This window comes from Suncus etruscus, chromosome 5, assembly GCF_024139225.1.
Source record: "Suncus etruscus isolate mSunEtr1 chromosome 5, mSunEtr1.pri.cur, whole genome shotgun sequence".
NCBI lineage: Eukaryota > Metazoa > Chordata > Mammalia > Eulipotyphla > Soricidae > Suncus > Suncus etruscus.
In genome coordinates, this window is record NC_064852.1 from 369,752 (window position 1) to 441,561 (window position 71,810).

A 71,810-nucleotide genomic window follows, 5' to 3' on the forward strand; every position below is an offset into this window, starting at 1 on the left:
ATGATGAAGCTGAGCCAACTAGACCTTTCTTGCTTACTTGATCCATATTAAATAGGGAAGGGATCTAGATGTCTGGCCCCATATCTAGAGAGTAGACCAGAGTCCCAGTTTAGTTTCCATAAATTGAGCTCCAAAGTAGTCAAAGCTTTCCCTCTCTTCAGGGAGAATCCAGAAGACCTAGGATCTAGTCTTGGGTCTAACAGTAAAATATAATTCAGGTACTTCCTCCCAATAGTCTTCAATTTCCCCTTCTTTAAAACTTGGGGATGTAGGTCACATTTTTCTAGGAGTTTCTTTAGCTTAGTGTCTAGAAATCTGTTTCGAATTTGAAATAAGAATGTAAGGGCTACTTTCCAGGAGAAAAGGGTCCTAGCACTCCCGACTGGTCTCCGTCATCCCCTCCCCACATATACATGCTCGGTGAATTAAGACGCATCTTCTTTAATACTATCTTTTAAACAGTGACTTAAAAATTCATAGCATTTCTTCCTTACATCTGTTCAGAATCTTCAATGACCTTCCACGCATTCCTTCATTCCACAAATATTTATCAAGGGACTATTGTGTTCCAGGCATTGGGCCAGGGAGAGTGATGTAACAAAGAATTAAACACAGCCCCCACATTTTGGCAGCTCACAGTCTGGTGGGGATGACATAGAAAAGTCCAGTTCTGGGGGTTGTTTGCTAGGGAGGCCCCTATCCCTATCGCAGCATTGGTGGAAGATTAGCAGATCAGGCTTCTAAAAGGAAGTGCTGAGCTGAGGCTGAGAGAGAGGGTTCATCACTGGTGCTATCAGACTGGAGGAAATGAGCATTTTAGTCAAGTGAAACAGTAAGTCACTAAGACAAAATGATGCAATGCCTTATGACTAGAACATGGAAGACAAAAGGAAAAGAAGGGGTGCCATTTGAAGATCAAAACCCAGCCCCACCAATAAAACCTATATACCTTTAAGAAGCAGGGGAAAAATTATAGGTAAAATTGTCCTTTTTTATTGTGTTTTGTTTTGTGTCCATACTCAACAATGTTCAGAGGTTACTTCTGTGCTCATGGATCACTCCTGGCAGGGTTCAAGGGCCCTTATGGGATGCTAGAAATTGAACACAGGTCAGCTGCATGCAAAGCAAGTGCTGTCATACTCTCTCTTCAGCCTCAACAGGTACAAGTTTTCTAAAAAAGGGAAAGTGGGCAGGGATATTGCTTAAGTAGCAGACTACATGTTTGGCATAGAAGAGGCCCTGGGTTTGATGATCAGCCTCACGTCTTCCCTCCTCCCCAGCATTCACAGGTATGGTCCCTTTTTTAATATTTTATTGAAACCATTGTGAATTACAAAGTCCTTTATAATTAGATTTCAGGCATAGAGTGACAGTGAATTAGAACCATTCCCACCATCAGTGTTGACCTCCTTCCACCAAAGTTCTGAGAACTTTGCGCTGAGCACGCATCCTATACCTCCAATCTTAGCTCCCTAGCCTGCAGCTTAACAGGCCCATTTCAAGTTTATATTATTATAGTTTGGGTCTCTTGATCCTATTGTAGTTGACTTTGGCTTAGGTATTTAGTTCTGTCCTTTTCTATCTCCACCAATGCACCTGAAACCAATAGGCCCTTGGCCCCATTCTCTTTTTTTCTTCTCCGTTTTTGTAGAAAAGTGCAGAAATTTTAAATAAAACAAAGTAATTCGTGTCCTAAGGTTCTATGAAAAAGGTGAGAACCACTATATAGAAGATAAAAATATAAATTATTTTATAAAAGAGCTCTTATCTACTAGAGATAGGAACTCATAATTGTTTACAATACCGGGATATATCCTACCTTGAAAATATGTCATGTGGAATCAACTTAGACCTCAGGTGATTAGATACCATCCGTCCAGCCTTGAACCCTGGATCCCAGACATAGAAACGGCACAGTTCTTCACAACAGCTGCAGGAAACAAATTCCACCCGGGACAGCCTTAATACTGCAGGGTCACCAACAAGTGCCAGCTCTAATATGATATCCTGACAACGAGGAAAATGGGAACAACTTGACCTAAGAGCAGGTTATCCTACCTTACCAGCTAACGACAAGACAAAATCGGAAGACTTGTTACCCTTTGGTAGGTCCAAAAGCCAAGATCGCGATTTACAGATGACTGGCTGCTAGAATCATGACCAGACTGTATACATCTTGAGACCAATAAAAAAGCCCTAGTCTAGGGTTTGAACTACGACCTACACAATAAACATGATCCCCAGTTCCAAAGGTCTGGCAGAGACGATTGTAATGAAATGGAGCTTCTGGAAGCACAAAGAAAGACGCTTTCCTAGGTGCCATCCTAGGTTCAGTGCAAAGACCAAGATCACCAACCACAGAAGATGGATTAAAATGAACAGAACTTCTAGAACCACAAAGACTGACTTCATCATAAGTCCCACCCCTGGACCTGTGCAGATACTGAGATCTCTAGACACAGAGGTCTGATTGTATCACCCAGGACAGAGCAGAAGTCTTCCAAACACCACAAAAGCACCACTGGGTGAGTAAATGATCCTGAACAGAGTCTATAGTTAATCCCATGACAATATACTCCAAGGGTGGAGAAACCCCATATCTCTTAGGCCAAGTGCATTTCTTTTCGAATGACCCCAATATTTACTGTGCCAGGGCAGGAGGGAAAAAACAAAAAAACAAAAAGCACAAAACATTGTTTATTTTTTATATATTATTTATTATCTTCATTTATTATTATTTTTTATTTACCTATCTATTTTTGGTTGATTTCTCTGTTTGGGTGTGATTATTGAAGTTGTTGTCCCCAGTTATACTTATTTTTTCTCTTCCTTTCTTTTCTTTCTTTATGTGCTATGCCATGTTTCTTATTTCAAGACCATGGCGTTTTTTTGTGTTTTTTTGTTTGTTTGTTTGTTTTGTTTTGTTTTGTTTTGTTTTGTTTGTGGTGCTTATCGTTATTGTTGGAGTCCTAACTGGATATTTGACACTTCTTTTTGTACTGGTGGAGTGTTTCACCTTCTTTTTCTCCTTCGTCTCTCAAATCGATGATGAGAGCCTCTAGAAGGATTCCGCCCATTTTCGGCATATTAGACTTTTACCCCAGTTTATTACTTTTCTCTTCTTCAAACAAAACCACGCAACTTGAACTAGCTAGTCCTGCCTCCCAGTTAGAGGGGGTAATAAGGGAGGCACCAAGACCAAACAGGTGCAAGGCTACTAAGTAGTAGGCTAGATACAGAGGGGACCACATATTCTAGCAGCCCTGGGGGTGAGGGAAGAGGATATGGGAGGTAGGACAAAAAAAGGAGGTGTAGGGAGGACAATTTGGTGATGGGAATTCCCCCTGATTTTATGTAAATATGTACCTAAAATTGTCAACAATATGTAAGCCACTATGATCAAAATAAAAATTATATTAAAAAATATATAAATTATTTTAAAAAGGGGGTGTGGCGGATGTTTGGGTTTTTTGTTTTGTTTTGCATAGGTACAGCAATTGTTGGGGAAATTAGAAAGGAGATATCCTTGGCCTAAAAAACACAGGGTGTCCCTACCATGAAGCATCCTATCATAAGATCAACTCCAGACTCCAGACATATTAACTGTCCAACCCCAAGGCCTTTCTTCATGGTCCCAGAAAGAGTTCTCTGCAATTGCAGTTGTTGCAGTCAGGCTTCTGTAACTAGAGATCTTGGTTTGTGTATAGATCGTATGTCGAAACTGGGGTGTCACAGAGTGTCTTCTGATTTTATAGCATCGTTAGGTGGTAAGGCAGGGGAAAATTTGCCCTAAAAGCAAGTTGTTACTATTTATAGTCGTCAGGGTGTCGAATGAGCCCCTGGAGCAAGTTGGTGCCAGGGTGGCATTAGGGCCTCCCCAGGTGGAAGTTTGATTCCTGGTGCTGATACAGAAAATTGCTGGTTCCAAGGTTCAGGGTTGGATGTTTGATGTCCAATGAACTGAGACCTCAGTTACAATGACAAAATTTCACGTTGAAAGGCACCCCTGCACTACAAAATTTATGAGTTCCTGTCCCTATTAGATAAGAATTTTCTATATGTAAGATGTCCCCATTTTAATGTGCTTATGTGAAAAGAAACACCACCACATGATGCTACAGGTGTATGTGGGGGTCTGGGGGAAATAACAAGCTAAGCAATGCCTATGACCTGGTTCTAACCTGAACTCAAGAGAAACTTATCTACTAGAATTTCTAACTAAGCAGATTCAAAAAAGAGATGTGGAAAGATACCGCTACATAAGGAAATACACACTAAGAATTATAACTATTAAGTAAGATACATTTAAAGAAATACACAAAGGAAATACATATCCCCTTTAAGTCTTTTTAAATAGTCTGGAGTGGGGAGGAATAAAATCTAGAATACAGCTTCAACCTGCGATGTGGAGTCTGAAAAATGGTTCTTTTATGTTCACAGTGGTTCTTGAAGATGCAGTTTGGTTGCTCTAGTTTCGCACTACAGTGCTATATCATATTACCATATTTTCCAGCGTATAAGATGACCCCTAATTTTGCAGTTAAAACATAGGTTTAGGCCTGTATTTGCTGTATCAGACAGAATGTTCCTGTGCTGCAACTTTATCTTCCACAGTGAGCTAATCACAACAAGCAAAGGTTCAAAGGTTATACTGTCATAGACTTCCTCTCTGACTCTGGCCAATCTGAGCAGGCTTTTTATAGTCCAGAACATTGTCTCATTTGCATGCATCAAAAGCCTGCTTGGATGGGCTGAGTCAGAGAGGCGTCTGAACAGCCTGGCAGTGATTGGTGCAGGATCGAGTTGGAAAATTCGTTTCGTGGCAATATCCAGACAATTTTTGTTTAGCAGCTATAGAAATATTTTTGGGATACACTCGGCTTATAAGACAACCCCCGATTTTCTGCATGAAAGACAAACGCCTTACCTCCATGCTATCGCTTCCGCCCGGGTTGACTTTTTTTGTTTCAAAAGTCATCTTTACGCAGGAAAATATGGTAGACTCCAAATACAGTCTTCATTATGGAAATGTCTTGACAAAGCTAATTTATCCATTTTCCATTTGAATATGTCTGCTATATAATCTAATGTTTATGTCCACAGATAACACTGGAATAGGCAATTGCATACTACACTCTTGCTACAATGCTCATTCATTGTGTGTGTGTTTGTAATTTTTGTTTTTTCAATTAAAACTCATTTACTATTACATCACAATGTCCATATTTTCGGTTTGCTTTCAGGAATGGAACCTGGATGCTCGAGACCCAGAATACAATTCTTCATGGAGTATATTCCTTTTACAGTGCTCATTACCATATTGCTTAGTATTCTAGAATTGAAAATTATGCTCTGTGCATAAACTAACCCCGGAAGCCTTTATTTAGCAAAGTTTACCCTCACCAATAATGACTTGCCTAGAAACTGGAAAACCTATTTTATCCTCTCACCCTCTCAACCCTGATCTGTTTGTTATCTCTCCCTATTTAACCCTCTTTACCCTCAGTTTTCAACTCCTCCGGATCTGGAACCTTCCCATGCCCCAGCAAGCTTCCAGCCAGCTCCCAGAGTGAAAGGACAGCCTCCCAACCCTCCTTGTCTTGGGTCTGGGAAGAAGCTGCCACCACCATTCCTGCTGACTCATCCTATGGAGCCCCTTTTCTCCCACCTCCCCTTACTGTGGACTGTTGCTCCTGGATTTGACTCTTGAGAGACTCAGTTCTAGGACACTACCTGATCCCCGACTTCTGTGAACCGTTTTTCAGGTATGATCCTTTTAGAAAAAAGAAAAAAAAAGGAAGGTGGGCTAGATTCAAGAAGTCTAACATTTAGTCAAATTAAGGGCAGTGTTAAGGCCGTCTTGGTTATCTACTAGAAACAGAATTTCTCTTCGGCTTCTCTAGATCTGGGGATGAGTTGGCCTATTTTCAGATCTTTGATTTTTCACTCTAACTTACATCCTCCAGTGTCATCGCTATTGGTTACAAGCGACCACAACTTCCTTGTCCTATTGCTCATGCCTACTCAGAGAACCCCACAACTGTGACTGTAACCCCCAGAACCAATGACACAGAGCTATCTGCAAAGAGTTTTCCCAAAACTTAGTCATAGTGTTCTTCAAAGCCTTTTATTTGCATTCTAGAATATATTATAGCTTAATGATCCATTAAATTTCTATTTTTAAATTTTCCATTAAATTTCTGACTGCATTCAATTGCCTTTTTAATATGTAATAATGTATTGTAAATTTCGTAGCTGCTTCTTCATCCAAAAACACTTGCTCCACCATGCTGCCTTTTGCTTAGATCCACACTTAACTTCCCTGCCTGATCTCCACTGGGGCCATTAGATCACAGAGAAAACTGTCCAAAGACATTCTATAATGGCATTTATAAAGACCATGAGTCATCAGGAAAATTAATTATATTTAATACCCACTGCTTCAGGGAAAAAATGATTATTCCTGTGAAGGAAGATTATGTACAGTGACCATAGCAATAGAAGAATGAGTAGAGCATTTCCCTTCCACACAGCTGACCAGGTTCAACCCCAACATTCCATATGGTCCCCAAACCTGCCAGAAGCAGTGTCTGAGCACAGAGCCAAGAATAACCCCTGAGTGGTGCTAGGTATGGCCCAAATACAAAAAAGAAGAAATAATTAATAATAATAATAATGATGATGATAATGATGAAGAAAAGAAGAAAAATAGGAGGAGGAAGAGGAGGAGGAGGAGGAGGAGGAGAAGAAGAAGAAGAAGAAGAAGAAGAAGAAGAAGAAGAAGAAGAAGAAGAAGAAGAAGAAGAAGAAGAAGAAGAAGAAGAAGAAGAAGAAGAAGAAGAAGAAGAAGAAGAAAAGAGGAGGATTGCTTTCAAAATGACTGGTGTTCATCTTTGTAATAATTAAGAGAACACATGTTAAATATGAGTGAAGTGTCTGAGAGATAATACAGTGAATAGGCACTTAGAGCCTACCAGGGTATGATCCCTAGCACCTCATATTGTCCCTCAGACCCTGCCTTGAGTAGTCTCTGATCAGAAAGACAAAGTCAGTCTTGAAAACTGTCAGGTGACCCAGAACCTAAAAAAAAACCTTAGTAAATTGATATTTCACCTACCTCAATTGGGCAAGGAAACAATACATTTCCAACTGTTATGAGTGTTGAGAATCATAAGAGACAATGACCAATGGACAATGTCTATAAACTAACACAGTTTAGTGACATTGAAGAACAATTCAGCATTGTTTTAGGTATGAACCTAGTGGTGACGATTTGAACTCTGGGTATAACAAAATAATTTCACTGCCCTAAAAATAATCCTCTGGGGCCGGGCGGTGGCGCTAGAGGTAAGGTGCCTGCCTTGCCTGCACTAGCCTTGTACAGACCCGTGATTCGATCCCCCGGTGTCCCATAGGGTTCCCCAAGCCAGGAGCGACTTCTGAGCACATAGCAGGAGTAACCCCTGAGCGTCACCGGGTGTGGCCCTCCAAAAAAATCCTCTATTCCAGTTTAAACGTCATCCTCTGAACCCCACCACCTCTGAGCCACAGATCTATGGGGAGTTTGAGAGTAGGGATCACACCTGGTGATACGCAGGGGTCCCCTCTGGCTCTGTGCTCAGGAGTTGCTCCCAGCAGTGCTCAGGGAACCATTTGGGGCCAGGGATCAAATCTGACCTCCTGAAAGCCGAGCATTCCCTCCAGCCCATTAAGCTGTCTCTGGCATCCCCATGATTTTATTAACTGCCTCTAAGAGTCAGTGTAGACCTTCCCCAAAAAGCCATGATTATGATCACAATATGTAACCTTTTCAGCCTACTTTCTTTCATATAACAATAGTAATTTAAAGCTCCTCTGTCTACTTTCATAACTTGATAGTTTCTCTTTATTTTTCAATAACTTACATTATTTGTCTAGATCACACTTTCTTTTCTTTTTGTTTTGTTTGGTTTTGGAGCCATACCTGGTAGTATTCAGGGCTTAATCCTAGCTCTGTAACCAGGGATCACATTTGGAGGATCTTGGGAGATAATATGTGGTAGTGAGGACTGAACCCAGGTTGGCAGTGTACAAGGCAAATGCTCTATCTGCTGTATTATTCCTCTAGCCCCTATACCACACTTTTTTTGAAAAATACATGTGGATATTTTCCAGTCTGGAGCATCTATGAGCAAGAAGCTTTTGCTTTTATAATCAAACCAGAAAAAGGGATCTAGAGAGATAGTACAATGGATTGGGCACTTGCATTACAAACAGATGACACTGGTTTGATTCCTGGCACCAAATATGGTCCCCTATACACTGCCAAGTGTGATCCCTGAGCAGAAATTCATGAGTAATCCCTGAGCACTATTGTGTGAGGCAGGCAAAAAATAAATGGAAAAGCAAAAATAATGGAAACAATTAAGTATCAAGTATCAACAGACTTCCCATATACCCCTGAGCACTGCCAGGAATAATTCCTGAGCACAGAGCCAGGAATAACCCCTGAGCAACTCTGAATATGATATCCCCTCAAAATTAAGAAAGCATATGCTTTATTTTATGTCTATGGTACCTACATAAAGCTGGTGAGAAAATTATGTAAAAGTTACACCAATGGCATTAGGTAAGTTTGTAATCCTCATTCCAAAATTAAAGCCATTTGGAGCCTAACAACATGCCAGTCTTTGGAAAGAAGAATCACAGCTATTGTCAGCACTTTGTGCCTCCCTTGTCCTCATCACCCCATCCATACCTGTAGTATTACCGCCCTTAGGATGGGCTTGGATGGTGGTGAATGGCTGGCCATCCCAGGCCACATGGCTCTGCAACCCCCTTCAGCCGGCGGGTATCTGGATCCAGGAGAGCGGCAGGTATAGAACTCACTCACAGGCAGGCTTCCAGAGAGATAATATCTTCATTGGCCCTGGCCATCACGTGTGGCCTATATCATAAACCTATTTAAGCACATGCCATTCTTAGCTTGCCCTGCATCTTAACTCCTTTCAGCCATCTTTTCTCCTCTCACCTCCATCCAGGTAAATCCCTAATCCCTCTGGTCAAAGGCTTATTTTACTTCCCCAAGACCCCTCCTAGGAATGGAAGGGGTCTTGCAGGTAAGATCAAGTAACACAGGAAGAATGGGGGCGATGGGGCCGCACACACACTTATTTCTATTTCCTGACAGTTTTTTTCCAATACACTTACCAGGTTTCTGGAGACCTTACCTACTTGCATCTATTAAAACACACATTTGCGGTCAGAGCAATGGTGCAGCAATAGTGTGTTTGCCTTGCACATGGCTGACTCAGGAAGTACCACGTTTCTATCCCCCGGCAACCCATCTGGTCCCCCAGGCCAGGAACTATTTTGAGCACTTAGCCAGGAGTAACCCCTGGGTGTCACAGGGTGTGGCCCCCCCAAACAAAGACACACACATTTATAAATTTTTCCTATGACAAAGGGTCAACTGGAGAGCATTAAATGTTTTTCTCTCATGAAATATGTCTGGGTCCAATGACTGAAAAACACTAAACATGAATCTACCTTGCACCATTCATGGAAGGAAAAGTGCATAGTGATTGTTCTCTTGGTACAATGGCCACATTGCTCAGAATGGTCATCTTAGGAGGAGAGGGCAAGCCATGCCCAGCCCCGTCAAAGCCTCACCAGCTGCCCCACTACCCATAAAGACTGCTTTGACAATGACCCAGCTTTACCACTCAGTCATGGAGCACTGAAGAGGCACCAAACCAACCAAAACTCTAGGTATACTGGTATTTGGTTTGACAGCTCCAGGACTCTTTAGTAGTGGATATAGGCACCCTCCTTACCCCCCACCTTCTCATACTTCTGGAAGTCCTAGCAGCCAAAACCACTTCCCACACAAGGTGCAATATCAGACACAGAGTTTGGAATTCCTGGACAACTCTAAATTTTTTTTTCAATGTTGTCATCCCAGTAGGAACACACCAATTCAGACATCAATGTGAATTCAAAGCCGCCTATATTCAGAAACAAAACAAATAATATAAAATCAATCAGCAACAAATCACTTAGCAAACCTTCTGACAATGACTTAATGACCACATTGTGATGTGCATTAATTTTCACAAATTTTTTTTTTTTTTGGTTTTTGGGCCACACCCTGTGATGCTCAGGGGTTACTCCTGGCTATGCGCTCAGAAGTTGCGCCTGGCTTCTTGGGGGACCATATGGGACGCCGGGGGATCGAACTGCGGTCCGTCCTAGGCTAGCGCAGGCAAGGCAGGCACCTTACCTCCAGCGCCACCGCCAGGCCCCTATTTTCACAAAGTTTTTATTACTTTACTTTAAAAAGTTATTTAGGGGCCGGGCGGTGGCGCTAAAGGTAAGGTGCCTGCCTTGCCTGCGCTAGCCTTGGACGGACCGTGGTTCGATCCCCCCTGGTGTCCCATATGGTCCCCCAAGCCAGGAGCAACTTCTGAGCACATAGCCAGGAGTAACCCCTGAGCGTTATCGGGTGTGGCCCAAAAACCAAAAAAAAAAAAAAAGTTATTTAATTTCTATTTGCCTGCAAACAAGCAATATAAAATATTTTATTTCATGCCTGATAATGGGGAAGTCTTGGTAATGGGTGGGAATCTAAGGATACTGGTAGAAAGAATTTTATATCGGTGATAGGATTGGTCTTTACAAACAAGTGTATTATGAGCAACTATGTAAACATAATCTTTAAAGTAATTCATATTTTAAAAAAGAGAAAAAATTATTAAATCACTGTGATTTACAGAATTATTCATAGCTGAGTTTTAGACATGCAGAGGGATGGTGGTTCGAATCCTGGCATCCCATATGGTCCCCCGAGCCTGCCAGGAGCGATTTCTGAGCTTAGAGCCAGGAGTAACCCCTGAGCGCTGCCAGAGAGTGACCCGAAAGCAAAACAAACAAACAAACAAAAATACAGTATAACTCACTATAGACAGACACTAAACACAAAAACTTTCAGATTTGATGCATATCTGAAACTATTTCCTTTAGCTAACTTTTCTCCCTTTTTTCCCAGCTGCTAGGCTCTGGTCACTACCTGCAAATGGTTTAATATTACAACATTCTAACCATCAATTACCAGTAAAGATATAGAACAGTGGGTGGCCTGGGGCAATAGAATATAATAATATAATATGTAATAATAATATAATGATATTGCACAGGGCTGGCCCCATAGGTGTGAACCAAGCCAGAGAACAGAGCCAGATGTAGCCCCTGAGCACAACTGGATACAACTCCAAATTTTTTTAATGATATAGAAAAGTGGAAACTCTAAAAAAAAAATCACTAGAAGAATTAGGGGCTGAAGCGATGGCACAAGTGGTCAGGCGTTTGCCTTGCCGGCGCTAGCCTAGTACGAACAGTGGTTCAATCCTGGTGTTCCATGTGGTTCCCCCAAGCCAGGATCAATTTCTGAGCGCATAGCCAAGAGTAATCCCCTAAGTGTCACTAGGTGTGGCCCAAAAACCAAAAAAAAAAAAAAAAATCACTAGAAAAATTAAAGTTATTTAATAATTTTGGAAGTTCTTAGAAACTATTTACTTAAATTTAAAATAACAATATCAGGAACAGAGCAATAGTACAACAAGTTGGGCACTTGCCTTGCATGCTGCTAACCCAGATTTGATATTCAGTACACCATATGGTCCCCTGAGCACTGCCAGGAGTAACCCCTGAGCATCAGATGTGGCCTATAAAAAAACAATAATGATAATAATAAAATAGTAATGCTCCCTCAACCAACAATCTACTCCTCAGTACACATACTGAGAAAAAAGCATACATGTTGTCATTAAGAGCTAAATTCAAAAATATCCATAGCAGTTTTATTCATAATAGCCAAAACCTGGAAGAATACCAAATGTTCATTGACAAGAATAAACACATAAATTGTAACCACTAGAAGTATGTATATCTCATAGAAAGGAATATAAACAACATACAAGTATTTTAATAACATGAATGCATCTCAAAAAATCAGTTTTCACTCAAGTGAAAGAAGATACAAAAAACATACTATGTGAGTTGAAGTTACTTTAATAAAAATAAATAAAAGTTCAGTATCTGGAGCATTCTTTCCCAAAGATAGTGGTACTTCCTTCCCCTAGTTAGGGGTGGTGCTAGCTGAAACAATGCTCTGGGTGGAAGCCTAGAGTTCAATTGAAGGCCACTTTCTCTTTCCTTGCTTTAAAGAGGTAGATTTGAGACTGGAGCCAAAGCACAGCGGCTGGCCCTGGTTCAATCTTTGGCATCTCATATGGTCTCCTGAGCCTTCCAAGAGCCATTTCTGAGTGCAGGGCCAAGAGTAACCCCTAAGAACCGCCATGTGTGACCCAAAAAACAAATAAATAAAAGTAGATTTGTTGAGAAATACTGATAATTATTTTTTTTACAAAAAGGGAGTGAAAGTTCAATAAGTTTGGGACCTTTCATAGTGATTCAATAAATTTTAAAAATTAAAAAAATAATATCTAAAGGGGCTGGAGTGGTGGCAAAGTGGGAGGGCATTTGCCTTGCATGCGGCTGACCTAGGACAGACCACGGTTCAATCCCCCAGGATCCATATGGTCCCTCAAGCCAGAGCCAGGAGTAACCCCTGAGTATCACCGGGTGTGGACCAAAAACAAAACAAAACAAAACAAAACAAAACAAAATAATAATATCTATAGATTGTGGCAGAGGAATACTGGCTCTTTGGTGGTAGTTGTGGTATGGAAACATATAGGTTGATGAGACATAAAATTGTATCCCTAAAACATAGTCACATAAAGCAATTTCTTTTTTTTAACCAATTTCTATGTAAAAATAAATTAAAAAAGAAAGAAGCAATGAAAAATATTGAGATATTTTTCCCCATAAAGATACCAATGGGAGGTAAACCAAATATTATGGCTGACTCTATGCTCAGAAATTACTCTCGGCAGGCTCCGGGGACCATATGGGATGCTGGGATTGAACTTGGGTCCCTGCTATGCTATCATTTCAAGCCCAGCTGCCTATTCATTTTCTAATGGTGTCATTTGGTGAGTATGTATTCTTTTCTTGAAGAAAAATATTTTTATTTAAGTAACTTTATTTAGAGAACTATGAAGAGAAAGAAAGAGAGATATGTGTCTTCAAGAGAGTACGCAAGCAGCTTGGGAGGAGCAAAAAGTACACATTTCAGCTTGAGATGTGAGAATGAGTCCAGCTTGCCTTTGCATCCAAGCCTTGACCTGCCTACAGAAGAGTCATTTGAGTGTTGTCACAGGAAAAAAATACCAGATGGTGAGTTCATATTCCTTTTATTTATATATATATAAAATTTGTTGGGAGGGCTTGTTTTGTATTTTAGTGTGTTTTGGGGTTTTTTGTTTTTGTTTTTTTGGGTTTGGGGCCATACCCAGTGATGCTCAAGGGTTACTCCTGACTATGTGCTCAGAAATTGCTCCTGGCTTGGGGGACCATATGGGAGGCCAAGGGATCGAACTGCAGTCCATCCTAGGCTAGCATGAGCAAGGCAGAGACCTTACTGCTTGCATCACTGCTCCAGCTCCTATAATTTGTTTTTTATTAAACCACCATAAGATAGAATTAAAAATAAGCTAATGGTTGAGTTTCATAGACTATTCCAACATAGAATATTCCATTCCTTCAAAAGTCTTTATTCCCCACCACCAATGTCCCCAATTTCCCTCCCATTCTCCCACTCTACCAGGTGCATTCATATTCTTATCACAATCTCTAGATCTTGGAACTACATTTCTGAGGTGGTCCGCCATTCTCTCAGTGGTGCCTCAGTTTCTGCATCTGGATGGGGACTCATTTTCTTCGTCTCCAAAAGAACTCAGTCTTAATACCTCAAAGAGATGTGCCCTCATGCCTTTGGGCTGCTCTAGGGCTAGGCAATTTTCTTCTTGGTTTTATTATTTCCAAATAAACTCATCATTTTGGTGCACTGTATCACATTTCTTTGTTTTGTGATAATTGCTTTCAATAATCTGATTGATTAAGCACTGAAAAAGCTGTACTGGCTGGCTTATTCCTGCTTATATCTTCAGTCTTCCTGGCCTTGTTGCTTGTATGTAGTATAAATTGAGATTAATATCTCACTTCCTCAATATAATTAAACAATTGTATATTTGGCCCAGAGTTTCTTTATTAAAATTACTATCCCCATATCTCTATTTTTTTGTGTGTGTTTGTTTGTTTGGTTTTGGTTTTTGGTTTTTGGGTCACACCCAGCAGCGCTCAGGGGTTACTTCTGGCTCTATGCTCAGAAATCACTCCTGGCAGGCTCAAGGGACCTATGGGATGCTGAGATTCGAATCACTGTCCTTCAGCATGCAAGCAAATGCCTTACATCCATGCTATCTCTCTGGCCTCTATTCTTTATCATAACTAAAACACATTTCTATATATTCATGGGAAAATAATACAAATCAAATTAAGCTATTTTTAAAATCTATAGTAGCTCTAAAGAAATTGGATAAAATGATGCTAGATCTTTACACTTAACACCCAAAAAAAAAAAAAACTGGAGGACTTCAAGGGAAACTTCTACTGCACCTGTCTGCCTGTGTTTCTGAATCCCTGAAGGTTTCCTCAGAAGCCTAGGGAGCGCACCCCCAAAAAACTGCATTTTGAAGCTGCCCAGTAAGTACATCCTGGCTGCGGGGGTCGCTGTCCAATAAGCTGAGGTCTCTGGCCTGTGGAGGCTCCGCCTTGCTGTGCCTTTGTTTACTCTGAGGACTGTCAACTAGAGGCAGCAGAAGAGTGCAGGCGCCACTCTTTCTAACCAATGAACCCCACCACAACATGCAGAAAAAACCGCACTACAAGCTTGACAATGGGGAAACCTCGCAGGCAAACACCATCCACAGAGAATGAAGATGAAAGCTCAGATGAACTAATAAATTCCAACCGTCTGATTAACCTCTCAGATAAGGAGTTATTCTAGAATAGAAATATGGAAGATGTTCGTAGAACTCAAAAAAAGCATAGATCGATCTGAACAGAACACCAAGACAGAAATCAGAAAACTCCAAACTGAAATAACATATCTGAAAAACATGGTCGCTCAACTGAAAACTTCAATGGATAGCCTCACCAACAGGGTATCAGCAGCTGAGGAGAGAAAACTGAAAGATGTGATACAGAAAAACTCAACACAACAGAAGAAATTGGTAAAGAACCTTAAGACAAACGAACAGGCAATGGAAAAAGTACTCAAGGCATGCAAACAGATGAAAATAGAAATATTTGATAAACTCAACAGAAACAACATAAGAATCATTGGAGTCCCAGAAACCCAGAAAGGAGAACTCCAGAAAGAATCAACTGTGAAAGACATCATCAAAGACATACTCCCAGAGCTAAAGACTACATGCAATCAAATCCTGCATGCCTGAAGAGTACCAGTTAAAAGAGACCCAAAGAAAAACACCCCAAGACACATCCTTGTTACAATGACAAATCCCATAGAGATAGAATACTGAAAGCAGCAAGATCAAAAAGGGAAATTACATTCAAAGGAGGATCCCTAAGACTTACAGCAGACATGTCACAAGAAACTCTCAAGGCCAGAAGACAGTGGTGGGATATTGTGACAAGACTGAATGCCTGAATGAAATGAATGCCTCACCAAGAATACTGCACCCAGCCCGACTCATGTTCAGGTTTGAAGGAAGAATACATAGTTTTATGGATAAACAACAGCTCAGAAACTTCACAGATGATAAACCAGCCTTAAAGGAAAAACTGACAGGTCTACTCTAAGACAAGAGAGACCAACAAACACAGCAAACTTATCTACAAAGATGACATTAAATCCTATGACAATCATCTCCCTCAATGTCAATGGACTAAATTCACCAATTAAAAGGCACAGAGTGGCAAAATGGGTCAAAAAGATGAATCCAACCTTCTGCTGCCTACAAGAAACACATCTGAATAGTCAAACAAACATAGACTCAAAATCAAAGACTGGAGGAAAATCATCCAAGCAAACAACACCCTCAAAAGAGCTGGGGTGGCCATATTAATATCTGATGACAACAACTTTATACTCAGAAAAGTGGTAAGGGACAAAGATGGACACTATATACTAATCAAGGGATATGTGCAACAGGAAGAAATCAGACTATTAAACATATATGCACCCAATGAGACACCAGCAAATTATCTAATACAATTACTGACAAATCTGAAAGAAGAAATCAATAATAACACAATAATTGTGGGAGACCTCAACATGGCCCTATCAACACTTGATAGGTCAACCAGATTGAAACCCAACAAAAACATACTAGCCCTGAAAAGAGTTATGGAAGAAAGAGGACTAGTAGATATATACAGGACACTCCATCCCATAAAACCTGGATACATATTCTTTCCCAATGTACATGGGTCATTCTCCAGAATAGACTACATGCTGACACATATAACATACCTCCATAAAATCAAGAGGATAGAAATCTTGCAGGCTACCTTTGCTGACCACAAAGCTCTGAAATTAGATGTGAACTACAAAGCCACACAGAAGAAAAACTTTAACAATTGGAAATTAAACAGCCTGCTACTGAACAACCAGTGGGTCCGAGATGAAATCAAAAAGGAAATCAAGACTTTCCTGGAAACAAATGATAATGAAGACACAAACTGCCAGAATCTATGGGACACAGCAAAAGCCATGAGAGGAAAATTTATAGCTCTACAAGCACACATCAGGAAGGAAGAAGGGGCATACCTGAATAACTTAATGATGCAGCTCAAAAAATTGGAAAATGACCAACAAAAGGAACCAAAAATAGGGAGACAGAAGGAAATAACAAAGCTGAAAGCAGAACTCAATGAAGTGGAAAACCAAAAAACAATCCGAAAGATCAACGAAAGCAAATGTTGGTTCTTTGAAAAATAAACAAGATTGATAGACCATTGGCAAAACTCACAAAGAAAGAGAGGAGAGAAATCTGATAACCCGTATTAGAAATGAAAAGGGGGAGATCACGACAGATATTGCAGAGATCCAAAGGGTAATCAGAGACTACTTTGAGAAACTTTTTGCTACTAAACATGAGAAGCTAGAAGAAATGAAAAAAATCTTGGACACTTATAACCTTCCACATTTAAGTAAGGAGGATGTAGCATATCTAAACACCCCCATCACTATTGAGGAAATTGAAACTGTAATCAAACATCTGCCCAAAAAGAAAAGCCCAGTCCCAGATGGATTTCCTAATGATTTTTTTTTTCAAAACAAGAGGAGCTACTACCAATCCTAGCCAGGCTCTTCCATAAAATTGAAAAAAATGGGAACATTCCCAAACAGCTCTTATGAAGCCAACATCACCTTGATAACAAAACCAGACAGAGATGCTGCCAAAAAAGAAAATTACAAGCCAATATCTCTGATGAATGCTGATGCAAAGATCTTCAACAAAATCCTGGCAAATAGGATCCAATGCATCATCAAGATCATACACTAAGACCAAGTAGGTTTCATCCCAGGAATGCAAGGATGGTTTAACATCCATAAATCTATCAACATCATATACAACATCAACAACAAAAAAAATAAATATCACATGATTATATCAATAGATGCAGAGAATGCATTTGATAAGGTCCAACACCCATTCTTGATCAAAACTCTCAGCAAGATGGGAATGGAAGGAACCTTTCTCAATCTAGTTGAAGCCATCTACCACAAGCCAATGGCAAATATTATCCTCAATGGAGAAAAACTAAAAGCCTTTCCTCTAAATTCTGGTACAAGACAAAGCTGTCTCATCTCACCACTCCTCTTCAACATAGTACTGGAAGTTCTTGCTATAGCGATCAGGCAAGAAAAAGATATCAAGGGAATCCAGATAAGGAAGAAGTCAAGCTCTCATTGTTTGCAGACGACATGATACTCTACTTAGAAAACCCTAAAGACTCTACCAAAAAGCTTCTAGAAACAATAGATTCATTCATATAGCAAGGTGGCAGGCTACAAAATCAACCTTCAGAAATCAATGGCATTTTTATACACCAATAATGATAGGGAAGAATGGAAGTCAGGAAGGCAATCCCATTCACAATAGTGTCACACAAACTCAAATATCTTGGAGTCAACTTGACCAAAGACGTGAAGGACCTATACAAAGAAAACTATAAAGCCCTGCTCCAATAAATAAGAGAGGACACACGGAAATGGAAACACATACCCTGCTCATGGATTGGCAGGATTAACATCATTAAAATGGCAATACTCCCCAAAGCATTACACAGATTTAATGTGATCCCCTTAAAAATACCCATGATGGGCCCGGAGAGATAGCACAGCGGTGTTTGCTTTGCAAGCAGCCGATCCAGGACCAAAGGTGGTTGGTTTGAATCCCGGTGTCCCATATGGTCCCCCGTGCCTGCCAGGAGCTATTTCTGAGCAGACAGCCAGGAGTAACCCCTGAGCACTGCTGGGTGTGGCCCAAAAACCAAAAAAAAAAAAAAATACCCATGATATTCTTCAAAGAAGTGGATCAAACACTTATGAAGTTCATCTGAAACAATAAACACCCTCGAATAGCTAAAGCACTCCTAGGAAAAGGAAAATGGGAGGCATTACTTTCCCCAACTTTAAATTGTACTACAAAGCAATAGTTATCAAAACAGCATAGTATTGGAATAAAAACAGACCCTCAGATCAGTGGAATAGGCTTGAGTTCTCAGACATTGTCCCCCAGACATACAATTACCTAATTTTTGACAAAGGAGCAAGAAATCCTAAGTGGAGAAGGGAAAATCTCTTCAACAAGTGGTGCTGGCAGAACTGGTTAGCCACTTGCAAAAAAGCGAACATAGACCCCCAGTTAACATCATGTACGAAGGTAAAATCCAAATGGATTAAAGACCTTGATATCAGACCTGATTCCATAAGGTATATAGAACAACACGTCGGTAAAACACTCCATGACATTGAGACTAAAGGCATCTTCAAGGAGAAAACTGCACTTTCCAAACAAGTGAAGCAGAGATCAACAGATGGGAATACATTAAACTGAGAAGCTTCTGCACCTCAAAAGAAATAGTGCCCAGGATACAAGAGTCACCCACCAAGTGGGAGAAACTATTCACCCAACAACCTTTAGATAAGGGGCTAATATCCAAAATATACAGGGCACTGACAGAACTTTACAAGAAAAAAACATCTAATCCCATAAAAAAAAATGGGGAGAAGAAATGAACAAACACTTCGATAAAAAAGAAATACAAATGGCAGAAAGGCACATGAAAAAATGCTCCTCGTCACTAATCATCAGGGAGATGCAAATCAAAACAATGATGAGATACCACCTCACACCGCAGAGATTGGTGCACATCACAAAGAATGAGAACAATCAGTGCTGGCAGGGATGTGGAGAGAAAGGAACTCTTATCCACTACTGGTGGGAATACCGTCTAGTCCAACCTCTATGGAAAGCGATATGGAGATTCCTCCAAAATATGGAAATTGAGCTCCCATTCAACCCAGCTATTCCACTCCTAGGGATATACCCTAAGAACACAAGAATACAATACAAAAACCCCTTCCTCACACCTATATTTATTGCATCACTATTCACAATAGCCAGGCTCTGGAAACAACCAAGATGCCCTTCAACAGACGAATGGCTAAAGAAACTATGGTACATATACACAAAGGAATATTATGCAGCCATCAGGAGAGATGAAGTCATGAAATTTTCCTATACTTGGATGTACATGGAATCTATCATGCTGAGTGAAATAAGTCAGAGGGAGAGAGAGAGACGCAGAAAAATCTCACTCATCTATGGGTTTTAAGAAAAATAAAAGTCATTTTTGTAACAATCCTCAGAGACAATGAGAGGAGGGCTGGAACTTCCAGCTCACTTCATGAAGCTCACCACAAAGAGTGGTGAGTGCAGCTATAGAAATAACTACACAGAGAACTACCATAATCATGTGAATGAATGAGGGAACTGGAAAGCCTGTCTGGAGTACAGGTGGGGGTGGGGTGGGATGGAGGGAGATTTGGGACATTGGTGGTGGGAATGTTGCACTGGTGAAGGGGGTGTTCTCTACATGACTGAAACCTAATCACAATCATTTATGTAATCAAGTTGTTTAAATAAAGGAAAAAAAGGAAAAAACCCAAAACCCTAAATAACTTCCATGTTCATTATTTATTATTAAGTTAAAATTAAGTTAAAATCAGCCTAAGGGGCAGGAGCGATAGAACAGCGGGTAGTGTGCTTGCCTTGCACGCGCTCGACCTGAGTTCGGTCACGGGCATCCCACATGACCCCCTGAGCATGCCAGGAAGGCGTCCTGAGCAAAGCTAGGAATAGCCCCTGAGCATCGCCGGGTGTGGTTAAAAAAGACAAAAATAAAACAAAATAAAATAAAAAATAAAAAATAAAATCAGCCTAAACTATAAAACTTCTTTTAAAAGAAATAGCTTCCTGATTTTGCAAGTATGCAATATTTTTTGAATATGAAGAAAAAGCTAACTGCAGGGTAAAAAAGAGTTAAGTTGAACTTTATCAAAATGTTTTAAATTATGTTTTTCAAAATTATCTTCAGACAATGAAAGGACAAACCACAAACTAGGAGGAAATATTTCCAATACATATAAGTTGTAAAGATAAGATATTTTTAAAGTTCTTTAAAAAGTAACCCAAATATTGAACAGATACATCAACGAATAAAATATGCAAATAACAAACAATCCTCAACATCATTAGTCAAGGCAATTAGAATTAAAAATCCAGTGATAAACCACTTAACACACTCACCAGGAGAACAGCCAGAATTAAAAGGTCTTTTAACAACCAAGTGTTGCCAAAGATGTGAACCAATCTAAATACTCCTGCATTGTTAATAAGAGCAACACTAAACCCACTTTGGGAAACTGTTTAGCACCTTCCAAAAAGTTAAATATATACTTCCCGTGTGATCCAGAAATTCTATGTCAAATGTTTACTAAAAAAAAATGAAGGCATTTATCCACAAGTGGCTTGTATTGAATGTACCTAGTAGTTGTATTATAATAATCCAAATCAGACACAATCCAAATTTCAATCAAGTTAAAGGATAAACAAATTTCTCTGTACTTAGATAGTGGAACAATACCCAGGAGTTTTTTTTAATAAATTGTTAATAAGTAGAACAGTGTGACAAAAGGAAAGGAAATAAGGAGCAAAAGAATATTTATAATAAGATGACATTTATTTGAAGTTCAAATAATGAAACTTGAGCAGGCTAAAAAAACTTATCTATGGTGCTAGAAGTTAGAATAGTCATTATTCTGGCACCTAAAAAATGTTCATGACATACTTAAATTTGTTGTGGGGGGATACCTTTGTTTTGGGTGCCACACCAGCAGTGCTCTGGGCTGATTCCTGGCTTAGGCTCAGGGATTACTCTCGGTGGGATTTGGGGGACTGAATCCAGGTCAAATGTGTGGAAGGCAAAAGCTCTACTCTACTCACTGTATTATCTCTCTGGCCCCAAGATTTACAGTGGGTATGGTATGACCAATTTAGTTTGATCACCGGTACTCATTATTAAGTTAGAATTAAGTTAACATCTCCTGATTCCTGCCAGAAGTGATTCCTGAGCACAGAGCTAGGAAGAAGTCCTGAGACAGTCAGGTGTGGCTCAAAAAACAAATAAAACATATTCTTTGCTAGTTTATCTGCACTTCCACTGGTCGAATTATTATGCGCAGTTTATGTGCACCTCTGATCTCTTGTCTGGGTATAAGAAGAAAAATTTGTTTCAAACCCCTAAGAAGAATGTTGAGGTTGTTTGTTTTCATTTTTAAATCTTTTCTCTCCAACTAAGGCATAATCATTAAAATAGCATTTGAACTAATTTGTAGTTTACAACGACAGAGTGAGAACTAACCCAGTCCCTCCATTAGTGTTTCAGGATCCCTCTACCATTTTCCCATGATCCCTTTCTCAATCTCCAGTTTTCATCATGTCTTGGGCTGTTTCCATTGAGAATTATCTAATCCCATTCTTGGATTCTTTATATTCTGCATATGAGTGAGATAATTCAGAATTTATCTTGGGGCCGAGCCGTGGCGCTAAAGGTAAGGTGCCTGCCTTGCCTGCGCTAGCCTTGGACGGACCGCGGTTCGATCCCCCGGTGTCCTATATGGTCCCCCAAGCCAGGAGCAACTTCTGAGCACATAGCCAGGAGTAACCCCTGAGCACTACCGGGTGTGGCCCAAAAACCAAAAACCAAAAAAAAAAAAAAAAACAGAATTTATCTTTACTTTCTCACTCATGTCACTCAGCATGACACCCCTGATTACAGTGCCCTGACTACTCCCAAATTACAGCAAGCTGAAAATTCCTTATTTCTTATTCTTCTTACAAGAAGAGCACTTTTCAATAATAATGATGGAGGATCACCCAAGAAGATCAACAGAATCAAGTTATTTCAGAAACCTATGAGTAGAGGATTTGATGTCACTGATATTTTTCAAGAGTCTGTAGAATTAGTTGAGATTTGAAGAAGGAATTGCCCAAAATACTGACATAGAGTAAGTCGAATATTTAATTATTTGTCTTCAAATATTTAATTCAAATAAGCCAAATATTTAATTATTTGTCTTCAAATATTTAATTCAAATAAGCCAAATATTTAATTATTTGTCTTCAAATATTTAATTCAAATAAGCCAAATATTTAATTATTTGTCTTCAAATATTTAATTCAAATATTTAAGTATATGTCTTCAAGATGTAATGTGCCCCCGTTATGAAAAATTAACTGTAAATGATATTAAATGTACATTGTGGGTTCCATTAAAAAACAGATGCTCTTGAATATTTTTGTTATGTATTGAAGAGATGTCCAAAAATGATTTGGCTTAAAAACATAGAAACCAGAAAATTGTTGCTTTGGTCTAATGTTCTATTGTATCTTTCCTTGGTTCGTTTCTTAAAAACCCTCCCTTTCTTTTGGGGACAAGAGATTGCAACTACTCCTTTTTGTTTTGTTTTGTTTTGTTTTGGGACCACACCCAGTGACAGACTCCAGGGATCATATGAATGACAGGGATCGAACCTGAGCCAGCCAAGTGCAATACAAACAAATGCCCTACCCATTGTGCTAACACTCTGGCCCCTGCAACTGCTTCCTTTATTTCTGGAACCACAAAGGAAGTCAGCTGATAGAGCCCTGGAATTCAGGAAGCTGGGCTCTTACAGGAAGAACCCTAAATGTCTAATGAACAAGAACCTTACACTTTTTTAAGCCTTTATAGACCCTTCTTAGCCCAGTATGCATTGACAAGCCTTCCCTAACTTCTTATCCTGTGGCCCCATAATCATTTCCAGGATTTTCAAATGTAAACAACAGTGCCTTGAGTCATATCATCTGGAACTTGCCATGGATCAACTGCCCTCAGCACAGGTCCTGGAAAATTCCAAAAATCTAAGTCATCTGAAAACGTGTTATCTGTGTATTTTTTGTTACTATTGACCTTTGGAATGGAAAGACTCTGAGCTGAGCTGAGAGAGTCATTCATACAGGTCAGGTCATGTTTCTCAAAGGAAATGTCTCTCTGAGACCTTAGTCATTCTGCCTGGGCTGGAGACAGGATGTAGCTGAGGGTTTGGGTCCAGGTTCTGACATTCAGAGGCATCATGACCTCGAAGAATCCTCTTCTCTTGGATCCTGGGCCATCTCAGTAAAAATGCAAGGGGAAAAAACAATTTCTCTGCTTTGTGTGATCATGGGTAAGATAGTGTCTGTGACAGACTTGAATCTTGCCAAGCCTAGAGTGAGGCTCTGAAACTGTAAGGAGCAGAAGGGAGTAGAGAGTGACTGACTGCTCTGCAAGTGCTGGGCTTCCTTTCGGAAGGGTGAAGCATTCTGGAACTCGATTCTGGTGGTGGCTGCGCATGAGAAGTACAAGGAACAACACGCAATAGTATAAATTAGTTAAAGTGGTCAATTTAATGTTGGATTCTGTGTTAAACCGCCTACCAGGTCTTTTCTTTCCCCCACAAGGTAGATGAAAGGAGATAAAACCAGGGTCTGCCTTGAGTTCCTCCCAAGGGTGCAAGAACTAAGAGCCGAGACTAGAAGCTGCCATAAATATACTTGAGTAGCCACATAAAGGGAAGAATTCAGAGCATCAATGATTATCTAGAAGGAGGGCAGGCAGGAAGGAAATGAGCAGTAGATAGGTAATCAATGAATCCAATTCTTCAGACTTCAAGAAAGCGGTTTTCCATGAACATCATTGCTGTGTGCAAAGTGCAAGTCATAGATTAGAAGTCGGAAAAAGCGAATCATTGGGAGAGGAAAGAAAGCATCATTCCTCTAAATCTAAAAAGGAAAAGGAAAACCAAGCGGCTCCATCCCAGGCAGCTTCATAGAATCTGGAAGTGGTTCAATGCCAGTACTTCCAACGACATCGTGGCCCCCTCCAGCTTCCTCTGCCCCACTCCCCAGTGAGAATCTGGTTGTGATGGCCTTGCTCAGGGCCCAGAAGGGAAACAGGCCACATGTTGGCAGATCACTGGCAGAGCTAAGACTGTCTGGTTAAGTTGTCTAATGTTCTGCATCTCCATTTCCTCCCTGGTGAAACAGGAAATCCCCCTCGTGAGAGTTGATGATCTCAGCAGATATGCTCCATGTCACAAAGGAGGCTCTTCCCTCTCTGATCAGCTCATGCATGTCACACTCAGATACATATTCTCTTTCTAACAGGACACAGAGCAAGAGAAGACACAGAAGTGTATGTGGGCTGTGGGGGTTATTGTAGAACAAGAATTATGTCCCATAATAAATGTAGTAAAGTTACCCCTCCCCCAATTCCATATGCTAATCTCACCTGGATGGTCAGACCCAACCACAGAGGAGAGGGGTCTTCGGTTGGTAAATAGGGGTTGCCTGGGAGGAGTGGGGAAGAGTGGACACAGGAAGAGTGCTTGGAGGGCAGCTGATGGAGGCTGTAGTAAAGCTTAGCTTAGAGGCCAGGTGAGAAAAATGCCCATGGTGGCTAGGGCCATGAAATAAAGCTGGATATCTCCTGAATGACTGACTGTGGATTATTTCTCCACCGTTACCCTGCAACCTACAGGCCCGCTGGGCAAAGAAGCTACAAGAGCTGGGCAGAGCAAGAAAGCCCTCACCTCCACCACTATAGGACTTTATATTTTATATTTAATCAACAATAAAACATGGCTTCATAAGCAGAGCCAAATTGTAAGAGTGAAAATTCTGCCACAGAGTCAACTTTCTTCAAAATGGTAGAGAAGGAAACTGGAAACCACCCAGATAAGTAAATGGCAGAAACTATGAGCATCTCACTTGGTGGGGACAGGGCGGTAGCTCAAGTGATCCCAGCATTCTGCATCCCTACCAGCACCCCCACAACAGTGACCCAAAAAACTCACATGACAACAAAGAAAAATAGATATGAAATTACTGATATGCATTAACAACCTGAATGGCAACTAACAATTATTTTTTTAAACTTTATTGATGGATTGGTTTCTGGGCCACGCCCACAGCGCTCAGGGGTTACTCCTGGCTCTGCACTCAGAAATCGCCCCTGGCAGGGTAGGGGACCATCTGGGATGCTGGAAATTTAATTGAACTCCCAGTTGGCTGCATGCAAGGCAAATGCCCTACTGCTGTGTTCTCTCCAGCCCTGGCAACAAGCAAGTTCAGCAAAGAAGCTGATGTGAAGCACCAACTATCTCTGTTCAGAAGCTGGAGAGATGGTGCAGGGATCCTCAAACTTTTTAAACAGGGGGCCAGTTCACTGTCCTTCAGACTTTTGGAGGGTCAGATTATAGTAAAAACAAAAATTATGAATAAATTTCTATGCACTCTGCATATATCTTATTTAGAAGTGAAGAAACAAAATGGGAATAAATACAATATGTGGCCCTCGGGCCGTCGTTTGAGGACCATTGGTTTAGAGGGTTGGAGCTTATGCACACGGGAGCATTGTGTTTCTGGAATTCCTAGAACACCATCAGGAGCTGTATCCTCTGTGAAAATGTAACGTCCTGCTCAAATGAAGTTGATAAGCAAATGCAAACTAATCCATGATGACAAAATGCAGGATGATGCTGGCATTCAAAGGTTTATGATGGCATTGAGTGCCTCTTTCTAGACTGCTGGAAATGTTCTCTGGTGATTTCTTGGGTTCAGATGTCTGTACAACTTCATGGAAGTATGTGCTTAGGATCAGAACATTTGGTTCTATGGCCAGAAAATTCTATCACAGAGGAGAGCCTACCACGGAGAAGTGCAAGAATGCACTACCTCACTGCTCTAAAACCCAAAATGTTAAGCCTGGAGCAAATGGTGCAAAAGTCTTCTTAGACCAAAAATACAGAGGTGTGTAGAAAAAAAAAAACAAATGTCTGGGGAGAAAAAAAACAAATCTCAGAGAAACAAAAGCAAGTCAGATTGTGCAATTATTTCATTGTGGTTTCCTTCATGGTGTCCTATGAAAGCTTTAACTTTTGATGTTCCTATTGCCCTTGCACAAAGATTTTTCATATCATTTCCTCATAGGCAAAAGAACTGCGAAGTAAAAAGGGCAATAGGCAAGTTCAACATTTGTGACTTTTTTTTCTGCATCTATTTTTTTCATCTCAAAGGCTGACCTGTGATTTCACTTCTTCTTGTTTTTTGGATTCATATTTTTTGGTGGGTCATACCCAGTGATGTTCAGGAGTTATTCTTTTTTTTTTTTTCTTTTTGGTTCTTGGGCCATACCCAGTGACACTCAGGGGTTACTCCTGGATATGAACTCAGAAAGCGCTCCTGGCTTGGGAGACCATATGGGACGTGGCGGGGGGGGGGGGGGGGGTTTGAACCGTGTTCCGTCCTAGGCTTGCGCCACCACTCCGGCCCCTCAGGAGTTACTCTTGGCTCTGTGCTCAGGTATCATCACTGGTGGATTTAGGTAAACATGTGGGGTGCTGGGAAAATACCCTACTATACTCTGACCCTAATTTAACTGTTTAAATTATTTGTCTGAATCAGATTCAGTAGTTTCCATATCCCTTGTAGCACCCTTGTTATGAGCTTTGCATTATAATGATAACCTTGGCGATGCCTAGTATTAAGGCACAGTGAGGCAATCAAGAAGAAAACTCAGATCTTCTTCCATGCTTCAAAGTCTCTTTGAACAGCTTTCCAGGTATGCAGAATTTACCATTTATAGATCTCTCCTCCCATCCATAGGTACAGGCCAGAAAGTTCAATTTCCCTTCCTCTCTTGGAGTTGGAATGTAGGCACATGGGCCAGGTTCCACTAATCAAGTACGAAAATGAAACAACTTTCATTCTAAGTGTAGGAAGAGGGCATGTGGGTTCCAGGCAGAGTGGAACCATTTTCTGACAATAGCAGCTGAAGCAGGTGTGATCTGAGATACTTCTGTCCTGTGGCTGCATCTTGACTAGGCCAATAGCCACGCTAGAGCCTCCAAGTCTAAGTTTCTGGTCCTGCCAATTGCTTCCTAAGATGTACACTGTTCTATAATAAACTTCTTCCTGCTGAAATGGGCCAAAGGAGGTTCTCCTGTCTTGTTTCTGGATATGTCACCATACTGGAGAGCATGTCCCAGAGATAAAAAGCCACTAGGACAGATGGATTTGTATGCATGTTTCTATATGGAGCCATGTGGACTGTAGGCAGATTGTGTGTGTGTGTGTGTGTGTGTGTAGGAACTGAGTTACGTGACTGGCAAGATAGCTAGTCTAAAATCCTTAGGTGGCAGTTGGGAAGATAGTACAGCAGATACTGTCCTTTACTTGGAGTTATCTGATTAGAGATGTCAACATGTTTGCAAATATCTCCACACCCACCCCTAGATTTTCACTTCATAAATAGGTGTAGTATCTGGACAAGTTAACTTGTAAAACTAAGCATCAAGCCAGGATGTGGCTAAAGTGATAGAGCATAACCTGTGCCTGTGCCAGACCCTTCCTTTGATCCCTAGAGTCCTTTTGATTCTGCTGAAAATAAATTAGAGGACAGGAAAGGGAAGAATGTGATATTATGATCAAATAAAATGATCATTTAAATGGAGGTGTCATTGTGGTGGCCCCGAGCATCATAGAGCATTGACTATGTAGTCCCTATCCCCTCCCAAAGAATCCTACCATTCCCTAAATCGAACTTCAAAAAATGAGTATTCAAGATCGTTGCAATTCAGCCCCTGAAGAGGTTGACTGATGGAGGGATGGAGAATGAGGTCTTTCCCCTCCAGCTCGGAGCACGCATCTGCCACCCTGTCTAGCCGATGGTTCTGAGGTGAAACGGCAGGTAAACAGCTTGCAGACAGTCAGGCTTGTGGAAATATTAGCTTTATTCGGTGGACAAGACTGAAGTCCAAAGACTCAGCATAAGTTTCAGCAAAAAGCCTCTCGTCTTCCACAGACCCTTGTTTTTATCCCCCAGAATCAGGTACCACCCCAATGGTATGATCAGATACCACCCAATGGTGGAAGCAGAATCAGGTACCACCCTAGGGTGGGAGCAGAATACCAGGTCACACCCTCACGATCAGGGTAGGGTCAGTAACATAATGATCCCCTAAAATATTTACATGCACAAGATCATTAAGATCTTTCATTTTGAGGCCAGAGAGATAGCACAGTAGTAGTAGGACATTTGCCTTGGATGCAGCCAACTGGGAGGAACCCAGTTCAATTCCCAGCATCCCATATTGTCCCCCAGCCTGCCAGAGGTAATTTCTGAATATAGAGTTAGGAGTAACCTCTGAACACTGCTGGGTGCGGCCCGAAAACCAATCAACCAATCATTAAAAAAGAACTTTAAAAAAAATCCTTCTTTTTTTTTTTTTTTTGGTTTTTGGGTCACAGCCGGCAATGCTCAGGGGTTACTCCTAGCTCCATGCTCAGAAATCGCTCCTAGCAGGTTCAGGGGACCATATGGGATGCCGGGATTAGAACCAATGACCTTCTGAATGAAAGGCAAACACCTTACCTCCGTGCTCTCTCTGGCCCCAAGATCCTTCATTTTGAAGTAGCCTTCTTGGCATATTTAGTATTTCATTTTGCAAAATGTTTGTATAGAGTTGTCAATACCAGTGTCCTTCAACCCATTAACACCTGTGGGCCAGTATCCATGAACTGGCAGTTATAACCAAAGTGGTTTACAACTTTCCACACCTATGGTCCAGGATGCAGTCAAAGACTGACAGATGATGATCACTGGTCTATAGAAAGTTTGCCTCGATCCAGGCACCCGGATTCTTAAGAGAACCTTGATCCTCCCATCTCCAGTGTTCTTCCTCTTGGCCTTAACAGCCATCACCTTTCAGCTGGACCACAGTCACAGCCTCTTCACCATTCTACTGGCCTTGGTTTCTCCTAATCTTCTCATCCACCACCCTACCTGAGCCTGCTTCCAGTGAACTTATTAAAGATGTCAACCATATTATCCTGCGATCTAGAGGAATACTCTGAGTGCCTGCCTGGAAAGCATATGGTCATGAATTCAAATCCTGGGTGTCCCACATGTACAGAGTATGATCTTGATAGCTCTGCCATCTGTGATCCCCAATGCCACAAGCTATTTCCAGCTTGCACCATAGCCAAGCACATGTAAACACCATTAAAAGGCATGTTACCCAGCCATAAGCCCCACAACTAAAGAAAAAATAGTAGTGAAAGAGTCATATCATTCTATATACAACAGTTAAGTGAGATTAGGGGCCAATTTCTGAGAGTGTTATAATTGTCCAGAATTTGCATACAAGCCAACCGTGGTTTGAAGAGTTTCCCTAAAGAAGCACCAACATGGGGAGGAATCTTGGGCAAAGTAGTAGTGGTAGAAGAGGGGCAATAGTTGGGAGGCAGGCAAAAACAAGACATTCTTTGTCCATTCCCACTCTCATAATGATGTAAAAGAACCTTTCCATAATTGCATAATGGGGGACAAAAAAAGGAAGGATTGCATTCTTTGTGTTCACCCGGGCTAGGAAGAAGTGGTGGAATTAACCAGCACCCAGAAATCTTCAGCCTAGACCCTAACTTTTCCCTTTGTTTATGAGACATCAGTTTCCCCCATGAAATTCTAAGTGCAAAATATGAAGCCACAAAAGCCTTTTCTCAGCCTCTGGCCTTATCCCCACTGTCCTGTGCACTGTCTCTGTGGGTCTAGGCAGCTAGCTCAGGGTCTCAATTCTTGGGAAACAAGAATAGGGTAACAACACAAAGTGGGCTAATTCATCTTGCATTTTGTCTTGTTTTTCAATCTCATTGTTCTATTTGTTCTCTGCCCTGATCCTCAGAAATGTGTACTCCTATGGGCAGAAGCTTTGTCTGCTGTCATCAATCCTTCCTGGTGCCTCATGCCTAGGGCAGTGACTTGCATGTACCCAGAACTTAGGAAAATAAATATTGGCGGCAGAAGGAAAAGCATGCAAGGAAGACAGAGGCCTTATCCCACCTCCTTCTGCCTTTGACCCTGAACCAGACAGACAAGATCAAGGCTGGAATAGAGTCAACTCAGGAAGCAAAAGAATGGGAATTGAGGGGGCAGAATCAGCTTCAGATGCTACCAGCCCTGGGTCTCCACTGGGCTCAGCTACCCACCCCTAGACCACCTTGAGAACTGGCTTTCTCAGTGTTGAAATGGAAATAAATCACCTACTTTATGTGCTAACAAATGAGAATTATGTCCACACACATGATTAAGTGTTTCCCTTCCCCAGGGTCCCTCATCTCTGTTGTGGGATCTGTAACGAAGGAAGTCATTTTCAATCAGATGGTGGGTTGGATGGCTAGATCTCCTGGGGCTGGAGAGTTGTTTTAGGAAAAGGCAGCTTGGCCAAGCGAATGCCTCACCCACGGGGTGAACAGAAGCATCATGGGGGAAGATGTCGACAACAAGGCCCAGCCAGAAAGTCTCAAATTGCAAACTCTGGCACAAGTAGCTGGTGGTCAGGATAAAGGTCGATCTAGCATTGCCTCCGATTCTGGGGATGAGACCCAAAGTGATACAGAGCAGAAGTTGGAAAAGGAATTTTATTCATTTCATCAGAAACAGCTATCATGAGTCAGGATCAAGATGAGTTCAGATCTCTGGTGACTTCCAACGAATGTCTTAGGGGAAAAGGGCTGGCCTCTTCTTTCTATAACCTCAGAAAAGTGCCTAAACTGGGGTCACAAGATTACCCCCACTTCTTTTGACCCATCAGGGCAGGCACAGATTCAGATAACGCACAGATTTTCCTGAACAGAAAGTTGAATAAAACCGTTCCTGACATTCCAATCAAGACTAACTTGACATACCAGCTGTGGTTCTGGATCAACTGTCAGGACAATGCATTTGAAAGTATTGATCAGAAAGTCACAGTTTGGAGGGCTACGTATGATCCTAGGATGCTGGCTTCCTCTCAGGAGCTCACATTCTAGAGTGCCTAGATCTCAGATCAGTTGGAAATCCAATGTGCTAAGTAATCAGAATGGGGCCCAGAGTTCTGGCCTACCAAGAACAAATCATCCCCTTAGTATTCTGGATGGCTCATCAAGAATTCAGCATTCTAGAATAACACATTGACCCCTATCTTCCAAATAATGCCAAGGTTCTAAAGGTTGACATTGATGTTCTCCATTGCCAAACCAGGAATCCAATGTTTAAGACTTTTCAGTTCATCAGCACGAAGCTCTTTCCTCCAGAGCACTGCTGCACTGGCCACTCAGAGCTCTGTGGAGGGGTTCTCCCTGCCAGGTCCCTCATCCTGGTAGGGTTCAGGCACACGGAAAGAAACATAGGGACATGTCTTGGTGTTGAGACAGACCAGTTTCTTCAAGGTGGCTGTCTTGACAATGTTGAAGCCCATCTCGCCACCAAATGTGCTCGGCTTCCAGTACTCTGGAGAACAGATGGGATTCCCTAGGAGACCCTTGAGTGAAAAAGGAGCCCCCATTTCTATCATACTCTCCCCAAAAATTGAATTTGGATGGCACTTCTCCAGAAGCAACCCCGGGTAGAATTCCAAGGCATCAATGTCTCCGTATAGTTTTTCCAATTCAGCCGCCATCGCCTTCTCCCCTACAACAAGAAGAAGCTAGAGTCAGAGGCAAGAAGCCACTCAAGAGGATTTGAGGAAAGAAACTTCTAGACCTGCTTTCTCTAGGGGGAGAAGAAGGGACTTCAGAAGAGTTATTCAGAAGGGTACATAAGTGAGCACCTGGCCTAAAATCTGCCAGGTTTACTCACCCTTTTCCAGGGTCCAATGTAGGGAGAATGTAACTGAAGGAAGAATCAAGGGAGAGCCTGGATTGTGCCAGAAAATAGCTAAATATCTTTAAAAGGTCATGTCACTTTTTCACTACTAGTTCCCTGAGAGCTACATCAGGGCTTGCAGCTGTCATGGCCTCATCCTGCTCCCATCCTCAAGTTCAAAGATGTCAGAGGAAGTGTTCAAGCTCACATGGAGACCTACTAATAATGTTCTCTCTCTAGACCACTAAGTGATTTATAAAGAAGCAAAGATTGCTCTTCTGGAATTATGGGGAAGGGCCTTAGAGGTGGTTCAAAGGGTTCAAATGCATGATATGCATACAGGAGGCCCTAGTTTCATGCTTAGCACTCCTGAACACTAAGCTGGAAGTAGTCTCTGAGCTCCATGGGTAGAAGTCCCCAAGAAAAGAAATTATTTGTTTGTTTGTTTGTTTGTTTTGGTTTGGTTATTTTTTGGCCACACCCGGCATTGCTCAGGGGTTACTCCTGGCTGTCTGCTCAGAAATAGCTCCTGGCAGGCATGGGGGACCATATGGGACACCGGGATTCGAACCAACCATCTTTGGTCCTGGATTGGCTGCTTGCAAGGCAAACGCTGCTGTGCTATCTCTCCGGGCCCAAGAAAAGAAATTAGAACTAGAATTACAGGGAACCCTGAGAGCCACTTGATCACACAAAGTGACTGAATAGAGATTGGGCTTCCCTACCCATTTCTTCATGGGTCAGGTCTTGCCCTGGCCAAAACCCTCCCATGTGTGACAAGGGTTTCCAGGCACTTCTGGTTGCCCAGCAGCTGGGAGTCTAAACAATAACAATTCCCTAGTATACCACACACCACCACTGAATTAGGATCTGAGACCAGGTGTGCTTAATCCACTTTTAAATGATTCTTAGCCAACAGATCACTAAGACTGAAAAAAAAAAAAAAAAAACAAAACTAAAATCCTTAGTCTAGAATCCAAGCCTCTGCACAACAGGCCCTGATCTCCCAGCACAAATCCCCACACTCTTCCCCACAGAGGCCTTCTTGTTCCAGCCATACCTATGACCATTCCCATAAACAGTTCCCTTCTTCAAGACATCGTGGCCTTTTCTTTTTTTTTTTTTTTTTTTTTTGGTTTTTGGGTCACACCCGGCAATGCTCAGGGGTTATTCCTGGCTCCAGGCTCAGAAATTGCTCCTGGCAGGCACAGGGGACCATATGGGGCGCCGGGATTCGAACCGATGACCTCCTGCATGAAAGGCAAACGCCTTACCTCCATGCTATCTCTTCGGCCCCGGCCTTTTCACCCTCTGTTCCCCTATCTAGAAAGCACTGCTTTCTCGTCTGCACTCTGAAACCTCCTACCGAGGCCCAGCTTCAAGACCAACGGAAAGGCCACCCACTCTGCCCTGGTGGAGGTCTGTGCCCATTTAGCCCACCATCAGAGAGCCAAGCACAGGCACTGCCCCTTTCTCTTTCCTCCACATCACCCCCGCTCTGCTGTAGATCCCTTTAGGGCCAGGCAGTGTGTCCCAAAGGTGGCCTCACCTGTGAGCTCCTGGAATGAGGTGTAGGGCTTCAGATTGAACCTCTTGCGGTACTCATTGAAAGGCTGAAGCCTCAGCTCTCGGGACTCCTTGATGACTTCAATGGCCACATGTAGGACATGGTGGTCTGTGTTCTGCCCCCCGCCGATCTGCAGAGACAGACACAGCCATGGTCTGAGAAAAGCACTTCTGGTCAGGTGTCCTACCTGAGCCAGAAGTGAGAGCATGCTCAGCTTAGAAGCTTCCATGCTCTGTTCAGTCATGCCCAATCTTATCTGAGTCTCAGCTTCCTCCTCTGTCAAGTGCAACCTCTCTAGACTCACCATGTCATGTTGTCCCTAAACTCATTGCAACTAGCTAAGGAGTCCCCCACTTCTATAACAAATGGTTCTAGAGCAGGGGTCTCAAACTCAAAACGGCCCTCCGTACACCATTTTGTGGCCCTGCCCTAGAGGAATCCTTTTTTGTTTTGTTTTGTTTGAGTTGTTGGGTCACAAACCCCAATGTTCAAGGCTTACTACTGACTTTGCACTCAAGAATCACCCCGACTTTGCCCCCTGCGGCCCGCAGGTAAATTGAGTTCAACAACCAAGACTATGGAGGAGAAGGTCAGCCCAGAGCTCAAGTAGAAGGAAGAGGAACCTGACTGGAAAATAGAATCTGGGGCAGAAGGGACTGAGGGCTTCTGAGTGTTTAAGAGACAGAAACAGATGGTGGAGCAGAAATTGACTGGGGGCAGAACTCTGCCTCCCCTAAGATATTTTTTTTAAATTATACCTGGAACAGCTGATATGTGCTTGTCTCTCTCCAGATTAATTCTTGATTAGTCACAGATGTTTCCTTACTGAAGAGAGTTTGCTTGGGCATCTATTTTTTTAGGTTTTTTTGTTTGTTTACTTGTTTGTTTTTTGGGGTCACACCCAGTGGTGCTCAGGGGTGGTTACTCCTGGCTCTGTGCTCAGAAATTGCTCCTAGCAGGCTCGGGAGACCATATGGGATGCCGGTATTCGAACTACTGTTAGTCCTGGATTGGCTTCATGCAAGGCAAGCACCCTACCGCTGTGCTATCTCTCCAGCCCCTGGGCATCTATTTTGTATAGCTTTTTATCCCCTGCCTCAGACTACTGAGATCCAACAAAGTATACTGAGTACCTAATATGAAGTCATGAAGATCAAGTTCCCAGCTATAAGTAGGCAAGGAAACTCAGAATTAGGATCGATCCCTAGCACCATAAGTTCCTCTGAGCACTTTAGGAGCAACTTTCAATCACCACCACCAAATAAAACACTATAGTCTATTCAGACAAGATAAAGTCAACCTTGGGAGCAGAGGCAGTCTCTGTTCTTTCTCCTTCTTTCTGCCAACCTTCCTGGGAAGCAAAGAGGAAGTTAAACACTTCTCTGAAGAACTCTAAGATATATACTGTACACGTTTAATTAAACCAAACCTGGAATTTAAATCTGAAACTACAGGGTGCTGAGAAATTTTCTGTTAAAAACAGGAGGAATAGGGTTTAAAAAAAAACCTAGATAGCCTAGATAAATAGAAAGGTCTCCAGGAGAAAAATAAATAACATCTTATGGGTAAGAAATGTTGGTCCCAAGAGGGGAGGAAATGGTCAAGTCAATGCACATGTAAGAGCTCAGGGTGTTTTGGAACAAGGCTAATTGTTAGGAAGAGAGGACTCCCAAGAAGGGGCTCAGCCAAACACTGGAAAGCTACAGAGGCTGGTATCCATTTCAGCTCTGTCCCTTAGAAGCTCTGGAACTGTCTGCTGTGGGTTTATTTGTGCCCCTCGAGCTGAGATGACAAAATCCTAACTACAGTACCTGTGAGTGTGACTTTAATTGCGAAAGGGCAGTAATTAAATAAAGGTGAGATAATATTGTACTAGAATAAGTGTCCATCCGATGACTGGTGTCCTGAAAAAGTGTGTGTGTGTGTGTGTGTGTGTGTGTGTGTAAGAGGGGGTGACAAAATCCTAACTACAGTACCTGTGAGTGTGACTTTAATTGCAAAAGGACAGTAATGAAATAAAGGTGAGATAATATTGTACTAGAATAAGTGTCCATCCAATGACTGGTATCCTGAAAAAGTGTGTGTGTGTGTGTGTGTGTGTGTGTGTGTGTGTGTGTGTGTGTGTGTGTGTGTGTGTGTGTGTGTGTGTGTAAGAGGAGGTGGTGGAAGCGGAGTGCACTATATTAGCACGCTGCTGCTACCAGTCCAGGAATACCCAAGATTGCCAGCCATCCCCAGAAGAGAAGAGCAGGCAACACATTCTCTCTGGGAACATTGCAGAGAGCAGGTTCTGTGCACCAGATTGATTGTGAACTTTGGCCTCTGAGGTTGGTCCCAGAGTTAGAGTGTGTGGCCCTTTGTTATGACAACCTAGGAAATGAATAGAGGAACTTCAGGGAAACTACTGGAGCAAGGTGTTCATTCCCTTAGGCAAAAATGGGAAGGGTGAAAGCATCCACTTGCTAGGATTGCAATGAAATTCCTGAGATAAAGTAAGCAAAGTAATGCTCCCAGTGTTGACTATTCCAGAGATAAGAGACCTGTGCTACAAAGCCCTGTTATCACATCTCAGGCTCTTGCTCTCTTGAGGGTTCTCAGCATCACACTTCTGTCATCCTCTGCCTTGTGCCCAGAACAACCCCAAAACACTCCATTACGTTGAAACTTCTTTGGAAGAAGCTAGTGTCTGTGTTCATGCCTCCCCTCAAAACAGTCCTAAAACAATCTGTAGCTGCCACTGTGGATGTCTGTATATGATACCAAGACAAGTGATGGAAGAAACCTCAAATCTATAGTTCCAGAACTTCTTTCGGAGGTGTAGGCGAGGAGAACAGAGACACACCCTCTGTAGGGCTCAGGCTTACTCCTGGCTCTGCGCTCAGGAATCAACCTTGGAGGATCTCAGAGGACCATTTGAAGTTGCAAGGCTCAAATCCATTCAGCTGCATGCAAGGCAAGCACCCTACCCACTGTGCTATCACTGGAGGTGCAAGGAATCTGGAATAAGAAGGGAGTTGGCCAGGAATTCTTGAGAAAGGGATTTGTGCTTCTTTGCCAGGGATGTCCTAAGCCCTCCGCTTCCAGCATGGTGGACACAATGAGAGTGGAGGCCAGAAGTCCCGGACGAAGGTCAAGTTGTGAGGCCCCGTTCATTGCCTTGTTGATGGTCATCTTCTCCCTGGACCTTTCCTCTCTGCCTCTCTACACTCCCCTTCTTGTAAAGAGCCCCATCATTTTAGAGTGCAGCAGTGACCCTATTATCCTTAATCACTTCTTTGGAGACCTCCAACCCCAAAGAGTCACATTCTGAAGTATGAGGAAGTGGCAACTGAATGCATGATTTTAGGAAACAGCCACCATTCTATGATAAACAGAGTCTTACAACTTAATAAAGATGGGCACTTTCCTAAATATTCACCTGAATGTTGCTGGTCCTCAAACGTCACAGGTCCCCTAACCTGCGGGCCTTTAGCTTCCCATCCCCCACTATACAGAACACAGGCATTGGAACTGCCCAGTCCCCTCTCTGTCCTTTCTATCTCTGCCCAGGCCTCACATCCTTGTCCATAATCTCCCTCTGAGTCAGACAGCCTCTCTGACTTCCCAGAACACCTTGAACTTCCTGTGCAGTGGCTCACCTCTGGAGGGTGGGAAGGGAACCTTCCAAGTAATGTCCAAGAGACCCAGGGCCACTCCCAGGAATACTGAGACAACCAGGACACAAAGTTCAATGTGCAAGTACGTTAATGGGGTGCTACTCAGTGCCAGCAGAGATGGGGACCACCAGGTCACTCCAGCAGTATTGGAGGCCACTGGAACTATGTCCAGCAGGGTTCAGCATGCTTTATAATTCAACATATCAAACATAAGACCTTATGTATGCAAAGCCTGTGCCCCAACCCTTCGAGCTTTCTCCCTGCCTCCATGTTATGGCTCTGAATATGTTGAAATTTTTCCAATCATGGCCGAAAAACATTTGGTCTGGTTGGCTAGCACACAATTAAGTGCCGAAGTGATGCTAGCAGTCCTATGGCTCTTGTTCTAGTCAAGGTTGTAAGCATTAAAATGAAATCCAAAAAATACAGAGATAACAGTATTCCTGCCCCCAACCCCAGAGCCTGCCTAGCAATGCTGAGTGGATGAAAGAACAAGAAGAAGCAATGAGGGGCCAGAGAGATAGTAGAGCAGTAAAGACTTTGCCTTGCATGCGGGCAACACAGATGAGCCCAGGTTTGAATCTGGCATCCCATATGGTCCCCCAGGCCTGCTGGAAGCTATTTATGAGCAAAGAGCCAGGAGTAACCCGAGTGCCACCAGGTGTGTGAAGAACAAGAAGAACAAAAAGAAAACGAAGAAGAAAAAGGAAACGAAGAAGAACAAGAACAAGAACAAGAAGGAGGAGGAGAAAAGAAGAAGAAAAGAAGAACAAGGACAATAAGAAGAAAATGAAGAACAGAAGAACAAGAACAAGAACACAAAGAAAACAAAGAAGAAGAAGAAAAGAAGTACAAGAAGAAGAAAATGAAGAAGAGAAGAACAAGAACAAGAAGAAAATGAAAAAGAAGAAAACGAAGAAGAAAACAAAGAGAAGAACAAGAACAAGAACAAAAAGAAAACTAAGAACAAGAAAACGAAGAACAAGAAAAAGAAGAAAACAAAGAAGAAAAGAACAAGAACAAAAAGAAAACAAAGAAGAAAACGAAGAAGAACAAGAACAAGAACAAGAAAACGAAGAAGAGAAGAACAAGAACAGAACAAGAAGAAAACTAAGAAGAACAAGAAGAAGAAGAAGAAGAAGAAGAAGAAGAAGAAGAAGAAGAAGAAAAAGAAGAAAAAGAAGAAGAAGAAAAAGAAGAAGAAAAGAAGAAGAAGAGAAGAAGAAGAAGAAGAAGAAGAAGAAGAAGAAGAAGAAGAAGAAGAAGAAGAAGAAGAAGAAGAAGAAGAAAGAAGAAGAAGAAGAAGAAGAAGAAGAAGAAATGAAGCACCAACAACCACCACCCTGTTTGGAGTGGCACTATTGCCCATCTGCAGGAAAGAAAACGGGCTCAGACCCAGGCCTGCTGGCCCCTTTCTGCCTGACCCACCCCTCCAAGGCCTACCCGGCCTGCGATCTGATGAGAGAAGGCATCCACAAGGGCCTCAACTCCGTAGTCCACCAGCATGGAGGTGTTGAACAGGAACTGCTCGTAACTGTAGTCCTGGGCACCCACTTGAAAGGAGTCGGGCATGAGCGGGTGCCAGTGGTACAGCTGGTTGAACTCCATGGCAATGCGGTTGCGGTACTGGAACTGGGCGTTGAACAGCAGCTCTGGGTCAAACTTCAGTTGCAGGAAGTAGCCACTCAGCTGCTGCACGTACTCCTCGATCACTATCTTGATTGTCTCCCCTGGAGGCAGGAGTAGAAAAAAGTGGCAGATCAGAATGAGAGCATCTCCTGGGGCTTGGGAAGCAGCCAGTGCAGAGAAAGTGCTGTCTTTCCCTCTATTGGACCATTGCTTGAGGTTCTCTGGGGGCACTTTCACTGGGCCTCTTTGTGACAGGTACCAATGTGAAACTTAACTGTTTCCTGTGAGACTAATGTCCCCAAACAAGCCACCAGCTTCTCCCACATCTCCCAACAGTTGGAGGCCCTGATGAGCTCCATGTGCAAAGGACATCAGCATGGGACCCTTGCATGGTCACACTCCCGAGGCTTTTTGAAATGTTGCAGAGCTCACAAAAGATGAGTAGACGTTCACACAGAGCTATCAGTATCCCGACACCCTCCTGTGGTGGGAGAATCTTTCAAGAGATCCAAGGAGCCACAAAAGAGTAACTGAGGACACAAGGTGACTCCAGTCTCTAAATTATTCCTCACGGGTTCTTTTTAGCAGCGTTCTGATGAACGGTTTTCTCCTCGTCTTCTTCAATCACCAGTTACTGAGCAAAGGTAGAAACCAACTGAACAGCAAAATCACAACTAGTTGTCATCTCGCTCATAAAAGGAGCCACCGTTTTGGTCATTTAGTAGAGAAGATAAATTGGCTTTTAGCCCCACTTAATTGGGAGGCCTGGCTCTGTGACGGACACACCTTTTCTAGTCACCTGAGCTCAGACTGTGTCCTCTCTCAGCCTCACTTTCTTATCTGTAAAATATGCGTTATAGTCCTGGGAGTAAAATCTAGGCATAAGCCATTGGCAAGAACTGTATCTCAGCATGACACCGGGTCTGGCATAACAGGTGGGTGAGAAGTGGGTGGATGGCATAGAGATGTTGAATTCTTGAATATCATGGAAGATCAGCTAAGATCCTTGTGAGGAGGTGGGAGTAGCATGAGGTTAGGTGAGTCAGCCCTCTGCTGAGCAAACTTAGAGAAATCACTCACCCTTTCTGAATATTCATTTTCTTACAAAGGCCCTCAGATCTGATTTGAATGGTTCAAGGAACTGTAGATGGGTCATTCTTTTATTTTATTAATTTTTTATTTAAAGAGCCGTGGTTTACAAAGTATTGATAGTTGAATTGTAGGCATATACTATTTCAACACCAATCCCACCACGAATGTCAACTCTCTTCATTAGGGCTCCTATACCCCATCATCCACCACCCCCAGCCCAGTTCTCTCCAGCCCCCTGCCTGCCGCCTTGGCAAACACATTACAAAGTTCAGTGGTTGCACTGAATGTCTCACTCTTTGAAAACAGCTTTATAGGGGCCGGGAAGGTGGCGCTGGAGATAAGGTGTCTGCCTTGCAAGCGCTACCAAGGAACGGACCGCGGTTCGATCCCCCGGCGTCCCATATGGTCCCCCCAAGCCAGGGGCGATTTCTGAGCACATAGCCAGGAGTAACCCCTGAGCGTCAAACGGGTGTGGCCCAAAAACCAAAAAAAAAAAAAAAAAAAAAAAGAAAACAGCTTTATAACCAGTGTAGTTTTAAAAAATAAATTCACATGGCTTCTATGCTAAGCCTTTTCCAAGCAGCCACCTCTCTACTCCTTCTCTGGCTCTCTTTGCCTCTGTCTCCCTTTTAGCTGCTCTCCAGACTTCCTTGACGCCTCTCTTTTCTCTCTCTAACTCTCCTTCAAGATTCTAGATTCTGAGAAATCTCCTGTCACAGATTTATTTTCTCTCAGGTCCAGGTCTTTGCAAGGCTGACACTTTGAAATAAACCTCTTCTCCTTTTTTTCTTTATTTTGTTTTTGTTAGGGGGTCATATCCAGCAGTATTCAGAAGCTTCTCCTAGCCAAGGGGTCACTTGTAGCAGCACTGGGAAGGCCACGTAGATTTAAACACATCAAGGATCAACCCAGAGCCTCCCACCTGCAGAGCCTCTCTGGCCCTTCTCCTTCTTCAGGCTGCACCTAACCACAATGCCTGGCTCTTCCAGGCCCCACGAGTCAGGCACTAATTGAGACCAGACCTACAGAGAGATGCCCAGAGGTGAGAGAAAGGATGACTAGTGACTCAGAGTCTGGACAGGAGTACTGGAGTGACAGGCGCCCAGGCAGGAAACCATCTGACATTTTAAGCTACAGACTCGCCCTCAGAGGGGACACAAAAATATCCCTGAGTCACTCTGAAGACACCCAGCTCCAGGGACAGAGACAATGCAAGGCAGGAAATGAAGGATTCCAAGGGGCTTGCAGGCTGCAGTCTGAGCCTGCACGCATGTCTGTGTGCAACTGGGAACAAGCCCATGGTAAAATTGGCTAGGCACCCCCACACACAACCCGCTCATAACCCTCTCAGCCATCATTTCCCAAAGAGCTACCAGGTGCAAAGGGAGTTCCTACTCACTAGCTTAATCTAATGCATCCCAATAACCAGAGTTCACCCATGTGTCCAGCTTTGGAAACTGAGGTTCACCTGGGAGAAAGGGTTAGCATGGGCCAGAGCATTAGCACAGCCAGTAGAGTGCTTGCCTTGCATGCAGCTAGCCTGGGCTCAATCCCAGACATTCCATATGGTCCCCTGAGCCTGCCAGGAGTGAGTTCTTAGCTCAAAGCCAGGAGTAACCCCTGAGGACCACCAGGTGTGGTCCTCTACCCCCAAATAAAAGCGGGGAGGATGCTCCAAATTTCAGAGAGCTCAAGAGCTCTTTCATCATCTCTTCCGTCATCTACAGCGCTAAGACTTGAGTCAGCGAGCTAGTTCAAAGGTCTGGAGTTCATGACACACTTCCAAAAGTACTGGTTTGGTTTCTGGCCTACATGGGCTCCTGTGGGGCCTTTGGGGTAGGGTTGAGGATTCTGGTAACACCTCAGAGCTGCTGGGCCTGAGCTTCCTGGGCTGAGAATTGCCAGGAATGGACTCAGGCCTCTTTCCCTGAGTGTACCTTAGGAGAACACATGTATGCCCATGCCCATGTGCGTGTATGCACACACACGCTCACACACACACACACACACACACACAATCTTGGGGGCTCGTCCCCAAGCTCTTCACCCAGCTTCTTAGGAAGAAAAAGGGGGCTCTACAGCAGGGGTGGGCATCCTCACCAATGAGAATGAGGCGGGTGGTCTGAAAGAGCTGCTCATCATCCCAGGTGGGGTGCTCCGCCTTCAGCAGCTCACACACGCGGTTGTGTTCGCGCAGCCAGATGGTGGCATACATCATGAGCCCCGGGAGGAGCCCGAAAACCTCCTGGCCCACGGCCATCTGGTCCCGAGCTGGAACTCCCCGCGGATAGTGCATGAGCACTGGCACCTCCTCCACAGATGGCGGGTACATCTCTCCATTCAGCACCTGTGGAACAGGGCACCTGGCTACCTGGACACAGGGCTGGAGCATCAACAGCTGCCATAGCTTCCACCCTCCAGCTCTGGCTAGTCCATATTGCAATGGAGAATGGACTGTTCTGCCTCCCCAGGCCTTTTGGTTCTGCTCTCACCGGCTCTTTGGGTCCCAGCCCCCAACCCCCTTAGCTTCCTCCCACTCCAGCTCCTCTCCTGCACAGCTCCTGACTTCTGCATCAGAGAAACCCCTTAGCTCCAATTTCCCTCACACCCTGGTTTCCAAAGCTTCTAAATCCCTTCTGTGATCTTGGCAGAAGTCAAAATGTGAGGGGGGTGTCCACATATGGGAGCTCTGGTCAGCACACCTTGGAATCGTTTCCTTCTATACTCTCTGCCTCCCAACCTGGGTTTGCACTGGGCACACTAGAAGGCCCGAATCCTGCCTGCCTGCTTCCCTCCCTCCTCCTCAGGCTTCTCACAGCACTGGGTTTCTTCTTGACCCTAGGGGACCCACCCCATGCCCTCAGCACCCTGGTGGCTTCTCCCTGAAGAACTTATCACAAATACAATTAGGCAAAGTTACTTCATTTGTTCAGTAAACTTATACCAATGGCCTATTATATGCCAAGAGCTACCACAAAAAACCTTGTGCTAGGCACATTATTGAGTCCAACGTATGGGGAAATTACATGTCTTGTAGTGGACAAATGCAAGTGTCCATGTCCTAGGAGCCCGTAATCCACCTCCCAGGAAGGAGACTTAAGTGGCCACCTCTGTTCCTCTGCTGCCTGGCACCTTCCTCTAGGTTCATTGTTCCACCTCCTGGCTGGGTCTCTCAGCACATCAGCCCAATCCCACCCCACCCTGCAGCAGCCCTGCCTAAGGAAGACTATGAACAGCCCTTTCCACGAGCCTGCACCAGGCCCAACACTACCTGATACTTGAGTTTTCCATCTTTCAAGAGCCGCAGCTGATACTGACGTTCAAGATTGTCTCCGTAGATATGGCCAAGATCTACCTGAGGACAGAGAGAGGATCCATTCAGATCGTTGGGTCTAGCCATGGCCCACACATAACAAGTCAGGACCAGAGCGGCACTCATCCTCACCCCATGCCCCAAGGCCTTGGTGAATCCAGGCCCCATCTTGCCAGAAGTCTTGAAGAACTGGTGGGTAAAGTGCTGGGCGAAGAAGGCAAACATGAGGTTGGTGCCTTGGGGGTTCGGTATGAACTTTCTCCTCAGCAGGAAACGTTGGCCCAGGAGCTGAGCGTCTGGCAACTGCTTCTTCCCTGGGTGGGCAGGAGAGGGAACTCTGTCACTGCCACCTGCCTGTCTCTTGGCACTCACCAGACCATGGGTGTGAGCAGAAAGCCCAGAGCAGCCTGGGCAGAACCAGAGGCAGAACCTCTCTCCTGCCAGAGTCCCTTGTACTTCTCTACAGAAGTTCTTGCGAGCCTTCATGGGTGAAGCAATGTGGTATTTGAGATTTTCCTTAAAGCAACTGACTCCCAAAAAATAAAGAAATAAAAAACAAAGTAACTATCAACAAAGAAACTTTAAAAGGTATCCATTATGATGGCAGATAGGAGCAGGGAGTAGTGGCATGGAATGGACTCTGGGAACACTGGTGGTGGGATTGGTCCTGAAATGTGTATTCTTTTTTTTCTATCTTTCTTTCTTTCTTTTTCGAAATGTTGTACTCTTAAGCCCAACTATGAATAACTTTGTACATCACAATGCTTTAAATAAAAACATTTAAAAATATATTAGTGGCAAACCTAAAAAAAATTAAGTAACTGGCTTCATTTCAAAATAAAATGAGAGGGGGCCAAAGTAATAGCACAGTGGTAGGGCATGTGTTTTGCGTGCAGATGACCCGGGACAGAGCCAGGTTTGAATCCCAGCATCCCATATGGTCCCCCAAGCCTGCCAGAAGTGATTTCTGAATACAGAGCCAGAAGTAACCTCTGAGCACCACCAGATGTGGCCCAAAAACCAAAAAGAAGCAAAAAGAAATGAAAGGAGATGAATAAAATAAACTGGAAAACTATGAACAAGTCTTAAAACTGAAGATAGACATAGAGGAGCTCATTATACTCTCTCAACCTTTGGGTTGGTTTGCAACTTTGAAAGTCATTAAGAAAAGAGGCAAGAAAGAGGGAAGTGGAGGGATAGATAGTGGAGGAAGTGGAGAAAGATAGAAGATAGATAGAAAGGAAAGGAAAGGAAGATAGAAAAGAGAGGAGGAGAAGGGAAGAGAATTAAGATGGCAAAGGGGAAATTGGATGAGGAAGAAAAGGAAGAGAAGGAAGAGAAGGAAGAAGAAGAGTATAAAGGGCAAAAGGGATTGGGGGAAAAAGAGTGGGAGCTAAAATAGGAGAAAGAGAAAGATACAGAGATGAAGGAAGAGAAGGGGAGGAAGAGAGGAAGAAAGAAGAAGATGGAGAAAAGGAAGGGGGAAGGAAGGAGAAGGAAGAGAAACCATTGGGCTCTTGGACCCTAGCAATATAGCCTATGTCTGAGACTAGTGATGCCATTCTTCTAACTGTGTGAGCAAAGACACATGATTTCATCTCTCGGACTTTAAGTTTCTTCATCTGTAAAACAGGACTGACACCTATTCTGTGCAGTGCATTTGAGGAGTGCTGAACTAACATAAACAAGGCATAAAACTGAGAGAAGAATTTTATCATTCAGGCATCAGTGACTTTTTTCTGTAAGGGGCCAGGCTCTCCATTGCTTTAAAGGCAATACTTTCAGTCTCTGGTGCCAAAATATTGTCATATCAAATGCCATTTTGCTGTTGTAGCAGGAAAGCAGCCAGAGATGATAAGTACACAAAGAGTGTGGCTGTGATCCAGGAAAGCTTTGTTACCCAAACAGAGTGAGGATAAAAGACAGCTGGCTGAAGTCTGCCAGCCTGTTTTAAATGACACCAGCCTTCCTATGTTGGGCATAAGTCAATATCTTGAAACAGGTATCTTGTCCTCACGAGAATGGGCACTAACAGACATTCCTTAATGCTTGTTAAGATTCCAATGAGCTCTCGGGTCGGAAAGATAGCATGGAGGCATGGAGGTAAGGCGTTTGCCTTGCATGCAGGTCGGTGGTTCAAATCCCGGCATCCCAATTGGTCCCCCATGCCTACCAGGAGCGATTTCTGAGCATAGAGCCAGGAGTAACCCCTGAGCACTGCTGGGTGTGACCCAAAAACAAAAACAAAAAGAATCCAATGAGCTAATGAGCTCTCAAAGAGATGTGTAATTGAATTTTTATGCTCTAGTAAAGGACAAATCTGTGGTCAATGTTGACTGTTTGAGGTCAAGGGAACCTCTCTGGTCTCTTTTCTGTTTTTTGTTTTTGTTTTTGTTGTTGTTTTTTGGTTTTTGGTTTTTGGGCCACACCCGGTGACGCTCGGGTTACTTCTGGCTATGCGCTCAGAAGTCGCTCCTAGCTTGGGGGACCATATGGGACACCAGGGGATCGAACCGAAGTCCGTCCTAGGCTACCGCTGGCAAGGCTGACACCTTACCTCTAGCGCCTCCGCGCTGGCCCCGGGAACCGCTCTGAATTGAGACAACTGACTGGTTTCCTCAGACAGGTCAGAAAATCAAGCATCTTGGGGCTGGAGAGATAGCACAGCGGTAGGGCCTTGCATGTGGACAACCCAGGATGAACTCGGTTTGATTTCCAACATCCCATATGGTCCCCCAGCTTGTCAGGGGTGGTTTCTGAGTGCAGAGCCAGGAGAGACCCCTGAGCACCACTGAGTGTGGCCCAAAACCAACCAATCACTCAATAAATAAAATTTTTGAGAAAGAAAAGCAAGCATCTCAAGGGCAATTCACCAAAAGGAAGTGGTCTGCAACCTACAACAAACATTGAGGGTGGAGTGGTTCCAGCCAAGTGTTGGCAGCAGCCAAGATCCACCCACCCAGCAGATGAGTATCTGCTATGGATGGGAGTGCAGATCATCAGAGAGGAGCCTGCTGCTAAGAGACAGTGCTGCTAAGGACAGCAGGATCCGTGCACTGTTCTGAGTTCGCAGAAACCTCCCAGTCACAACTGGGCTGCACCACCAGAGTTCCACAGTGACACCACGTGGTGGGAACTCAAGGGACAATAGGATGCTGGAAGCCTTTCCTCCCTCTCTGTCCTGGAAGCTCAATGGGTAGATCTGAACTGAGCAAACTCTGTCCCTAGGCTTTTGCATGATCCAAAGGAGAGTGGGAAGAAAGCGATCCTTGGAGGAAGACCCCTTCGAATGGGAGCAAGTGATGTCTTGGGCAACTAAAGAAAAAATACCTGACTTTGTAGATAGCCTCATTGGCAAACTGATTCACTTGATAAAGACCCAACCGAACTTCTTTCCTTCTCTTTTCTTCTTTCCTTCCCTCCCTCCCTCCTTCCTCCCTCCTTTCCTTTCCTTCTCTCCTTTCTTTCATACTCCCTCCCTTCCTTCTTTCTTTCCTTCCTCCATCCTTCTTGTTTCCTTTCCCTTCCCTTCCTTCCTTTCTTCCTCTCTTCCATCCTTCCTTCCCTCCCTCCTTCCTTCCTCTTTCCTCCCTTTCCTTTCTTCTTTTCTTCTTTCCTTCCTCTCTCCCTTCCTTCTTTCTTTCCTCTCTCCTTCTTTCCACTTTTTAAGTCATGTGCTTCTCAGCAGGATTAGTACATATGGGTCAGGCAAAGAGACCTTTCTCTAGAAATAGAGAAAGATATGGTAGATTCTTCTGTTGTCTGTCTAGGAGACCCCTGGCAAGCTCAGCACCTTCACCCCCTTTTCTGTCCTCTTTCCCCAACCCTGTCCTCGCTCCTGGCTCTAGGTACAGAAGAGGTCCTGTCTCAGCCCACCGGTCTGGAAAACAAGTCAGTAGTTATTCTTCTCCTGAGATGCCCCAGGTCCAGTCCCATCACTCCGTCCCCATTACCTTTGGTGCCCATAGGTGTGGGGCAGTCTCGGGGCACAGAAGGGAGAATGCGGGTATAATAGGTGACATTGGAGAAGGATTCCCAGCTGATATAGTCATGTGCTGAGTTGTAGGTGGGGGGACTGGGGATAAGGTTGGAACGTGCTGCGGAGGGTAAAAAGAATGATGTCATGGGGTGCACCCATTCCCGCCTCCTTTTCCCATCAGAGTCTTCCCCACCCACTGCCTTTCTTTCCAGGTAGTCATTCTTAAAATCTGCAGGATCTCCAGCTCCCCTCAACCCACCTATGAGAACCAGGCGCATGAGCATGTCCTGGATGAAGGTGGCATTGACGAGGTCCCAGAACCAGCGCCCGTGGGTCAGCAGGAAATGGATGAAAGAAGGGCTGGGCCGCAGGGCATCGCGCAGCCAGGTCCAGAACTCGGCTGCAAGCAAGGGAGAGGGACTCAGACTCAGACTGGGCTCCAGACCCCAAAGAGGGGCGCAAGGGACAAGAGCTAGGGTGGAGATTGGAAACACAGGGTGGAGCCCTGGGAAGGAGGCCATGCATGGGGACAGGAATGGGGCCCAGGAAAGGGGCCAGTCCTGGAATGTGCTGAAGTGGAGGTGGAGGGGGATGATGTTGGTCAGGTGGTAGAGGATGCACAAGGCCAAAGCCAGGCCAAGAAGTGATGGGGCTGGAGTCAGGACACAGGAGGACATGGAGGAGGGTCTCAGTGGGGTCTGGGGAGGGGGCAGCTCACGAATGGTGCAGTTGGGGCCTGAAAAGCCCGTGCGGGTGCAGTCGCACTGGTAACGGTCCTCGCCCATGCGTACACAGATGCCTTGGTGCTGGCAGGGGTAGTAGCAGCAGGGGTTCACTGCGGGTGGCAAACATGCACTGTGGGGTTGGAGTTCCTCTCTCCTGCTTCAAGGGGACTCCAGGATTCCCCAGGCCAGTGCTCAGATGCCTCCAAGACCTAGGAGAGCTCCAGCCTCAGAGCCACACTGCACCGAGGGGAAGTCCCCTCCTCCACCACCCCATCAAAGGGGGCCAGGGAAAGAGCCAGCTCCACTGTGGCCTCCAGACAGGCGAGGCTGATAAGATGTTGCAGTCATACACAGCCCATGGACTCTCACCAAGCACAGGGTTAGGGGGATCAGAACAGGGGCCAGGACTAGGAAAGGGACCCGTCAGGTCCCACCACACTAGGAAGCTGAGGTTGTTGCCATCCCTCTCTGCAGAGGCAGGAAGAGCACGAAATCATGCCTATTTGCAGGCGAAGAAACTGAGGCACAGAGTTTGGAAATGAGTCACCCTTCCGACCACCTGCTCTTTCCTTCACAACCTTCCCATTCCCACAGACTCGGCAATCAAACCCAGGAGAACCTTCCAGAACCTTGAGGACCAGTGTGATTTGGAGGTGGGGGAGTGTTATCAGCCTGTTCCCAATGGGCCAGCTTTGGTTTATCATAAAGGGGTCCCAGCTCTGGGCTGTGCAAGAAGAAAGAGAATCCTGAGTGCTCACTTACTGCTCTGAAGCAGAGACTGAGGTCCAGGAAAGTGGCCACTCGTCCAAGGACACAGGGCCAACCCAGGGCCCCTTCGGACTAGGCCCTGCTTGCCTTCGACAGAAAGCACAGGCTCTCCTCTGCAAACACACTCCTGCCTGGGCTCTGGGCCAACACCATGGGGCGCTTCTTGTCTTTGTATAGCTGACTGTCTGAGGTCTAGGGTGACCAAAAGCAAGGGAAATGAGTTGTCACCTCAGGGAGTCCTGAATGGAGGACATGACCCTCTCAGGCTACTTGGTCCACTTCTCAGCACAGAGTCCGGGCAGCAGAGCCCTACGGTCCCCCACTCTAGGGAGGCAACACCCCCACTCCCACCTGCAACACACACACACACACACACACACACACACACACACACAGCAAGCAAGAAGACAATCAAAGGGACTGGGGCCATAGCAGGTGGTAGGGCAAAAGAATCATGCAAATAGTTTTGCTTAAGCCCTGCCCAGCCCACAATGGGCTCTTTATGGCCTGGGAGGGACTGGGCAGATCTGACGGAAAGAAGGCTGGCTCTAAGGTCTTATCAGGCTGACCCAGGCAGGCTGGCAGCAGGACCTAGGCTAGGGAGCTGGGCAGGCCTCGGCCTCACCCTCCCACAGACACAGACCCAGAAATACCAGGAAGCCCCGGGAACCTCCTTGCAGTTGACTCAGGCTGTGAATTCTCCACACAGCCCCCTGCTCAGAATCCACCAGCCCCAGAGCCCCGTTGCCACTCCCAGGCCAGCCGTGACACACAGAGCCCTTCCCTGTTTATGGGTCAGGCCAAGCACCTTGCAGGCACTGGAAACAGACCCAACCTGGCACTGGGCCCTTTCCCCCTCCAACACACAGGAGAATCTCAGGGGGTCCTTCCAGTTCCTTCGAGAGCATCCCTCAACCCCAGTATTGAAAAGTCTCTCTACCTTCTCTGCCCAGCCTCCCCCCCCCCCCCGCAGAAAGTCTTTTACATCTAGTTGGCCTTCCCTCCCCAGGGAGCACATAAATTTGGACCCTCCAAGGTCCACCAACTGTACCTGCTCCTCCCCACCAAGACCCCCAGTGGAGGGACCACACACACACACACACACACACACACACACACACGTGTTAGCAGGTAGACAAGCACATATGCATATAAACACATGTGTGCTTTCACATATGCACACACATGTGTCTTTCACACATATACAAACATGTACATAAAGCACAGAGCTGGGGGTCCCCAAAACTCAACAGACATTCATGGAATTAGTCGAACTGATCAAGGGAATGAATGTGCCAGCCCCAGCTTGGCCAGAGACACCTCAACTTCCCTCAGCTTCCCGATGATGATGCTCTGGGATTTTCCAGTTGGGGTCCTAGAGGTGCCTGGGGACATAGTCTGCTCCGGCCCCGGCCCCCCCCCCTCTTATCAGAACTGCCTCTTTACAAACTCCACCCTCCCAGATCAGCTGTCCAACTCCTTCTCCCTCCTCTGAGATCTTTCCATAAACATCAGCTGCCCCTGGGCAGGAAAGTTCTCTCCAGCTAGTAAGGAAGGATGGGCAGATGCAGTGGCAAGGTGGCAGGGTGAGCAGGGAGGAGACAGGGTGTGGTGTCTCCTGGGCTGGAAGGATGCAGTTCCAGCAGGCCACTCCCTGGCCCGGTTGCCTGTCAAACACACCTGCATTGCTCAGCCCCCCCCCCCCACAGTGGGGTGGCTCCCTGGGGACAGAGAAGGTGCTCCAGCCATCTGGGGTCCTGAAGGCAGGAGACTTGCCAGAGCCCACAGCTTGGACGCAGTAGAGCCAAAGTATAAGTTCTCCTCCCCTCTGTTCCTCACCTCCTCATCCTGGAGAAGGGCCTTGGGAGCAGGTGGGAGGAGGAGTCACTGTGACCCCTAGACTCGAGATGAAATCAAGGGATGCTGGCCAGGCTCCCTGAACCCAGCTGGATCAAAAACTGCGAGTAAATAAAGGCATTAACTTCCCCCTCCCCAACCATGCCATTGGAAGGTCCACCTAGGAGCTAGCTCAGTGCCCACTTGCTCTCCTGCCAGCTCCATTCTGTGCCCAGTGAAGGGCCCCTCGAGACAGAGAGCCAGGCCCAGCAGAGAAGGGTGTGGGAGACAAGCAAGGGGTCGGGAGGCTGCTGACCAAACCTCCGAGTCCTAGGGCCAATCCTTCCCCTTTCTGGGCCTCACGCTTCTGAGTGTTGCAGGAAGTACCAAGAGCCAGAGGCTCCCCTCTCTGCCTCCCTTTCTTCTTGGCTCTGGGTGGAGCCTGTCTGACTCCGACTTTTACATCTACTGGGCTGCCCTAGACCCTGGGAAGACAACATGGAAGCTCGCTCTCAGTCTCAGGCCAGCCTGCAGGGAGGGAATGGCTCTAGCATGTCATGAGGACTTGAGCAAAGAAGTTTCTGGTCCAGGAGTCAGAACCTCAGGTACGGGGGGAACATGGTGTCCTCTGTGAGCAACAGGGCCAACGAAAGAAGCTGAGCAGAAACCCCATAAGAATAATATTTACAGAAGCTCCTGGGGTTTGGCAGCTAATGAGCAAGCAAGAAAAAACACCAAGGTCCCAACAAGCCGGTCCTGGGCCAGAGACTTACACCCACAGTGGCAGCATGAGCAAGACTGACCCAGGCCAGCCCCGCTGACAGCTGGGCCCAGGATGGGGGAAGCTCAGGAGGCTGCAGCAAGGGATGGCACAGTACAGCAGGGAGCAGTGGTCAAGGGGCAACAGCCCATGAGCCAAGGTGGGGGACCTCACACGCTCACCTCCTCACATCCCCACTTCCTATGCACCCCCTCAGTCTAATCAGGCAGGAAGGAATTCAAGTTCTGGGGAACACCTGGCACACAGGCCTGACGCTGGCACACAAGCCCCACTCCCCAACCTCGTGGGAACCTCCATCTTTCCTTTGAGGGGATGGGACTGGTCTGCAAATACAGGCTGTACCTTCTGGGGGTACTCAAGCTCAGTCATCATGGCCTTCATTTTGCTCTGTAGCTTGGAAATACCAAAGCCCAGCATGCAGCTTGCGGTCTGCTGCTGTCAGGGTATCCTGTCCTCCTGTGTCACCCCGAGTCATCCCACAACGTCCACCACCACCACTTTCCTGTGGGCTCCATTTCCCTCCAGCCCAAACCCCACTCCTTCCCAGCCTTCAGAGGCCCAGTGACATAGCGACTCCCCATCACCTCCTCCAGAAAGGACACCTGTCTTCTGCACAACAGAGAGGATCCACATCTGCTGAGCACACACCTGGAGTCTCTGTCTGGAACACCCTTGTGCCCGTCTTTGGAGTGCAGCATTCCTGTCTTCCCATCTGACCCTGACCTCCACCGAGCTCTGTCACTCCCCCCCCCCCCAAGCAGGGTGTTAGCGCTTAGGAATATCTGTGGCTCCATTTAAGCAATTCGGAGAGCAAGACACAGACAGGGCAACACACACACACACACACACACACACACACACGCACGCACGCACACACGCATGCACACACGCACGCACAAGAGGGCAGATGAGGGCACCGCCTGGACACTAGGAACAGACAGGAACTAGGCAGCTCTGTACCTGCAGGGCCTGGATGAGGCATCAGGAGAAGTATTGGGCTGGTCCTGAGGCTGACAAGCCTGTGAGCGGTGCAGGACCGGCATGACCAGCCACGTCTGCTCCTCTGTTCTGGCTCACTCAGTACATACAGGGCAAAGTCCCCGTCTTAGGGATGGTCTCACAACCCCTAGTGAAGCTGCTTAGAGCACCCAGGAAGAAATTTCCACTGGGGCTTTGCAAACTCTACTGCACTGGTCACAGAGTCTTCTCTTCCTTTGCCTGTAAGCCAGTAGCTCGCTCCTACCGGCCCTTGCCGAGGGCCTCTCCATCCTCTCTCTTGCTCCTCCAAAAGTCCTTCGCCAAAGTCCACCTCTCCAGCAAAGCTAACTTCCAGTGCGCAGCGTGGACGCTGCAGAGCCAAAGCGTGAATTCTCTTCCCCTCCGTTCCTCACCTTCGGGTCCTGGAAGGGCCTTGGGGAGCACGTGGGAGAGGGGGGATCACTTCGACCCCTAGACTGGCAGTGAGATCAAGGGATGCTAGCCAGACTAGCTCTCTCTTCTCTGTCTCTCTCTTCCTCTTTCTTCATCTCGCCTTCTCTTCCTCCCTCTCTCTGTGTTTCTCTGTGTCTCTCCCTCTGTTTGTCTCTCTCCCTCCCAGCAGGGATCACCTCTGGAAGCATTGGGGGGACCATACGGAGTGCTCAGTGATCCAACTGAGTGATCCAACTGGGGAGAGAGCAATGAATCGTCTGATCTCTCTCCAGTCCTACCTGGCAACTACCACCTCTGCTCCTTTCCTCCCCGCTCCATCCCCGAGCGAGTGGCCAAGAGAGGGGGCGCACAGGGCGAGTGGCGGAGAAAGCCAGTCTCCACGTTGGAGGGACCGGCGCTCCCCAAAACACACACAGCAGCACCAACTGGGTCGCCGGTGTCTGGAGGAAGGAGCTCGGCGCCTTCGCCTGAAACCTGGCCCTGTGCGGGAGGGGAGGGGGCGAGAGTCGTCGGAGGAGACGGATCTGCCTTTTCCTGCCGGGTAGCGGGAGGGCAGGAGGGGACCCACGGGGGTCAGGCAGGGTCCTGGGGAGACCACGACGGGCACGCAGGTGCTCGGGTCGGTCCTGGGACCCAGGGAGCCTGGCCAGGAGAAGCAGCGCGGCTCTGAGCGCAGTGAGGGGCCTCTCCACGGGCACCTTTCCCACCCGCAGTCCCGCGACCGCCTTTCCTTCCTCCAGGGGCTCTGTGCTCCTCACAGCCCGCAGCCCAGCCCAGCCCAGCCCAGCCCAGCGCGCGCACCGACCCCTCCGGCACCCGCCGTCCGGTCCCTCCCCGAGCGCGCCAGGGAGCCCGACAGTCCGTGGCGCAGAAAGTCGGGGGCTGGAGAAAGGGAGGGGGACCCGCTTGCCAGGCCCCCAGGGGGGACAGCCGGACACCCCTGGACGCCGCCTGGACGGCCGGAGGCCCAGAGCAGGCGAGGGGCCTGGAGCGCCGGGTCCCGCTCCCGCTCGCACGGCCAGGGACCCCTCCTCCTCCCAGGCCCCCGGAGAGCGAAGGGGCGACTCGGGGGCGACTCAGGGGCGCGGGGAGGGCGCGTACCAGGCGCGGGCGCTCCGGGCTCCGCGAGGAGGACCTGGGCGGGCAGCAGCAGCAGCAGCAGCAGCAGCGGGACCCGGAGCGCGGGGCTTCTCCCTGCGTGGACAGGAGACAGGGGCAGCCTGGCGAACAGCCGCCACCCGGGGCCCCTGGACCCCGGGGCGCCGCAGGGCCACCCCGACTCACCGCGGCGCATGGTGCGGGGCGTGAGCGCGGCGCTCGCTCGCTCGCTCTCTCGCTCCCCCGTTCGGGGCGCCCTTTCTGCTGGGCACGGCCCGCCCACTCCGCACCCAGCCCGGCCCCTCCCCAGCCCGCACCCCGCTCGGTGGGCCGCCCCCGGGCACTTCCTCCGCGGCTCCCAGACCTTCCTCGGACGGCCCCAGGGAGAAGACCCTCGCGCCTTCCTTCCCTGCGCCCGACGGCCGGCTGGAGTCGTGCCTGGGCCCCTCAGGTCCTCCCTCGGGGATGAGGTGCCACCCTGAAGCCCTCCAGCGCTGGGGGGACAGGACTTCGAAGCCCTCGGAACAGACTGCGCCCATCTAAGCCAGGGGAGTTGTCAAGGGAGCAGCCCTGGCTCTCCCCTTCGGCCCGAGTTGCCCCGCTGGGATCCACACTGGCCGCTGAGTCGGGTCTGCCCGGCTCAGATTTCGCCCGAGAGGCCTGGGCTGTGCCGCCTGCGCTCTGTGCCTCCTCGGGCCACATGCCCAATCTCTCCGGTCTTCTGCCTCCTCATCTCTAAGTCCCCCCAATCCAGCTGAGGCCACAGAAGGTCCACAGCAGGTGGACCGAGAGGGCCAAAGGTCTCTCCTGTACCCCTCATCTCCTACCTTCGATGGGGCCCCTTCCCAGCTCATGACTGTGGCTGTGGCTGTTGCAAAGGTTTCGTGGCACAGGAGATGGTGCAGTTCTCATGTTGTTGTCAAGGAAGTGTCTCACACCACACACACACACACACACACACACACACACACACAGATATGTGGGCCTGCGGGGTGGGCAGGGCCTCCCTGAGCCACCCGGGGCTCCTCTCCCAGGCACATCTGGAGCTTAGGAACAAGTGAGAGCATGGGGATGCTCTTCCTCTATCCCACCCCAGTTGCTCCCATACAGGCTGGGACGGAATCCAGCTGAATCAGGAATCTGGGGAGATCAGGCTAGCAAGGGAGCATGCCAGGGCAGACCCAGGAGGGAGTGGGGCCTGCAGACAGCCACAGAACTGGGTTAGGGTTTAGGCTCTCTGCACCCAGACTCACGAACCTCTGCAAAGTGCAAAGAGCTAAGAGTTCATACAGGTCCTGAGTCAGTTAGCAGTGGCTCCAGGAGAGAGTAAGGTGGAGCTCTGGGCATCCTGTGACCTAGGGAACAGGACCTTCGTGCTGCAGGAAGGCAGCAGGCAGGCGCTGGGACAAGGCTTTTCCTTTGCTTGCCTCCAAGCCCTGAGCCCCACAAGCCACAATGCCTGTCTCTCACCCCCCCCCCCTGCCACCTGCCCACCTCCACCTGAAGGTCAAGGGTCTAATCTTTGTGCAACCTTGGAATGGGAAGGAATTGAGGATCAGAGTTTGAAGAATTCCAAGGTGACATTAGCCACCCTGTGCTGAGAGCAGGTCTGGTTCACTCTCCCTGTGCCTCTGCACTGGGACCAACAGACAAAGAGCTCTCAAGAGGCCATATAGGCGAAGGGCAGGTGGCAGAGAGGGACCTGGAGAGTGGAAGGGGGAGGGAAGTGAGTGGTAGGCTGGGCACTCCAGAGGAAGCCTTCCACTCAGGCTGCTGGAGATAATGCCCAGCGGGGAGCAGGAAAGGGTGTGTGGGGGATTTGCATTTCTTCCCCACCCCTGGGGTTGAGGGAGAGGTTGGGACTTTTACCCCAACCTTGGGTCAGGGGTCATGAGGTCACAATCCCCGGGCACTTTCCTGACCCGACTCCCAAGCCTATAGCCCTGTTATCTAGGAAGTTTCCTGGTCTTCTGGCCTGTGGACTTCCACTAGTGGGCCAAGCCCAGCTCTCACGTCCCCTCAGAAGCTTTGCTGACTATCCTCCCTCCTCTGTCTTGTTGCCTCTGAGGGACAAATTTCCACCCTGCACTGGGCACAGTGGTGGAATGTGCTGTGGGACTGCTCCTCTCGGTCTTGCTGGGTCCCAAGCATTGGGACCACCTACACTTCCCCAGGACCAAGTCCAGAATCTCAACTATGGCGGGCAGCCTGAAAGGGTTACTAGGTTGGGTAAGGAAACTAATGCATGGGGGAAAATCTCCGGACCCCCAGGAGTGAAGGAGTGAGGGGCCAGAGACAGCCTCAGCAGAATGACCACATGTGTATCTGCAGTGACAAATGCCCTGAGTGGCAGTGCCCAGCCTCAGTTTCCCCCCCTGAGGGGTTGAGCTTGTAGCTCATGTCCTGAGCCAGCCAGATACCCTCTTGCTGAGACTCCCACTGAAGACATGCAGATGGGACATGCTCCCAGCTGCAACCTAGCAGGCAGTCCAGCAGTGGGCTTCGCTGCTGCAAGGGAGATCTTGCTACAGCTCCGTCCCTCCCACGATTTGGAAATCAGAACCGACTTTCCTGAATCACTCCCGGACCCACCCAGCCGCACCTCCAGAACCTGTGGAGTCAGTCCAACTTCCCTGCCCCACACCAGCCTCCATGTGCCCACAGGCAGCCGCTGGCCTCTGTGTCTCCTTCTGTGAACTGAGGGACTAACCATATTCTTGCAAAACTTGGGGTGGGAGGCGTGGACAGAATAAGATGGCCTGCATGAACACATCAAGGCTGCACCAAGGGGTAATTTTCCCCCCTGCTCGCCTGCTTCCTTCCTGAGAAGGTAGGTTCATGCAATGTTTGCTGCCTCCCTTTAACCAATCCATACCATGGGAGGTTCGGGCAATAATAACAATAACATGGGTCTGGGCAGGGCAGCTCAGTGGTAGAGCACCTGTCTGGCAGGCAGGAAACACAATTCGGTCCCTAGCATCAGCTCACATCATCCACATGCCAACGGCAACAGCAACAAGGAGAAGAGGGGGTCAAATAATAACAATAATTTGCAAATAAAATAGCAATATAATAATAATAATAAATAATGACTTAAGGGCCTACTACATGCCAGGCAGGTATGCATTTTACATACATGCAATTTTCTGAACAGTTCAATAAAAAGTATCATCTCCCTCTTATGGAAAAAGAAGCTGCGATCATGAGCATTTAAGTCACTCGTCTCAGAGACACACTTAGTGTAGTGCGGGTTCCATGCCCAAGGCTTTGTTCTGGAATCACAGTATCATACACCTAAGCCCAAGCGCAGCCACTTCTATAGGAAGCAGAGATTCACAGTTGTCCGGCATAGAGAGTGCTAGGGCCGGAACAGGAGGGTCTGATTTATGCACCCTCCTTCAGCAAGTGTTTTTATTCCTTCCTCATTGCAATCCCCACATCAGCTGCAAGAGAAGGCACCTATATGCCCATTCTGTGGAAAAGGACATTAAGGCAGATTCCACAGAGAAGGAGAGACATTCATATCTCGCGGGAATACCACAGAGGAGAGGGGTTCAACTCTCGTAGGAATACCATAGAGAAGAGATAACACAGTGGTAGGGCATTTGCCTTGCATGCAGCTGATCCAGGATGAATGGTGGTTCGAATCCCGGCCTCTCATGCCTGCCAGGAGTGATTTATTTTATTTTATTTTTATTTTTTTGTTTTTTGGGTCACACCCAGCAGCACTCAGGGGTTACTCCTGGCTCTATGCTCAGAAATCGCTCCTGGCAGGCTTGGGGGACCATATGAGATGCCTGGATTTGAACCACCATCCTTCTGCATGCAAGGCGAACACCTTACCTCCATGCTATCCCTCTGGCCCCCCAGGAGTAATTTCTGAGCGCAGTGCCAGGAGTAACCCTGAGTGCCTCCGGTGTGACCAAAAACAACAGCCAAAGTTTGTGGAAAACACCTAGTGCCAGGTAGAGGGCTAGAGCATTAGCTCTATTAGGTATGTATGTATGCATGCGTACGTGTATGTGTATGTATATATAACATTTCTTTCTCCTTCCCTTCTGTAAGCAGGAGAGCTCCCTGGCTGAAGGCCACACAGGCTCGTAGTGGCAGAGCTGGAGGCAGAGCCCTGGTCTGTCTGCTGTCAACATCTGCGTGCTTAGCTCCCTGCTCTCTGGGCTCCCAGATCCCAACCTCTAAATCTTTAAAACAAACAGTGAGCGAGGCAAGCAAGAAGGCAGATAAACAAGCAGATTGGTGAGTGGAGAGTCCCCAAGTTCATCTGGGGAGTTTCCACTGCAGGGCCCCCTGTCCCACAGACCTCCCACGTCACCAGCCTCCCCCGCTCCACAGCCCATCCTGTCCTATCTGCAGGGCATCAGACATCAGCACCCGGGATCTGGAGCTCAGCTGTGTGTGACAAAGCCAGCAGGGGCCCCGGGGAAGGAGCCATCCTCCTGTGGAAGAACAGTGGCTGCTCTGCCTTCTCCTTCTCCTCCCCCAGAGATGAAAGAAGGGAGATGTTTCCATGCACACCTCCCTCTAAACTCTGCTCAGGACCTCCAGAAGCTTCCGCTGCCTCCCAGACCTCAGCGGGTATCTTGCAGCACTGACTGAGCAGCCGATATCAGAGAGAGCACTGGCAGAGCACTGGCGAGCAGGCACAGAAAGTCTGGCCATGAGCAACTCATTCTCCCTCGGGCACCCAACTGTCCCACAAGCCCACGAAGCTTGCAGGTAAGGAGCATGGTTCCACAGGGCTCAGCCCATCGGGTTTGGAACCAGCTACAGCCTACTGATTGCAGGCCCACCCAGTGACTGGTCATTACTGGGTTTGAAAAGAATTATAATGATCTGAAATTGGGCCTGGGAGGGGGGTAGCTCAAAGGGCACCCGCCCTGCACATGCAAGACCGAGAGTTTGATCCCTGGTGCTGCTCAAAGCACCAGCGGCAATGGGCAGCTCTGGGACTCCTGGTGCCTCAACTCAGGGGAAAATTCTTTATGCAAGGAGGCAGGTGTGTGAGCCCCACCTCAGGCATGAACATGTCTGCCCAGGAACATCCCAGGGGATGGTTACCATCCCCACTGCCACAGTAATAGTCACAGAGAGGGAAGGGGAAGGAGGGAGATGTGCCCTCACAATGATGTATCTTGTTCCTGGAACAATCCTAGGCTTGGTCCTGCCTTTCTGGACACCCGTGATCCATGTTCTGCGATGCTATTAGCATTCCTAGTGACAGGCATAGGTTGAGAGATAGTACAGCAAGGGGGGTGGTTTGCGTTGAGTGTGGCCGACTGGATTCAATCCCCAGCACCCCGTCCAGGTCCCTAAACCTCGGCAGGATGATCCCTAAGCAAGGACCCAGAAGTGAGCTCTGAGTACTACTGCTTGTGCCCCAAGCCCCTCAGCCCCCAAGACAATATTGGCATGCGCACAATTAATCCCGTTCTATACGAGTTGGATCAGATGTAGACAAACATATGCTAGACACCAAAAGAAATCGTATCTTTTCTTTTCGGTGGTGGTAGGGGATGCACTCCCAGCAGTGCTCGGGGCTCACTCCTGGCTCTGCACTCAGGAGTCGCTCCTGGCAACGCCCCCATGAGATCCTATGGAATGCGGGGGATCGAACCTGGGTAAGGCAAGCACCTTACCTACTCTACTATCTCCCTGGCCCACCCAAAGGAATTTAAGGGAGAAAGGATGCCAGCCAGGGCAAGCCTCAGAGTCCAGAGATGGGTGAAGCTACCCAACGCAGCCCAGGCTGGCAGAGAGGAGGGGCCCTGTCTCCAGGATGAGGGGTGTCCAACAGCACAGTGAGGCCATCAAAATCTAGACTCTTGCCATCTTCCTGCTCTGTCCCCCATGCACAAATAATGTTCCCGATTCTGGGCAGGAGGGGAAAAGAGGGGAGAGGTGGCCCCAGCTCTGATTTCACCAGTACTGGGTGGGGGGAGTTTGTGGGGGCTCTCTTAGCTGCAGGCAGATGAGTATTGAATTGGGGAGGGGCTGGAAGTGAGACTGGCCTTGCGCCATAGCAGCCGGAAGAATTCCATCCGAGGGCTGTAGCCGCCCCAAAGCATAGAGCATCAGGGCTCTGGGACCAGGTGACAGTGGCTCAAAGCAGCAGGGGCTGAGAAGCCTGGACCACAGGGAACCACAGCCTTGAGCTTCCGGGGCTGCCTTCCTCCGCAACTGCTTCAGACTCCAGCCAGGAGCAAGGCGGGACCTGTCCCAACATGCCGCCTGGGCTGGGGACCTCTTGTGAAATGACCCTGTCCGGGACAAGTCACGAAAGAAAAGGATGTGCCCGGCACTCAGTCCTCCCTGCATCCTTTAGCGTTTGGCCTCAAACGCGAAGGGGCAAGAACCACTCTGGGTGCCAGCCCTGTCGTCTTCAGGCAGCGCCTTAAAAGTCCATTCTCCTGAGCCCCACACGTCACTCTCCAGGAATGTGCTCCCCTGCCTTAGCACCTCGTTAATAACTCACTGGCTTCAGCTCCATGCAACGTGAAGACAACTTCCTTTGCCACTCACCTCAAAGTCTCTTCTGACCCACACCGACAGACTCTGACAGAGGTGAGTTTGTTAGCCTCAAAAAGGTCCCAACCATTTCCATTAGAAGGTCAGGCACCCTGTTGAAACTGATTTGGGCAAAAACAGGGGAAAGGTTGATAATGTCAAGCTGAAACTGGGGACAGGTATGGCTGTATCTAGGTGACAGGTTCTCTCTCTCCTTCCTCTTTCCTCTCCTTTCCTCCTCTTTCCCCTTTCTCGCTCTGTCTCTGCCCCTCTCTCTTTCATTTCTTCCCTGTCCATCTCTGTTCCTCTGTTGTCTTCTCACTCTCTCCTCCAGGCTTGCACTGTCCTTGCATTGTCCTATAGGAAAAAAAATTTCCCTTTTTGCCAACACTTCTGATGGGCCAGGTTTTGCTCAGGGGCCATCTGGAGATGGAATTGCCTCATTCTCCCAGGACCCATGTGAACCCAGAATGGGAGGGGTGTCCCCCCAAAGAGCTCTGAGTGCCATCGTCAAAAGAGCAGGGAAGGGATACAGATGACCAGTGTTCCTGAGCCTCCCTTTCATGGGCACAAAACCAAGACTTCAGTGGGGTGTGCAGCCTGGGGTACATCCTGGGGGTATATTCTGGGGTACATCCTGGAGTGCAGCCTGGGGTACTTCCTGGGGTACCTCCCATGATGCATGGGGTAGAACCTGGCGTTCAGCCTGGTTACAAGGGGCTTCGGTTGAACCAGGCTTGCCCTAGCTGTTCCCGTCTTTCTCAATGGTCTGCTACAGTTGGATATTTGTGTGACTTGCTTCACACAGAGCAGGAAGTCTAGCTGGTTCGGGCATGCAGCAACCCCTGTTTGCCTTCCCCCCCCCTCCATGTTTCTCTCCCTCCCTCCAGGATGCTCCCTCTTCCCCTGAAAGAAAACCACTCACCACACAGCCCATGCCTGCTTCCTGTCAGTGGATACAGGCCCAGGGGAGAAGAGAGAGGAACACAGGAGTGAAAAAGGACTATTGCAGATTCATCTCTACCACATGAACCTGGGGGCCAGAGAGGGGGGGTGTTGGATCATGCCCAGCAGTGCTCAGGGGCTACTCCTGGTTCTGTGCTCAGAGTGGCCCTGGTGGTGATCAGGATCCCCTGGGCAGTGCTGGGAGCTGAACCGTGGTTGCTTTTAGCCCAAGTGGCCTCCTAGGAGGCAAGTGGTACTATTACTTAACCTTTCAGTTTCCTCAGAATGGACTAAAGACAGTGCTTATAATCAGAGGGTTCTTAGGATGAGCTACCCTTGTAAAATGCTTTGGACACTAGGGCCAGATTCAAAGCAGCACAGCAGGCTACACAGAGGCCATTTGCCTTGAGGTGGCCAGCCTAGGTTTGATCCCTGTCTGTCATACCATACCATCTCTTGAGCACTGCCAGCAGTAATCCCTGAGCATCGCCAGGTGTGGCCCAAAACAAAACAAAAAGTGCTTTGGACACTGCCTGAAGTTTAGCAACTCCTGGAGCCACGTTGCTTAATCCAGTGGCTTGAGCTCATGAGCAGGCCTGAATCAGGCAAACACTAGACATGTCACCAGGCCACTGTGCAGGATCCTCTCAGCTCAGTCCCCCCTGTGATGGTCCCTGGGACCCAGGAGGGAGTCGGACATCAACAGGGCCTTCTGGGTTTCCACTAATGCTCCAGAACCACAGACCAACTTTCTGCCTCCCCACATAAGATTGGGGCCTTCCCGGCAATGCTCAGAGGACCCAGGAGAAACTCCCAGACAACCTATCTACACATTTAATGCTCAGGCCCAGTGGTGCTGGGATGCCAAGAGAAAAGAGTCAGAGTTGGACCTTGCATATGACGACACACATTCCCACCCTCGGAGCTCCGTGTCTGTGGGCTTGGATTGAGTGAAGATTCCACCTGCTCAGACAGGTAGCAACTGTGAGTTTGTGTGTGAGAGTGTCTTTCGGAATCTAGCAAGGCTTTGGGAGGAAGGTGGCTGGTGCATGGAAACCAGACCACAAGAACTGTGTGGTGAGAAAAGGCCGGTCAGGTCTGCCCACAGTGGTCAGCACCACCTCTGCAGGGAGAAGTTCTGATCTGTGGGTACCCCAGAATCCCCAAGCCTCGACCCCTCCCCCAGGGACCTTCAGGACAGAAAATGAGTGCCTTTTTGGGGTGCCAGGTATCCAGTACCTAGGAGGAACCAGGGCCTCTTTCCATTCCCCCTCCTGTTCTCCAGAGAGCCCCATTGGCCTAGCTCCCCGACAGGAGACTCCGAGCTCTCAGAGTTGGGGATGAGGGAGCTTCAGAAACAGAAGACAATAGTGGGCCCGGAGAGATAGCACAGCGATGTTTGCCTTGCAAGCAGCCGATCCAGGACCAAAGGTGGTTGGTTCGAATCCCGGTGTCCCATAGGACACCCGTGCCTGCCAGGAGCTATTTCTGAGCAGACAGCTAGGAGTAACCCCTGAGCACTGCTGGGTGTGGCCCAAAAACCAAAAAAAAAAAAGGCAAAACAGAAGACAATAGTGGGGGAAGAATGCTAGGCTCAGAGCCTAGAGGACCCCGAGATCCCACATGCAGAGGTCCCCAAGTGAGTAAAAACCAAGCACCCCCTTAGCTTCCCACCTCCCCTCCTGTCTCCAACCCAACCTCCCCTTACTCCTCTCTCTCTCCTTAGAGAACCCGCAGCCAGCCCCTCTCACTTCTTTATCCCCCATTCATACACTGGCTCTCTCTGACCATCAAAGGAATCTTGCCCTTTGACCCGAAAGCACCTGAGGGATCTGAAGAACTGGGGTGACATGGAGCATGACACCACACACACCAGCTTGCCCTTGTTATTCTGTTTGTGTGTGTGTGTGTGGTTTTTGGGTCACACCTGGCAGTGCTCAGGGATTATTCCTGGCTCCAGGCTCAGAAATTGTTCCTGGCAGGCACAGGGGACCATATGGGACGCCAGGATTCGAACCGATGACCTCCTGCATGAAAGGCAAACGCCTTACCTCCATGCTATCTCTCCGGCCCCTGTTATTCTGTTCTTTGGGTCACAATTTCTCTACCTATTTACCCATTCTCAATACAATACTCATTTGCAAATGGGTGCAAAATATCTCAATAAATATAGCTTTTTTTCTTTCTCAAAGGCTGCCACCCAGAAGATGGGTTAAGAGACTAAGAACGGGGCCCGGAGAGATAGCACAGCGGCGTTTGCCTTGCAAGCAGCCGATCCAGGACCAAAGGTGGTTGGTTCGAATCCCGGTGTCCCATATGCCCCCCCCCCCCCCCGTGCCTGCCAGGAGCTATTTCTGAGCAGACAGCCAGGAGTAACCCCTGAGCACTGCTGGGTGTGGCCCAAAAACCAAAAAAAAAAAAAAAAAAAGAGAGACTAAGAACGAAAACCACTTTTTAAATGTTTTTAAATTTTTTTAAATGTTTTTAATTTATTTGGGGTTTTCTTGGGGGGAGCACATACCCAGTGATATACAGAGGTTACTCCTGGCTCTGTATTGAGGAATTACTCCTTAAGAGATGCCAGGAGGCCGGAGAGATAGCATGGAGGTAAGGTGTTTGTCTTGCATGCAGAAGGACAGTGGTTTGAATCCCGGCATCACATATGCCCCCCCCCCCCCCCCCGAGCCTGCCAGGCTCAATTTCTGAGCACAGAGCCAGAATAACCCCTGAGCACTGCTGGGTGTGACCCAAAAACAAACAAAAAAAGAGATGCCAGGGGGCAAACTGGGGTCAGCTGCATTCAAGTGCCCTACCAGCTATACTACTACGATGGCCTCAAACCTTTTCTTTCAATTATTATTATTTTAGCATTCCTTTCCCTTTGCTGTAGTTTGAAATTACCTAGGATTCCACACATTGGGTTGTGGTGCTCTTAGGGCTCCAACACTATATTGTGGCACCCAAGATCCCAATGGCAATACAGCCAGATTGAACTTTGCATGTGGCATGGTGCTGAAATTAAAATTGAGGTCTAGTGCCTGCAAGGCTGATGCTCTACCGCTGAGAAGCTTTCTGACTTTGGCTGTCCCTATTCATTCTCCTCTTACAACTCTTTGTGACAGGTCTGTAGCCACAGAGAAACCCTTCTCTACAGGATAGTTTATTGGATAGACTGTAATTTGCCTCTGAAAGAAAATCCTGCATTTGCAGAAACATGCGGCCTTGAAGGTGACATGCTGTGAAATAAGTCAGGTGGAGGAAGTTCGCTACTCTCTGATCTCACTCCTAACAAAAATGAACTCATAGAGACAAAATAAATAAATGTGTTGGTTGCCAGGACATAAGAGAGTGAGGAGAACAAAGGACGATAATGGTCCAAAGCTAGAAACTTCCAGTTACAAGACCATGTTCTGAGGATTAATAAACCACAAGGAGACTAGAGTCATAACTTTCCTGTCCAGATCAACCCTGTATAACTCAATTCACCCATGCCATCTATCCTACATCCAACTCAGATCCATCCATCTCAATTTATTGTCATACAAGCTGCCCAAATCCAACTGAACCCAATTCAATTAAACCTAACTTTACTCTTAGCCCAACCATCCAAACTCAACCCAGATTTATTTACTCAGTTGAACTATGAAATTTAATCCTGGGCAAACCAGCTCAATTCTGCTCCACTCAGATTATACCAAACCACTCAATCGAATAATCAAAGTCAACTTGACTCAGTCCAACAATCCTCACTTCACATGACACTACTCTAGTTTACAGAGCAAACTAAATATGCTCAACACAACAGACTCCAACTCCACGGCAGACATCCCACCCAGCTCAGTTTCTCCCTTGCTCCAAATCATCCTTTAAACAGAAAATACCAATCTCGGGGGAAGAGCGAGAGCACAATGGGTAGAACATTTGCTTTTCACAAGGTCCACCTGGGTTTGATCTCCAGCATTACATATGGCCCCTCTGACCTGCCAGGAATTATTTCAGGATATAGAGTCAGGAGTAATACCTGAACACCTTCGGGTGTGCCCCAAATTTTTTTACAGTAAAAGATAAAAAGAAAAATGAGGGGGCTGGAGAGATAGCATGGAGGTAAGGCATTTGCCTTGTATGCAGAAGGACTGTGGTTCAAATCCCGGCATCCCATATGGTCCCCGAGCCTGCCAAGAGCGACTTCTGAGCGCTGTCGCGTGTGACCCCACACAGACACAGAAAAAAAAAAAAAAGAAAAAAAAAGAAAAATGAAATACCAATTTCTCACCACTCCCCCACGATCAGATCCTCTCTCCTTCCCTAAATAATGAGATTCTGGGTAGATATCAATGCAAAGAGAGAGGGAGGGACCCAGCAGTGGTTCAAACACAGAGTAAGGCCCTGCCTTACAAGTAGAAGGTGGAGAGTTTGAGCCCCACAGAAGCCACATGCTAGAGTAAGAGCCCAGCACTATTCGGGAGTCTCAGCGGCGCGACCCAGTGTAAGGCCTTTGGTCATTGCAACAACCAAGTGTAAAGGAACTTCTCCAACTTGCCACCTCTTTGTTTCCTCTCAACCTTACCACACCCTCCAACAGGTGTTACCCTCCCAACTACCCTAACCAGCCTTTGATAGAAGTCCTGGGCCATGAAAGCTCAGAGATGCCAACATATGAGCTCTCATCTCTGCACACTTGGGAGCCAGGAAGTGTGAAGGAAGGTCTGCACTCCAACTCAAGAAAAATTTCAATGGGCAAAAGAGGAGCCACCAGACTTCCCTTTTCTCTTGCCTCCTCTCCTTCCTTCCCTTCCCCTCCTCTCTTCTTTCTCTCTGTCTCTCTCCTCTCCCTTGTCATCTTTCCCTATCACTGACTGACTGGGCCTCTCACACTCATTATCTCTGCTCGTCTGTGGGTGGCCCCATCTCTCTCTTCCTCTTTCCATATCTCTGTGTTCTTTTCTCTCCTTTGTTGTCTCTGTCCATCATTTCTGTTTCTAGTTCTGCCAGTTTCAGTCCAGCTTCAACTGAGAAGCTATCTCTCCTGACCGCAGCCCATCAAGACCCACCCCTGCATCCCTCGCCCCTCCCCGCTGGGAACACAGCCAGGCTGCCTGAGATGGGGTCCAGAGACAGGTCCTCCAGAAACAGGTGCCCTCTGAGGTAGGTGCTCCTGAAGTAGGTGCCGTAAGACAGCTGCCCCTTATAGAGGTACACCCTGAGGTAAATGCTTGGGGTAGTTGCCCTCTGAGACAGGTATCCCTTGAGACCGTTTTCCTCAAGAAAGATACCCTGACAGATACTCCTGAGACAAGTGTCCCTCAGACTAGTATCTCCCGAGAGAGGCCCCTGTGAAATAACTGTCCCTCAGACAAGGATCTCCCAAGAAAGGCCCCCCTGAGACAAGTATCCCCAGACAAGGATCTCCTGAGAGAGGCTCCCCAAGACAAGAGTCCCTCAGACAAGGATCTCCTGATAGAGGCCCCGGTGAAACAAGTGTCCCTCAGACAAGGATCTTCTGAGAGAGGCCCCCCTGAGACAAGTGTTCCTTACACAAGTATCTCCGGAGAGAGGCTCCCGAGACAAGTGTCCCTCAGACACATATCTCCCGAGAGAGGTCCCCTGAGACAAATATCCCTGAGATTAGCTCAGTGCTACTTTCCCGGGCAGAAAGGGAGAACCCCTCTGGAGAGCAGAGGCCAATCTGGTGGCCGAGGGGACTTGAACATAAACCCTCAGGAGCTCCTCTGGGCCAGAGGCCAAGACTTCTCCAGAGCAAGTGCTCAGCAGGGAGGTGAGAGTCCAGAACCATCCTTTCCACGCCTCAGCACACCTTCGGCCTCCCTGGGTGCTTGTCTGTCCCCCTCAGACCTGTATATGCTGGGATGCCCCTCCGTGAAAGTCATTCACCACTGGCCCTGCCCCCTCTCACTTCTGGGCAGGCCAGAAGCCAGTGTGTGTGCAAGTGTAGATCTGACAGCCAGGGAGAGGGCAGAACGGGGTGTGGCCCCTGCCACTTCATGGGGTATCAGCGCTCTAAACGTGTGCTTCAGATGTTTCAGACCCCTCAGGTGCTTCAGGCGCCATGTCTTGGCCACAGGCTCTTGTCACGCTCTGGCCCAGTCATCCTGGTGTGGCGGGAAGTGGGCTGAGGGCCAGGCCTGCCTTTCTCCCTGTCCTGCCTGCCACAGCCTCTTGGTCAGCCTCCAGTTCTAGGGAGCAGCAGGAGGGAGGGAACAAGGCGGCCAGGCCCTCAGCACCTCCCAGTCCTGGACAGGCGCCGGCCCAGCCTTCCTCAAAACTCCAGAAAGTCTGAAATAGAAAAGGAGAAGAAAGGCTGTGGTTTGTCTGGGCTGGGCAGGAAGGCGCCCACTTCTGGACCCAGGGACCCAGGCCACCAGGACCTCTCGGCACACCCAAGCCACTGTCCCCACCTCTGTGGCAGCAGTTCATATTTCCGAGCCCAAAACACCCCTCAGTACATCAGGACCCATCATGGCTTGAAGGAGAAGGACTTTGTCCAGCAACATCCTAGTAGAACCCAGAGCTCCTGACCCTCAGGGGGTGTTGACTCTGGTCCCCAATCTGCCCCAGGAGACCGGATTCAGGCCACCCGCTCTGCACATGAAATGACCTAGTCTGAGGGTGGAGGCCTGAGCCCCAGCAGCCACAGGTCAGCCGGAAGGCCAGTCTGGCCACGTCCTCTCTGCCTCCTCCTGCTGACCTCCACTGACCCCCCCCACTCTTCCTTCCCTTTTCCCCACACCCCAAAGATATGATGGAGATGAGCCCCGGCCTGTGTCAGCCCTGTCTGGGATCCAGGCAGGTCCCCTGCCTGAGACTAAGACTGTTCCCCTCCCACCTGCCTGCAGCCATCACTCTTGCTGGCCCATCCTGGAAGCCGGAAGCTAAACTTCTCTCCCCGGAACCCCAGGCTGGTCGGTGCGCCCCATCCCCACGTGCACAAGACCTGACTGGGACCTGAGCCAGGCTCTTTCCCACTCCAAACTCCTCTGGCCCACTCCTCAAGGGAACAGACCCCTCGAACTGCTAAATGAGCACCCAAAGGGGGGCATCTCTGCCCTCACCTTGTGCCCACACTCTGACAGGGAGCACTGAAAACTGGATGGGCAATTACCCTGAGAGAGATTAGATCACAGTTCCCAGGGTTTTTCTCAGGAAGAGGAGCAAGCCAACAGTGATGGGATGTTTGAGCTACCAGGCTGTGCTGGGGGTCTCACCTTGAGCTGTTTCCTTGACCCAAAAAAAAACAGCTGTTTTAGGGACAGGAGCGATAGCACTGTGGATAGGGCAAGTGCTTTGCACACAGCTGACTTGGTTCAATCCTTAGCACCCCATGTGGTCTGCTGAACACCACCAGGAGGAACCTCTAAAAGTCAGGAGTCACCCCTGAGCACCACCAGATGTGCCCCCCCCCATTAAAGGCTGATAGAAGAGCAGGTGCAAAGGTCCTGGAGCAAAGAAGCCTGAAAGGTCAAGTTCTTCAATGCACTTGGCACAACCAACTCACTCTTTCTGGACATCTAGGCAGTCACTGGGAACTATGACTGCACTCAGGACCTTTGTGGGTCTGGGTTCACACTAGGCATCTGACAATGGGTGCAGAAGGCGGGACACCCCTGCTTAGTTTTAGAGTCAAGAAGGCCAGAAATGTTCCCGAGCGTATGGGGGCTCCGCTGTCACCCTGGAAATTGAGATCAGTCCAGGGTGGGGGCCTGAATCATGACTTCAAGCACCTAGGCTGAGGGCCAGAGAAACACCTACCGGAAGCAGGAAGGCACTTGCCTTGCATGTGATTGACCCAGTTTCAATCCCAAAACCACAGAAGGTCCCAGAGCCCCTCCAAGAGGGAACCCTGAGCACAGAGACAGGAGCAAGCCAGTGTAGTCCAAAATTTAGAAAAACTAAAAAAAAAAAAAAAAAAAACCTTTATTTTTGTTTTTTGGGGGGTATCATACCCAGCAACACTCAGGGGTTACTCCTGGCTCTGTGCTCAGAAATTGCTCCTGGCTCGGGGGACTATATGGGATGTCGGGATTCCAACCACCATTGGTCCTGGATAGGCTGTGTGCAAAGCAAATGCTCTACCACTGTGCTATCTCTCAAACACTCTTTAAGTCTATAAGCCCCAACAAAAACTCTTTAAGTCACTAAGGCATAAGGAAGATGAATTCCGCCTATCCCCAGGAGTAGAGGTGGGTCGGAGCTGCCCCACCCTACACATGGTTTGCTTTGGTCCATCTCCTGAATCCTTCATTCTTATTTTTTATTGAATCCCTGTGAAATGCAGCAATCTGTGAGTGATGTTCCAGGCATACAATGTTCCAACCCTAATGTTCTCCCCAGAGTCGACTTCCCTGGACCACTGAGGTCTGCACCAGCACCCAGACAAAAATTGCTGTGGTTTCTACTCTGCTCACTCTCTAGGTGAGCGCCCATATGGAGCAGTTGCAGAGAGCGCTAGCCTGGAGCCAGCTAGTGGCTGAGCCCCAGCTAAAGCCCTGTTCCTGCCCCCAAAATTTCCCCTGATATTTGATCCTGTTTCTGCAGGAGCACATTCATGATGTGGAACGACAGCACAGCATGTTTGTTTTGCATGTGACCAATCCAGGTTCAATCCCCAACAACCTATATGGTCCCCTGAACCTGCCAGGAGTGATTTCTGAGCGCAGAGTCAGGAGTAGCCCCTGAGCACAGCTGGGTATGGGCCAAAAACCAAAACAATAAAAAGGGAGAGTTACTCAGCCTGGGGTGTGAGAGGGGACGAGACCTAATGGGCAGATAGGACCCACCTACCCACAATCCCCTGCAGAACAGTAGCCCTCTACCCTCTGCCCTCTGCCCTCTACCCTCTACCCTCTGCCCTCTGCAGGGACAGTGAACTCCGTGAACTGGCTGCAATCACACCATAGCCTCGATAAAGTCAGCACATGAAAGCAGAAAGCAATTTCCATGTTAGGCTGCCCCAACCTTGGAGGATCATAGGTCCCAAAAGGGGATCTCTAAACCCTTCCCCTGGGATCCTACCTGGGCGTCTTTGCAGGGCTTTCAGCATCGAGTTAGGTGAGCAGCTAGGGTTCTGGCAAGTTCTCCCTGGGGCCTGGTTGAAAATTGGCCCAGTGGGGAAAAGGGCAGGTGGCAAGTTGGTCCACAAACCAGGGCTGGTTGTGGAGGAGGACAAAGGTCACAGGCTCCAGGACAGTCCGAGGGACCTGGGGTCAGAGTGGTGAGGGCGAGGTCACACTAGGCTTCCAGGTTGGACATCTAGTGGCACATCCTTGAGAAGTCAGGCAAAGACAGATTCTAGGTGGGAGACCAGCAGTTCTCCCAGAGCCACGACGTGGTCAGCACTCTAGAATAAGGCCACCCCCCTTCCCAGCAAATGCAGTCTCTTAGTGGACCAGGAGGACCACTGATGTCTGCGCCAGCCACCGAGGTGCCACCAGGTGGCAGCACAGGCCGCCTTTTCTCAGGAAAGCAGGCCTGTGAGAAGGGGAGCCCCGCCTGAGAAGATTTGAGGTCCAGCAGGGAGGTTCTGCGAGATGAGGCCTGTCTCCAAGGGGAATCCTGGCTTCTACATGCTGCTCCTGCCCCAAGTTGAGATTCCCAGTAAAGGATGTAAGGCTGGAGACGGAGCAATAGCACAGATGGCAGCCCAGGTTCCATCCCACACCCTACTGGTTTCCCTGAGTCCTTCCAGAATGATCCCTGAGCACAGAACCAAGGGCAAATCCTGAGCACCTCCAGAAGTAGCTCAAAAACCAACAAATTTGGGGCCGGAGAGATAGCATGGAGGTAAGGCGTTTGCCTTTCATGCAGGAGGTCATCGGTTTGAATCCCGGCGCCCCATATGGTACCCTGTGCCTGCCAGGAGCAATTTCTGAGCCTGGAGCCAGGAATAACCCCTGAGCACTGCCAGGTGTGACCCAAAAACCAAAAAAAAAAAAAAAAAAAAAAAAAACAAATTTTTCAAGAAACCAAAGCAGGAACAAAGCCTCCTACCATTCTGTCTGTCCCACCCTGGGATGCTGTCTGCTACCATAGACACCCTGTTTTCTCATCCATCGTGTTCCACCTGCATCCAGGGACAGAACTCAGGTTTGAAACACAAGATGAGGGCCGGAGGGATGGCACAGCGGTGGGGCATTTGCCTTACATGCAGCCATCCCGGTAGGGACCCGGTTTGATTCCCAGCATCCCATGTGGTCCCCCAGCCTGCCT

At 47.2% G+C, this 71,810-nt stretch overlaps 1 protein-coding gene across 1 annotated transcript; it reads right to left on the minus strand.

The window, feature by feature from the left end:
* Positions 1-31,028: 31,028 nt before the first annotated feature.
* PTGS1 (prostaglandin-endoperoxide synthase 1) lies at positions 31,029-54,334 on the minus strand. Its single transcript, XM_049773068.1, has 11 exons — positions 54,306-54,334; positions 54,123-54,215; positions 48,199-48,315; positions 47,740-47,880; positions 47,455-47,598; positions 43,634-43,815; positions 43,460-43,543; positions 42,289-42,535; positions 38,911-39,197; positions 33,794-33,941; positions 31,029-32,070 (listed from the first exon to the last, which is right to left on the minus strand). Exons 1-11 carry the CDS (start codon positions 54,313-54,315, stop codon positions 31,715-31,717), a joined length of 1,809 nt encoding a protein of 602 aa, XP_049629025.1. The 5' UTR covers positions 54,316-54,334; the 3' UTR covers positions 31,029-31,714.
* Positions 54,335-71,810: the final 17,476 nt, after the last annotated feature.

Bases quoted from the DNA above. Each gene is read 5' to 3' on its own strand.
- PTGS1 (XM_049773068.1), bottom strand. The intron at 47,599-47,739 runs GTGGGTTGAGGG...TACCCTCCGCAG, and splicing joins CATGCGCCTGGTTCTCATAG to CACGTTCCAACCTTATCCCC. The intron at 43,544-43,633 runs GTGAGGATGAGT...CTCTGTCCTCAG, and splicing joins CCAAGGCCTTGGGGCATGGG to GTAGATCTTGGCCATATCTA.